Source organism: Solanum lycopersicum, chromosome 9 (genome assembly GCF_036512215.1).
Source record: "Solanum lycopersicum chromosome 9, SLM_r2.1".
Taxonomy (NCBI): domain Eukaryota; kingdom Viridiplantae; phylum Streptophyta; class Magnoliopsida; order Solanales; family Solanaceae; genus Solanum; species Solanum lycopersicum.
This window is the reverse complement of record NC_090808.1, coordinates 5,731,497-5,803,585: the sequence shown is the minus strand read 5'-3', so window position 1 is coordinate 5,803,585 and position 72,089 is coordinate 5,731,497. Positions and strand designations below refer to the sequence as shown.

The 72,089-nt window shown below is 32.5% G+C and overlaps 6 protein-coding genes and 2 long non-coding RNA genes across 8 annotated transcripts; 4 read left to right on the top strand and 4 right to left on the bottom strand.

Annotated features, from left to right (window-relative positions):
- The first annotated feature begins 19,165 nt into the window (after nt 1–19,165).
- On the top strand, nt 19,166–21,462 carry LecRK-IV (L-type lectin-domain containing receptor kinase IV.1-like). Its single transcript, NM_001320260.1, has one exon. It carries the CDS (start codon nt 19,224–19,226, stop codon nt 21,231–21,233), a length of 2,010 nt encoding a protein of 669 aa, NP_001307189.1. The 5' UTR covers nt 19,166–19,223; the 3' UTR covers nt 21,234–21,462.
- A 2,468-nt stretch (nt 21,463–23,930) lies between these two features.
- LOC112942168 (uncharacterized) lies at nt 23,931–28,536 on the bottom strand. The gene is made up of 2 exons (XR_003248186.2): nt 28,261–28,536; nt 23,931–24,527 (listed from the first exon to the last, which is right to left on the bottom strand). It is a non-coding gene; the product is annotated as an uncharacterized lncRNA (long non-coding RNA).
- Nucleotides 25,694–28,085, top strand: LOC101257591 (L-type lectin-domain containing receptor kinase IV.1). The gene has a single exon (XM_004246306.5). It carries the CDS (start codon nt 25,943–25,945, stop codon nt 27,947–27,949), a length of 2,007 nt encoding a protein of 668 aa, XP_004246354.1. The 5' UTR covers nt 25,694–25,942; the 3' UTR covers nt 27,950–28,085.
- Nucleotides 28,537–41,395: 12,859 nt separating the features above from the next.
- On the top strand, nt 41,396–42,309 carry LOC104649056 (uncharacterized). The gene is made up of 2 exons (XR_743023.4): nt 41,396–41,837; nt 41,962–42,309. It is a non-coding gene; the product is annotated as an uncharacterized lncRNA (long non-coding RNA).
- A 367-nt stretch (nt 42,310–42,676) lies between these two features.
- On the bottom strand, nt 42,677–47,024 carry LOC101257887 (laccase-4-like). Its single transcript, XM_026032980.2, has 6 exons — nt 46,804–47,024; nt 46,497–46,648; nt 45,383–45,627; nt 45,075–45,203; nt 43,493–44,455; nt 42,677–42,997 (listed from the first exon to the last, which is right to left on the bottom strand). The coding sequence occupies exons 1-6, from the start codon at nt 46,921–46,923 to the stop codon at nt 42,867–42,869; spliced, it is 1,740 nt and encodes a 579-aa protein (XP_025888765.2). The 5' UTR covers nt 46,924–47,024; the 3' UTR covers nt 42,677–42,866.
- A 4,205-nt stretch (nt 47,025–51,229) lies between these two features.
- Nucleotides 51,230–53,964, bottom strand: LOC101258179 (laccase-17-like). The gene is made up of 6 exons (XM_004246308.5): nt 53,744–53,964; nt 53,354–53,505; nt 53,032–53,276; nt 52,811–52,939; nt 51,727–52,686; nt 51,230–51,522 (listed from the first exon to the last, which is right to left on the bottom strand). Exons 1-6 carry the CDS (start codon nt 53,834–53,836, stop codon nt 51,392–51,394), a joined length of 1,710 nt encoding a protein of 569 aa, XP_004246356.1. The 5' UTR covers nt 53,837–53,964; the 3' UTR covers nt 51,230–51,391.
- Nucleotides 53,965–58,538: 4,574 nt separating this feature from the next.
- LOC101246561 (uncharacterized) lies at nt 58,539–60,938 on the top strand. The gene is made up of 7 exons (XM_069289053.1): nt 58,539–58,577; nt 58,806–59,627; nt 59,719–59,880; nt 59,962–60,492; nt 60,579–60,641; nt 60,721–60,765; nt 60,846–60,938. Exons 2-4 carry the CDS (start codon nt 58,923–58,925, stop codon nt 60,253–60,255), a joined length of 1,161 nt encoding a protein of 386 aa, XP_069145154.1. The 5' UTR covers nt 58,539–58,577; nt 58,806–58,922; the 3' UTR covers nt 60,256–60,492; nt 60,579–60,641; nt 60,721–60,765; nt 60,846–60,938.
- A 2,645-nt stretch (nt 60,939–63,583) lies between these two features.
- LOC112942182 (uncharacterized) lies at nt 63,584–66,131 on the bottom strand. Its single transcript, XM_026032986.2, has 2 exons — nt 65,197–66,131; nt 63,584–65,075 (listed from the first exon to the last, which is right to left on the bottom strand). The coding sequence occupies exons 1-2, from the start codon at nt 65,675–65,677 to the stop codon at nt 64,417–64,419; spliced, it is 1,140 nt and encodes a 379-aa protein (XP_025888771.1). The 5' UTR covers nt 65,678–66,131; the 3' UTR covers nt 63,584–64,416.
- Nucleotides 66,132–72,089: the final 5,958 nt, after the last annotated feature.

Below are 72,089 nucleotides of genomic sequence, written 5' to 3'. Positions count from 1 at the left end.
AAGTTGATAGGTCGTAAATCTTAAAATTTACTGACCTTCTTCGAAATCAGAACTATATTCGTGTGTGAAAGATATTGGTATTTCACCACCACAAAAATTAACCATCACCATCAGCCACATATATTTCCTTATAACCTCTCAACATGTTTAAAAAAAATCTTCTGAAAATCCATTAGCTCCACATGCGTTCTCTTTATTCAAGTTGAACACTTCTTCCTTAACTTCATCCTCTATAGGCGCTCTTGTCATTTCGATAATCTATTTTGTAGTTATACTGCTTTCAAGCATTGCTTGATCTTTATATCATTGACCCTCTTTAAATTGTTCCCTAACATTAACTACTTCCTCTCCTATGTTTTGAGTGATACATATAGTATCCCCGCTCTGTGTGAATTTCGTTAATCATTGGTTTCCTCATACCTTTCATATACTAATGAAAAACTTCATATTTCTGTCTCCCTCTTTGAACCGTTGCATCCCATACTTTTTTTTCTAGTAATCCTCTTCTAATTGATGATATTGTCTTATAAGATCATCTTCAGCTTTAGCTAATTCCTCTTTATTTTCCATTGGAGGGCTCATTAGCGATATCCTACGAAGTGGCTATCTTCAAAAGAATATTCCCATATATTTCTTTACTCCAAAACATCTCGCATACACTATTATTTTGATGATATCCAACTTCAAGAAGTGTTTTGCTCCGACTTTCATCTTTTCTTCATCATTCTTGATCAAATACTTGATTGCTTGACTTCTTTAGCTCCAAATCCTGAAATTCACCAAATTAAGTTAGTTTAGATTATTAAAATATACTAAAGACACTTAAAATTCAAGAAAAAAGACTAATTCATATGTTGGTAATTTGTCAACTTATCACTTAAACGAGGCTTATGACATTGAGCAAAGAAAAATAAAAGGCTCTCGCATCAAGTTTCTCTAGAAGCTCCTCGTTAGAAGATTTGGGAGGACGGGGGGGGGGGGTGTTTGTTGAAGCATCTCCTTCCCAACATCAAGAAGTCTTTTGTTGCATTTCTCCTCAAAACAGAAGCAAGATCCAAGGAAAACATTTTTTTTTCACAGCACACAAAGAAAAAGAAGAGCACTACAATTTTAAAACCAGGTTTTAAGTCTCAAAAACCCAAAAGAAATCACCAGAGAGGAATTTATAAGTAAATTAGTAATTCCCTCTAGTAAATTAGTTATTCTCGCTTTTTCACTTAACATATTATTAATCACTGCTACCCTTATCCTTTTGAAATGGTATTTATAAGTTCTAAGTTGAGTCCGCTATTTCAAAAGAGAAAGTATAATTAGAAAAACAAAGAACAATTAGGTCCAATTTCAACAGAAAGTCACTCCATTGCAAGTCTGTATTTTTTACTTTAAATGGGTAAGTATCCAAGAATCTACAGCTCAACACACGACAGACAAAAAATTTGACTAGAAGACATTGTATCCACCTAATCATAAGCAACATTAGCTTTGTCAAAACGCTACCGAGCTTTATGAAAAAATGGAGAATTGGGGAAACTGACGTCCCAGGAGATTTGAGAGGCGCAGGGCGCCTGCCCTTAAACCTCAGAGAGGTGTCTCTGGCGCAATTCGCCATAGGTCAAAAGTCAGAGGGACTTTTGTGGTGCTCTGGTAGGCGCGACAGCCCAAGCCTTGCCTAGAAAACCTCTGACTTTTCTCCTTTTTTTCATCTCTAAACCCTCTAATCTTCCATGGTTATTTCCCCAAACTCTTAGGATCATTAGTACCCTCAACATACAATAGATTTTACTCAAAAGTTCACCCGGAAACATGAGTCAAATCATTAAGAAACTTAAACAAAATAACCATTAAGAACTCAACAAAATTTTTAACAATGTTTATCAAGACTCACTTTCGTAACATTCAAAAACTTAAATTCGCTGAATTGAAGCATGATTGGCGCGTGGGTGAATTGAATCAACTCTATGTTATCTCACATACCTTTTTAGGGATCACCCATGATGAATTTCACATGCAAAGATTGAATGTTCTTGGCAATTTCATGATTTCTCCTTTTTTCTCTCTTTTCTAGCAAGCCCTAGCGTAAATTCTAAATCTTTCTAAGTTGAACAAGTTCTTGTTTTACCCTAATTAATCCATAGAATGAATTAACATAATTAGGGAAGGAAAAAACAAATTTTCTCTTCCCAAATCCGGATTGAATTTTTTTAAATCCAACATCTAATTACGAAAAATATAAATCACTCATACAAGCTCGGAATCGCGTAAACTTGGCGGCATTGGAAAGATCATTCGAACAGCTTTACAACCATATCTGGAACTACACCTAAATCATCTTGATCTAGGATTTATGATCATTTGAAGTTGACCAAAAACTCACTTTTAACTTACTTCAAAATTTCCAGATTTCCTTATACTTTCCAAAAGTAACTATTTCCATATTTTACACTTACTTCTAGTCCCTTTTAGTTGGGAGATGTTACATCACCAATTTAAGTTAGTTTACGTTATTAAATTATACTCTAGACACTTAATACTCAAGAAAAAGGTAATTCATATGGTTGTAATTTGTTAACTTACGTTTTATACAAGGTTTATGACATTGAGCAAAGAAGAAGTAAAGACTCTCATATAAAGTTTCTCCAGAAGCTCCTCTTTAGAAAAAAAGGAGATGCTGAAGTAGCTATTTGCCAACTTCAAGAAGTCTTTCGTTGCACTCCTACTCAGAAACAGAAACATGTGTTAGGGAAACCATTGCATTCTTCACCGTAGAACACACAACAAGAAGAGCACCGCAATTTTGAAACAAGGTTTTAAGTCTCATAAAAACAAAAGAAATCACCAAAGATCAAAAGGAAAAATAAAAGTGTATAAAGACCTAAAAGGTAACGTCAGATCGTAGTTTACAAAGAACAAGTAAGAGAGACGGAGAGAAAAGAAGGAGTTATATGAAAAATGGAGAGCATACACTATAAGTAGGACATTTGTCAAATAGTCCTACTCACTCATTGACATATATGTGCTGCTTGTGATGTATGCGCTCCATTTTTCATCTAACCAATATTTTTCTTTTTTCTCTCTTACTTGTTTTTTAGAAACTAGTAAGGTACATATAAACATTAAGAAATTGTCTATACACATGAGATCATGAATCATGAATCCAAAATCCAATTCAAGGAAAGTAAGATCAAAATCAAAGAAGTTAAGAGTCAAGTCTAAAATTTAAGAAGCAAGTCAAAGCAAAGTTCTTAAAAGTTTTCAAGAGTCTTTATCAATGGTTTAACTTTGTTTTTAAGACTCCAGTCCCAAGTTAAGTAATAAGTGAAGAGTTGATTTCATTTCTTCAAAAGAGTATATCGGGACTATGAATTCCCAAAAATAAAAGTTTTTCTTTTTTAAATAAAAAAGGAAAATGAGATTTACAAAGAGCTTTTGAGCTAGTTTTCTTAAAAGGTAATCGCTTTCTAAATAAAGCAAGAGGGGAAACTTTGGTTTCCAAGGTAGCCTTTGAGCTAAGTATTTTGAGCACTAATCTCAAATCATAGAAGGAAGTATGTTTTAAAAACATATGAGCTACTATTTTGAGAGTAGTACTGAGCATCGACATGGGGGAGAGTTTAGATAACTCACAGCCCACATAAACCATGTAGCCACCATGGGTAGAAAAAGGGTCATATTTTTCGGAAAATGACTTAAATATCCTTAAAGTATTAGAAATGGTACAAAATTATCCTCCATCCACCTATTGGCTCCAAAATACCCTTCTCACCCACCTATTGGCTCCAAAATACCCTTGTCATCCATCTCTGGGTTCAAAATTAACTACTTATTTAATAGACTTAAATTTAAACTATTTGAAAAAAAATTTAAATATGTGGCGCTCAACTATTTTTTTATAATTTAACTTATTAATATAATTTATAAATCTACCTACTGTCCACCCATTACTTATTAAACTACACCCAATTCATAAACCCCCCATATTACTATTAATGCAACAACATGAAAGTTACTGTCAATGAGTGTTTCTAAAAAATTGAGGCGAAAATGTCTATAGAGGTACATTATCATGCATTCAAGTCCTCAATCAAAACATAATATAATTCAAGTGTATAAATATAAATTACCGATAAACTTAAAGGTCTAACTATGCGCATTTAATTATTCTTTCATCTCAATTATATTGATGTTACATAATAGGTAATTTTTTAAAAAAAAATATATTAAAGTTTTAACATTTAAAACAAATCATAAATATTTATAAAATTATATTTAAAAAAGTACATGAATCGGAATGTACTACTTCTTTGTCTTTAATCATAAATTTCGAATTCAAGCTTGAAAGAGAATCCTATTGAAAATGTCCTCCTAAATAGTGGCTCTACCCAAATTTTATTGGGGCTTTGATTCGAACTTGAATAATTTTGGATGACTTTTTTCGCAATCTGTAATTTAGTCATGTTCTAGTAGTGTTTAGGGCGTTTTTTATATTAGAAATGGTTTTTTAATTGGATGGAGTTTAATTGATAACGAGTGGGTAGTGGGTTGGTTTATAAATTATAGTTATAGATTAATTTATAACCAATAGTTGAGTGTCAAGTATTTAAAAAATTATTTAAACAGATTAAATTAAAAACCATTAAATAAGTGGGGAATTTTGAACCAAAAGGTGGATGAGAAGGGTATTTTGGAGCCAATAGGTGGATGAGAAGAGTATTTTGGAGCCAATAGGTGGATGGAGGGTAATTTTGTATCATTTTTAATACTTCGAGGGTATTTTAGGTTCTTTTATATTTTTTATATGATTTCTTTAGTCTTTTTAACATAGACTAGTGGATTTACTTACTAGTTCAGGTTTATACCAATGGCAAGGTATAGGGAGACCCTGGCAGTGTGAGGCAAAACGTTGCATCATCATTATAGCTCTTAAGTGATGGTTGTCGGTTAGAGAAACTCTCACAGAAATTAAGTGTATTTTATATACACAGTTATTTGTTTTTTTACATACATCTCAGAGTTATATTGTATCTTTGCATACATACAGAGTTGACAATATGTTTTAAACAGTTTTTCCTTATATTGCACTTGATTTAAATTGTTTTATATTGAAATGATTTCAGTCTTGTAGAGATGAAATTATATTGTATTTTATTCACACAGTTATTGTATTTTTACATACATCTCAGAGTTATATTGTATTTTTGCATATTTTTACATACATCTCAGAGTTATATTGTATCTTTGCATATATACAGAATTGACAATATGTTTTAAATAGTTTTTCCTTATATTACACTTGATTTAAATTACTTTATATTGAAATGATTTCAGTCTTGTAGAGATGAGTTCAGCCAGGAAAGTTCTTCAGATTTTTCTTTCAAGCCTATGTACTTTTTAGTATTCCATCTCGCATACTCGTAAATGCAATGGGGAACTTCTCAACAATCCTCAATGGCACATGAAACATGCTCAATTGTGGTAAGAGAAGATCAAACAACAAGAATCAAATGTAACATATGCATAAATGTAGACACTAGACAAGGTACCAACTACTAACATAAAAAAAAAATATTAACTACGCCCTAATGCCCTAATCCCAAGCAAGACAAAATCGCTCCTTTTAACCACATCTCCATATTAAATCATGACACTAGCTACCCGATCGACTTATGATACGAAAGAGGCCATCTTTGTGCGGTACAAAAGATTCTAATTTCTTCATGTTACTGCTAACAGGCTTCATCACTTTACTCTTCGTATCATATATAAATACGCTAGAGTTCTTCTTATGCTCTAGAATCAATACTTCACCATTCCTCACACCAGCAACAGCAACAAGGTTCCAAAATCTTGGCATTCTTCGCTCATCCTGTCTTGATGATTTGTATGGACACATATAATTTGTCAATTCTGCCACGATCATATGTTTTTTGAACCAAACTTTCCTTCGAAAATCTTCCAGAACCCAAACATTCATTGTTTTCTCCGAATCACAGTTGATAAAAGAAAGAAATCCATCCAACTCCACCAACGCATAATTCTTCGTTTCATTAATTTGTTTAACACGTTCTGGAAGATAAGTTCGACTGAATTTTTCCTCTTTTACTTGCATTGTAATGAAATATTCAGCTGAATTAACATACCAATGCAGAATCCTTCCATTAATCGACACTGGATTCTTCCAGTGAAAGTTAATTGGATTAAAGGGTCGATCATTTAAATCTTCCCACGGACTAGAAACTCGTTTCCAATGTAGTTCATCATTATCACTGCTCACATTAAATATTTCAAAACCATAAGAATCTGTAACAACATGCACTACTTTGTACTGTTTTGTCGAAGAGTCAAAGGCAAGTGCTGCACTACAAGCTTTATGTTGACAATGTGAAGGGTATCGCGGGATAGTAAGGCAGAACTTTGTTGCTGGATTTATGATTTGTAGCATCCCATTGTTCCCTGGTTCACTCATCAATAGAAATCCATCACAGCTAGAATGAATCTTGCTTAATTTACTTAGTCCAACTTTACGCGATTCACATTCAAATTCTTTTCTAATCTCTATCAACTTTGTTTTCATACGCCTTCCTAATCTTGACTGTATCACTAATTCTGTTTTTGATTTCACGAAATTTTGCTCAATGAAGAAACTCTCCGAGACAATTTCTTTCCATGATTTGCAGACGCGCATGACATATTTATGAATGTCTTTTGGCGGAATCTTCACTAGGATGTTAAATAAGATACCATCAGGAAGATCAGAAAGAGTGCTAATCTTATGACTCTTCTTAACCACTTGTTTCATTCCTCGACTTTTATTTTCTTCATACTTGTTTTCTTTTAAGCTCAACATCTGTCGAGCAAATTCAATGTCATCGATTTCATCCCCCATTCTTGCAGCACGCGTACACCAGAAAAAGAACGCGCTCTATATACGTTTCTGAAGGAGATCAAACAAAAAAAAGTTAAAGAAACAAAGGATCAGAAAACTAAGTTTTGTATAGCCACACCTTACAAAGAGTACATGAGAACAGAATTAATTTATTAGTGAATGAACATCTTACACTCTTACATCTCGTTTGATACGAGGGATAAAAATTAACTAATCCACGATTAATTTTAGAATTGTTTATCTCATGTTTGATTGGCACGATAACTTACCCCATGATTTTAGTGCTCTTTATATAGATAAATAATTCCGAATGATTGATTTCGGATAACTTATTCCCCAATCAAACGAACCATAAAACATGAATCAACTATCACATTGAATGATCATGAGTTGATGAAGACCAACATAACAATAATAAACTTGAGCAATCACACATACTTTAGAATTATGTCGATTCAACCAAAGTTATAACCTCCTAATTCCTAATTATTATTTTCAAATCACTATAATTAGCTACGAACTAGCTAACGAAAGTTTGTTGCTAAGTAAAATTAGCCACAGATTTTGTTGTTTAGCTATAAAATTTGTCCATAGCTGAATACAGTTTTTTTTAGTAGTCAATATCAACAACATTGAAATTAAAAATCAAGATATGAGCTAGATTAATTCAATGGGTATAACTAAAAAATCAAAACTACTAACTTTTGCTAAAACATAAATTAGAACTTACATAAATAAATATTGGAATTTAGGGAACATACGATTTGATTTGCTTTACGTCCTGGTGGAGACTTTTTAGGGCAATTTGATTCGTTATTAATTTTGCCTTTGCGGCCGGCCTATTTATTAATTAATGTATATTTTCAGTTTATTAATGAGTCCTAAATTAAATTGGTTTAGTGTAATTAATAATCAGGTATGTGATTTGATTTGTGTATATCGTGTCAATATAGGTAAGAAAAAACAAAAGTAATATTCTCTCCGTTTTAAAAGAGATGACCTAGTTTGACTTGAAACGAATTTTAAAAAAAGAAAAAAGATTTTTTAATCTTGTGGTTCTAAATTAAAATTATGTCAAATCTACCAAAACATTTTTTAATCTTGTAGTCTTAAATATGTCACATAGAAAGTTAAAGTTAAAGTTAAAGTGCTGCTAAAAAGGAAACAGAGGGAATAGAAATAATAATTGATGTTAAAATAAATATTATATCTATCTAAATAAATAATAAGAATTTCATATAAAAAAGTTTAAAAGTTGTTTAAAAATAGGTGAATCCCTTTCTCTTTTATTTATTTATTTTGTTTACCATAATTTAAGTAAGATTAAGGTAAAAATATTGATGTTAAAGTTTCAGGACTTCTTATCATTTTTTAAAAGTAGATAAGAAAAGATTTACTAGGTAAAATTTTAGTTAATTTTAAAGTACTAAAGATTTAAAGGAACAGTATAACTTTAATTAATTTCAAAGTCTTAAATATAAGATTATGATTAAACGATAATTATTTGAGCAAAATGGGAAATGACAATGTTATCTATTGTAAAGCTTTTTAATAAGGGATAAAAACTTCAATCCAACGTATCTAAGGAGCTTTATACTCTTAAAGTAACACTTGTGAAATGTAATTTTTTTGCACGTTGGTAGCTTGTAGACCTGTCAATATGGGCCAGCCGATTCCATTCGGGCTAATTTATACGGGCTTTGATATTTTATGGGTCAAACTGGGTTAGTCTATTTTTTGTGTGTGCCAGAAAACGGCCGGTCCAACTCAAAAGTACGTGAGTTACAGGCTTGCCGGGCCAGTCCACTTTTTAAAAAAATTATATTATTTTTAGAATTATTAAATTAAATAATAAATTATAATTTAAAAATATTAGCATAAATATCGACAAATAATATTACATGATGTTAGTGTTACTACTTTTCAATTAAATTCACAAATAAAATTATCTTTATAATATTTATTAAAAAAAAATTTAAGTAAAAGTATAAATATCTAAATAGAAATATTAACCTAATTGTTTTGAGTTTGGACTCTCTTTAATTTTAAATTTTAATATTATATTATATTTTTTAATTAATTTTACTGATCCACGGGTCAGCCCTATCGATATATCTCAACCCCCTTAAATCGGTAGGTTTATTCAGGTCGAGCTAAAAAGTCCTTTTCATAAATGTGCTTCAAAAATCATAGTCCAATCCTTAAATCTCGAGTTAGATCAGGCCGACCCAATAAACCTAGCACATATTGACGACTCTAGTAACTTGCTAATTAATGATAAATGTACATAGAAAGAACAAATTATTGTATATATTACATTAAGCTGAAAATCATTTTCATCCCAATTTTCCTTTAAAAATCGAAACAATAATCAAACTCCCCCCACCCCCACAACTCTTATCCTATGCATTGTTCATTGATATATAGAACGTCTACCAAAATAATATAAATGTAAAACAAATAAGCCAGAGTAATACATATTCTTAAAAAGTAACCAAAATAGTATAAACGCTATCATTTTATCTATTATTTTGTTCATAAAATTAATGGATAGAAAACAGAGAAATCAACTATTGTTAGCATAAATCGTTACAGTGACGTAATATGAAAAACTACGGTTTTGAAAAAGAAATTGCAGGTGTGCTTGTAATATTTAATTCACAATATTTTTTAAATAGTGCTAACAAAATTTTTCAAAATTTTTATTTAAAATAAATTATATATTAGTATGATAATAAATCATTTCAATAATTATAAAATTGAATATTTGATAAATGTTTTATTAGTACTGATAAATTTTAAGTGATGTTGATTAAATAATTTAAATATTTTATATCCAAAATATCTCTCTATATTTATGAATTAAGATAAAGGTCAAAATAAACAACTAATTATATCTCGATTTTCTTTTTAAAAAATGATAGCTATTTTGAATCAATTATTTTTCACAAAGACGACAATGTAATTTTTATTATTTTAAACAAGCAAATCAGTGTATTAAAATTTTAGTAATTATGTCAAATCTCAAACTACAAAATTTACCTTCAATTAATTTTTTATTTACATCATTTTAAATATAGAGAAACTGATAATATTTTCACAAAATTATAACACATGCCAACAAGAATAAACATAAAAAAAAAAAAAAAGACATTATTCATATCCATCCTAAAAGTAATCTAATAAGGATAATTACATAAATTTCATCTTTTGATTTACTTATTACTATTATTTCCTATAAATTTCACAAATTTTCAAAAAATTTCATTTTTCTTTTAAGTAATAGTATCATTAATGTATCTACCCTCTTCTAAATGTATCAGCGCATGTATCCGACCCTCTTTTTAATGTATTAACGTTTTAATTTTTTAGTCATTAATATATTTACACCCTCTATTAATGTATCTGACCCTCTTTTAAATGTATCAACGTATATATTTCGATTCTCTTTTTAATATATCAACGCTTTGATTTTAATGTATCCGAGCCCTCCATTAATGTATCCGTTTGAGGAATTCGTGTAATTATAAATTTTTAAAGAATAAATTATAAATTACCTTAAAAGTATGTGATTTCGGTAAGTTGCCCTAAAAATAGAATAAATTTTACTGAAAAGAAACAAATTAGAATGCAAGCAACTGACGTAAGTTGAAGCAAATTCGTTTACTAAAGTTTTATGTTAATGTCCGTCCTTTTTTCACTTTCTATCAATCAAGTTTTTATGAATAAAATAATAAGTAAAACGTTATATATATATAAAATTTTGGTTTTTGTTGTAACAAAAGCTCAGAATATAAGAAGAAAAAGACAAGAAGTATAAGATAGAGGAGATAATTTTCTTATTCAAATATATCATACGATACGGAATGATATCTCTATTTATAGTGTTGAGATATCATAGCCAAAGGTCACCTTGAAATTTTACATGGTTATCATCAAGGTTCATATCACCTTGATATCTTATCACATTGGAAACACTAATACATGAATCCAATTAATTGTTGGATAACTCTAATGGATCATCCACATATACAATGGATTTACAACACTCCCCCTTGGATATCCATAGATTATGTGCCTCGTTAAAACCTTACTAGGAAAAACCCTGTGGGAAAAGGCCTAGTGAAGGAAAAAGAGTACACATATCTCATAATACGCTTTGAATGTTGCCTCGTTAAAAACCTTACCAGGAAAATCCAACTTGGGACAAAACCATAGTTATAGAAAAGAGTACAACGCGTATTAACTTTACTTGATATCTCGGAGACGGCGCGTTCCAATCTTGTATCTCAACTTCTCAAACGTTGATGTTGGCAATGCCTTAGTGAATAAATCAGCAAGATTATCACTTGAACGAATTTGTTGAACTTCTATCTCACCATTTTGTTGAAGATCATGCGTGAAAAAGAACTTTGGTGAGATATGCTTTGTCCGGTCTCCTTTGATGTATCCTCCTTTCAATTGAGCTATACATGCAGCATTATCTTCGTACATTGTGGTTGGCATATTCTTTTTCAAAGAAAAACCACACATTTTTTGAATATGATGGGTCATTGATCTCAACCAGACGCACTCTCGACTTGCTTCATGGATGGCTATTATTTCTGCATGATTTGAAGAAGTGGTTACCAACGTTAGCTTCATTGATCGCTAAGATATCGCCGCGTCTCCACATGTAAACAAATAGCCTGTTTGTGATCGAGCTTTATGCGGATCAGATAAATACCCTGCATCTGCATAACCAATCAGTTCTGACTTGAATTCATTGGAATAGAATAAACCAATGTCCATGGTCCCTCGAAGATATCGAAGTATGTGTTTAACACCATTCCAATGTCTTTTTGTTGGGGAGGAACTGATCTTGCCAGTAGACTTACTGCAAAACAGATATCTCGTCGAGTATTCTTAGCAAGGTACATTAGTGCCCCGATCGCACTAAGATAAGGAGTTTCATCACCAAGAAGCTCTTCATCATTCTCTTAAGGTCGAAATGGATCTGTATTGATGTCAAATGATCTTACCACCATTGGAGTACTCAATGGATGTGAGTTATCCATGTAAAAACGCCTTAGTATCTTTTCTGTGTACGTTGATTGATGAACAAGTATTCCATTTGACAAATTCTCAATCTGTAGGCCAAGACAAAATTTTGTCTTGGCAAGATCATTCATTTCAAATTCTTTTTTAAGACACTCAATAGCTTCTAAAATCTCTTTACGAGTGCCAATGATGTTCTAATCATCAACATACACAACTATTATTACAAATTCAAACCCCGACCGTTTAATGAAAATGCAGGGACAAATCGGGTCATTTTTGTACCCTTTCTTTAACAAATATTCACTCAGACGATTGTACCACATCCTTCCTGATTGTTTCAATCCATACAGAGATTTCTGAAGCTTTATTGAACAAGTTTCTCTTGAATCTTTGTATACTTCAGGCACTTGGAATGATTTTGGAATTTTCATGAAAATGTTGTGGTCCAATGAGCCATATAGATAGGTTGTGACAACGTCCAATAGACGCATTTCAAGTTTTTCATGAACTGTCAGATTTATGAAATATTTGAAGGTGATTGCATCTACCACTGGAGAATATGTCTCCATATAATCAATGTCAGGTCTTTGAGAAAAACATTGAGTAACGAGTCGGGCCTTATATCTCATGACTTCACCTTTCTCATTTCTTTTTCGTACAAAAACCCATTTGTACCCTACTGGCTTGATACCTTCAGGTGTTCGGATTATCGGTCCAAAAACTTCATGTTTTTCTAGTGAAGCCAATTCAGCTTGAATTGCATCCTTCCATTTTGGCCAATCATTTCTCTGTCTACATTCGTGAACAGATTTTGGCTCAAAATCTTCACCTTGTTGCATTATTTCAATAGCAACATTATAGGCAAATATGTTGTCAATCACAACATTATTTCGGTTTCACAACTTTCTCGTCGAGACATAATTCATTGAAATTTCATTATTTTCAGAAGTTCGAACCTCCTTCTCATCATGTGTTATGACTTGGGTCTCATCTTGAGAAATTTCTTTCAACTCATGATCATTTTGATCATTTATTCCTTTTCTGTTTCGAGGATTTTTATCCTTGGAACCAATTGGTCTACCATGCTTCAAATGTGGTCTAGACTCATTTGCCTTAACAATTTGTCCCGTCGGGATACCAACTCGAACTGGAGCATTAACAGATGGAATATGCAATTTAGTAATCCTTGGAAGATTGGTAAATGCATCTTGTAGCTGATTTGCAATGTTCTGCAAATAAATTATTCTTTGAACTTCTTGCTCACATTGGTTTATTCGAGGATCCAGATGAGATGATGAATTCCAATCTATCTCTTTTCCCAATGACTTATGTTCTCCCCCTAATATTGGGTATACTGATTCATCAAAATGACAATCAGAAAATTTTGCCTTAAATAAATCTCCAGTCATAGGCTCCAAATATTTTATGATTGAAGAAGATTCATACCTAACATATATCCCCAACCTTCTTTGGGGCCCCATTTGGGGCCCCATCTTTGTGCGTTGTGGTGGAGCAATTGGGACATACACCGCACGTACAAAAACTCTAAGATGGGAAATGTTTGGCTCTTGACCAAAAGTCAATTGTGATGGGGAGAATTCATGATAATTGGTCGGCCTTATGCGCACAAGTGCTGCTGCATGCAAAATAGCATGCCCCCACATAGACACAGATAACTTTGTTCTCATTAGTAATGGTCTAGCTATCAATTGCAGACGTTTAATCAATGATTCTGCTAGACCATTTTTGAGTGTGAACATGCGCAACTTGGTGTTCAACTGTTATACCAGTAGACATACAATAATCATTAAATGTCTGAGATGTAAATTCACCAGCATTATCTAGACGGATTGTCTTTATTGTATAGTCTGGAAATTTTGCTTTCAATCTTATTATTTGAGCCAGCAATCTCGCAAAAGTCATGTTGCGAGTTGATAATAAACACACATGTGACCATCTTGTAGAAGCATCTATCAAGACCATATAATATTTAAAGGGTCCACATGCAGGTTGAATTGGTCCACATATATCACCCTGTATACGTTCCATAAACGCAAGGGATTCAATTCCAACCTTAACTATTGATGGTTTAATGATCAACTTTCCTTGAGAACAAGCAGCACAAGAGAATTCCTTTGATTGAAGGATATTTGGGCTCTTTAAGGTGTGTCCATGTGAATTCTCAATGATTTTGCACATCATATTAAATCCGGGATGGCCCAACCGGTCATGCCAAATGATAAAATCATTAAAATTAATTAACCTTTTATTTACTACGGCATGTGATTCAACTGTACTTATACTTGTATAGTACAACCCAGAAGAAAATGCAGGTAATTTTTCATGCACAATTTTCTTCTTTACATTAATTGTAGTAATGTAAAGATATTCAACCTTTCCTTCATTAGCCGTCTCAACATGATAGCCATTTTGACGAATAACTTTGAACTTAATAAGTTTCTTTGAGACTTACTACAATATAATGCATTATCAATGCTTAATATTGTCCCTCCAAGTAGTAATAAGGTCGCTCTTCCAGAGCCCTCAATTAATTTTGTACTACCTGATATTGTGTTGACATATGCCATATTCATAACCAAATTAGGAAAGTATTTCTTTTCTTTTAATATTTTATGTGTTGTAGCACTATCAAGAAGGCATACATCTCCATTACTCATCTTGAATCCAACTAATAACTGGGGATTTCTATTGATTTTCATTAAAATAAAATACATCAAAAAAAGGAAGAAACAAAATTAACAACGGAAATTTAAATACTTCAACATGAATAACATAATAATTAAAAATACACAAGTAAAATATTAACAGACTTCATTCCCCATCTAAAAGATCAAACATCAGTTTCGATCTCCAAAGAAGTCATCAACTTCCATATGAGTAATGTCACCAAGGTCATCAAAAACATCATCCTTTAAAGCCAAATTTGCTTCAACATCCTTATCATATTTCTGAGATGTTCCCCGCTTATCATCATCTTTAAGAGTCATATGTGACTCAACTCGAGTATTGGAAGAGGAAGCACCACTTTTGTTTCCTTTCTTTTTAAATGAATTTTGATAGAGCCTTACAAAATGTTCATGTGTGCGACATTCATTCTTCCAATGGACTTTCATGTCACAACGACGACAATTACTTTTCGAGGGGTTATTTTGAGAACTCATGTTGTTCTCCCTTTTATTATGACCACCACCTTGACGATTAGGGTATCGTCTTTTATCTTTATCACGTCCCCGTGCATTATTATATCCCCGATGATCATCTCTTTTTACTTCAGATTGATCACGTGCTTCCACTCCGGCAATGAAGCAGCTCCAGTGGGACGAGCTTCATGATTTTTCATTAAAAGAGCATTATGTTGCAGCCACCAAAAGACATGAGATTAGTTCAGAATATTTCTGAAAACCCTTTTCACGATATTGCTGCTGCAATATCACATTTGAGGCATGGAAAGTAGTAAGTGTCTTTTCCAACATGTCCTCATCTTTTATAGTCTCCCCACATAATTTCAACTGGGAGGTTATCTTGAATACAGCAGAGTTGGATTCAATTACGGTCTTAAAATCTTGAAACCGTAAATGCATCCACTCATAACGAGCTCTTTGGCTACACTGTTGCCTTTAGGTGGTCATATCTCCCCTTTAAATCAGTCCACAATTCAAGTGGATCTTTCACGTCAGATATTCAATCTTCAGGCCCTCATCAAGATGATGACGAAGGAAAATCATAGCCTTCGCCTTATCTTGACTCGATGCTTCATTTCCCTGAGTAATAGTGGCATCAAGACCTTTAGCAGCCAGGTGAACCTCAGCATCGAGTACCCATGAAAAATAATTCTTTCCAGAAATATCTAATGCCACAAACTCAAGTTTGGATAAATTCGACATAATGAAAATTATGAGAGAATATGTGAATTAAATAAAAATATTTATATAATACCTTTGCAAGTAGCAATTTCGCGTTGATAACGTGTTGTAAAGAAAACTCAGAATATAAAAAGAAAAAGACAAGAAGTATAAGATAGATCAGATAATTTTCTTATTCAAGTATATCATACAATGTTGAATGATATCCCTATTTATAGTGTTGAGATATCATAGTCAAAGGTCACCTTGAAATTTTACATAATTATCATCAAGGTTCATATCACCTTGATATCTTATCACATTGGAAATATTAATACATGAATCAAATTAATTGTTGAATAACTCTAATGGATCATCCACATATACAATGAATTTACAACAGTTTTTGAACTTTTTCCTAAGTTCATGAACATTACAAGTAGAAAAACATTTTTATGAATTTATCACAAAATTTAATATTACTTTTATGACCATTATTTCAATATAATATGCGATTAAGTGTGTACATGTATATATGCATGTATTTTTATCTTTTTCCACTCTGATTTTATTAATGGAAAAAAGTCTAAAAAAGGTTCTTTTCTTAAATCTTTTTGTTATATTATAAGATTGTTTTTTAATAACTATCTAAATGCTATCTTGTAATAACTAAAATATAATTAATTTAGCTAAAAAATAATTTTTAACTATCTTGTGATAACTAAAAAAAAAAATTAGCAAATGTATTAAAAAAATGCCCTTTATAACTAGTATATTATACAAATAAAGAAAAACCAAGACAAGAACTAAAAGCATCTAGTCTTGTTCATTAATGTAGTTTTTCTTAAAGTCTTGAAGAGATATACTTAGACAAATTATAGAAAAAAATATAACAGTGATGAGGTTGATGCATATGCTAAGAGTAAAACGTGAAAAAAATAATTATTATTTTTTAATATGTAAAAAAGTAATTAGTAAAATTGAAAATTTATTTTTTTGGATAGTAGATAAGTAAAAGTGAAAAGAAAGAGTAATAAGAGTCGTAGGGATATACAAAATTGAACCGATAATTGAAACAAACTGCAAATTGAGTCAAATCAAAAATAAATCCCGACTAATGGCTTGGTTTGACTAGATTTGGTAAATTTTTTTGACTATATTTGGATTGGGTTGGTTTTAACTAAAAAAACTAACTCGACATTATATATGCAATTTTAAATTTTATTTTATACATAAAAATATTTACTTTGATATAATTTTAATTAAAACATTTATTATACTATTTCATAGTTTTTATCTTTTAATATATTATTTCAAGTTTAAAACTTAGAATTCGAAATGGTCCAATAACTATTATTGTTCATAGATGTTGATAATTATAATAAAACTTAAATCAAAATCAAATTAATATTAATGCTCAAAGAAAATCAATTCAACACTAAGAATGACAATAATATTGAACATTTGTTCTTTCGTTTTACATTTGTTTAGACAATTAAAATACATAATCTAATTTTAATTTTTCTTAAATATTTAATAATGTAACCAATACTTATTAAACTTATTTTAGCATGATTTAGTACTTTTAAATTATGATTATTTTCATTATGACTTTATCATATTTATTTTATATGATGATTTCATTATTATTTTTTATTGGATATATTTGTGTCATCGATACTCGTCTCATATTTTGTGTTTTTTTTTTTTAAAGAAACACCTTAGATGATTATATTTTGATTGGACTAAAGAAATATTTAAAGCACAAGTTAATTATATGTTTGTATGCAAACTCAACCGAAAAATCCAAAAATCTGGAAAAATTCGAAGCTTATTAGTTTGATTTGATTTATAAATTAAAAAATACGACATAATGGTTTGGTTTGGTATTTGAAAAACCTGAACCGACCCGAGGTTGAAAAATAAAAAAAAAAAGACTTTTATTAGTTTAGTAAAATTTTACACGAATGATTTGATTTGATATTTGAAAAACCCTAACCAACCCAATCATATCCACTCCTAATAAGTCGTATGGATAAAATTATAGTAACTCATCATCAATTTTTCAGTTAGATAGCGATAAAACAAGTTCCTAAATAAATAAGAAATATATGTATTTCTCAATCTTTTCCAAATGAATTCTTTTTAAAAAAAACATTTATAGATAAAGTAAAAAATTAATTGAATAATTTTATATATTCAATAAATTTCATACTACATACTCCCATAACGTGAACTCATATGTTTACAGCTCGATCCAACACACAAGAAATTAAATTCTTGCTGACATTATTATTTTTCAGTACCTTTCAAAGAGGGTCATCAATATTTTGTAGTACTATATTTATTGAGTTGTTGGCATCAGATACACCTATCATTAATTATAATTTATTCAAATTCAAATGCATTTATTATATTAGGAAATATCTTTAGTTTGTATACTCCATTTCTAATTTATTAAATGTTTTTTTAACTAAATTTTGCTAAAACAATTGAAAATAGTGACATTTGAAGAAAAAGTCCGTAGTTGAAAATACAGACCTTTTCTCTCATGTAACTGAAATTAATATTAGTTATTTTATGAATTTTGTTATTCAATAAGTATGTTTATATATCAATAATAGGTAATTGGGAAAAATCGCAAATATGCCATCAAATTTTCAGAAAAGGATTTATTTATGTTGTAAGGTAAGGCTCATGTATGTCATTCTGTTTGAGAAAAGACTTATTCATGTTATTATTTGTTAACTGAAAATAATTTCGATTGTGCAAAATCATTATTTACACGTGATCAATTATGATTTGTATGATATGGATGAACCAAACTTTGAACAAATGACATGATGAATTTTTTCTTAGAATTGAATGACATATTTGAGTCTTTTCTCTTTTAACAAAAATTGATTAAGGACATGGCCGAATCATTATTGTCCACGTGTATAAAAATAGTTTTACAAAACTAAAATTATGATCTGTTAACAAATAATAACATGAATAAATATTTTCTTTAATGAAAATGACATAGATAATCCGATACTTTAAACGATGACATAGATACACTTTTTCTCAAAATTTAGTGACATATTTGAGATAATATATAAACTCGAATCGATAAATCGATAATCCACCCTAATTGAAAATAGACCTTTCCTCTCATATAGTCCAAGTATGTCGAATAGATTAACTAACTAATCAAACATCAATAATTATTATCTCATCTTATTCACAAATCGATGATAGAGTAATATATAAAAATCAAATCGAATCAACCAATAAGAAAGTATTGACCTTTCCACTCATGTAGTCCAAATAATGGGACCACTTGGTAAGATAGATACTATAGAAAAATTGGACATACCATTCTACATTTATTAATTTTCTCATTTTGTGGCTCTGAACATTAGAACAAATTAGCATATTTTCTCTCAATCAAGAAAATGTTACCAATGTTGTTAAATTTTGTCATACTAGTGTCTCTCTTGTTTGCACCAACTTCTGGTGAAGTTGATGGATTCATTTACAATGGATTCAAACCAAGTGATGTTAGTTTAGATGGCATTGCTAATATTACACCCAATGGTCTTTTGTTGTTAACAGATTCCAAAACACAAGATCAAGGCCATGCTTTTTATCCAAATCCAATTCATTTCAAGAATTCACCTTATGGTGATGCATTTTCATTCTCTACAACCTTTGTGTTCGCGATAAGGTCTGATTATAGACCATTGGATGGTCATGGACTAGTTTTTGTTATCGCGCCACAGAGAGGAATTCGAAAGGCTTTGGCAAACCACTATCTTGGTCTTTTTAACTCAAGAAATAATGGGGATAAATCAAACCATGTTGTTGGAGTTGAGTTTGATACAATATATAGCGCGGATTTTGGTGATATGAATGACAATCATGTTGGAATTGATATAAATGGATTAAGGTCTGTAGCAAATCACACAGCAGGTTATTTTGATGATCATACTGGTTTGTTTAATAACTTTACTCTGGTTAGTGGTATGGCAATGCAAGTTTGGGTGGATTATGATGGTATAACTAAGCTAATCAATGTGACAGTAGCTCCATTACATATGGAAAAACCAGTTACTCCACTTTTGTCTTTGAAATATGATCTTTCGCCGATTCTTAATCAGATTATGTATGTTGGTTTTTCATCATCAACTGGTTCAGTCCCAACACATCATTATATCTTAGGATGGAGCTTTAAGGCAAATGGGAAAGCTCAAGAACTTTCTCAACTTCCTAGTCTTCCTCGTCTTGGGCGTAAAGGGGCATCAAGATTTGTAACGATTGGGTTACCAGTGATCTCTTTGGTTACAATTGTTGTAGCAACCTTGGTGGTGGTTTGTTATGTTAGAAGGAAGAAGTATGAAGAAGTTCTTGAAGATTGGGAACGTGAGTATAGACCGCAAAGGTTCAATTATAAGGATTTGTACACTGCTACTAAAGGGTTCAGAGAAAAGGAGCTGTTGGGAGCTGGTGGATTTGGTAAAGTTTATAAAGGAGTGATGCCTGTAACCAAACATGAGATAGCTGTAAAGAAGATATCTCATGAATCAAGACAAGGGATGAAGGAATTTGTTTCGGAGATTGTAAGTATAGGCCGTATGCAACATAGGAATGTAGTACCACTTTTGGGCTATTGTAGGCGAAAAGGGGAATTACTTTTGGTTTATGAGTTCATGTCTAATGGAAGTCTAGATAAGTATTTATACGACCAACCAAGACTCACCCTCGATTGGAACCAAAGATTCAGAGTCATTCAAGGTGTAGCATCAGGACTATTTTTCCTACATGAAGAATGTGACCGTGTAGTGGTTCATAGGGATATTAAGGCTAGTAATGTGTTGTTGGATGGTGAACTAAATGGCAGGCTAGGAGACTTTGGACTCGCGAGGCTATATGGTCATGGGACTGATCCTCAATCAACTCGTGTCGTTGGTACTCTTGGTTATCTTGCACCAGAGCATACTAGAACTGGCAGGGCAACACCTAGTAGTGATGTATTTTCCTTTGGGGCTTTTCTGCTTGAAGTTGCGTGTGGTAGGAGGCCGATAGAGCCAAGACATGACGGTGATGATCTGATTTTAGTTGATTGGGTGTTTTCGTGCTGGAATAGAGGTAATATTCTCGAGGCTGTTGATCCAAACTTAGGCAATGATTTTGTTCCAGGGCAAGTTGAGTTGGTCTTAAGTCTAGGCTTGTTCTGTTCTCATTCAGAGCCCTCATTTAGGCCAACCATGCGACAAAACGTGTTGTTCTTGGAAGGTGTGGTGGCCTTACCAGAGTTATCAGCTCTCGGTGTTTCATATGCTGACCTAACATTTGACCATCGCGGAGGTTTTGATGATTTTATCAAGTCGTATCCAGCTTCTTCTGTTAATGCACATTCCCCCGCTTCATCTGTAGCAGAATCGCTCCTTTCTGATGGCCGATGAATTAGGCTACACACGAAGCACGATTGAACACTTTCATGAACATTTAACAGTGAAGTAGTTCAGGCATGATACTATTAGTTTAGAATGTAACACTATACAGAGAAGATAACACTCTTTTCTCTTCATTGTCAAGTTTCACAGTAATAACTTTTGTCAAGTCTATGTAATTGGTACCAAATATATCGTCTTATCGACCTCCTAAACTTCTATTTCTGAATATGATTATTAACTCTCGTTCATAGTTTTGTTTCAAATTAAAAAAAATGACTAATTGAAACAGAATTAGTAAGTACTTCTAAATGAAAGTTAAAAATAATTGACTTAACCGTTGAACAAAGATACTTAATTTACATTTAGGTAACAACTAGGAATTGAGGCATTACCATGACTAGTAATAACTCTTTAACGGGTCAACGATTAAATCGATAAGGAAAATAAGTGAATGATAACCACTAAAGTCAAAGAAGACCTTAAAATAAATAAAAAAACTACAGAGAGAAAAATAATGTTTTATTAATTAAAAAAAAAGAGTGTTGATAGATGAAAGGAACCTCATGATATTTAATTAATAAACATTCAAAAGTTTGACATAAATGTATTGGAAGATCTTAAAACAACTTCACATTGAATAGACTCCAATTCCAATAAATGTTGGTAGATGCATGTACTAAAGCAAATTTTCTTTTAGGCTTAAAGTTAGTGATTGAGTTTTAAAGTTATTAGCATAATTCACTTAAATATTTAAATTAATATTTGTATTTATTGAATATTTTTATCTTTTTAAATTCAAATTATTTAAATATTTTTTATAATAAACTAAAAGTATAAAGTATGTGAAATATACTCGCAATGATTTGACAACTTGACGAAGTAAATAATGACATGTAATTTTAGTACAAAATTTAATTTTAAAATGTATTATAAAGTAAAAGAAAAAAATTCTTTTTATGTTAAAAATAAATATTTTAAAAGAATCTTCCAACTTACCTTTGACATAACTTTAAGACCACAAAATTAAAAGATATTTTTGATACATTTGACATGACTTTAAATTTGAATTCTTTCTTTTCTTAAATTCCGTTTCAAATCAAATTATGTCAATCTTTTTGAAACGGATGGAATATTATGAAACTTTCTTGGTTCATTGATGATAAATTTCTCCATGACATTAATTCTTGTCGATTTCTTTATGCTAAATTGGATATAACTTTTTATTAAACTTTCTTCTTCGTTCAATTTTTTGTAAAGTGAAACGAATTTCATCGGAAAATTAACCAACTCCAATGACATCATTGGGAAAAATTAAGTAATGTCGAATTTCTTTTCGAGTTCTACAACAAAAAAAATAATAATCCAAACTTCAATCCCTCTACAAATTAACATGATAAAAATAACTATTATGAAGACAATTTTAAGGGATTTAAGATGATTTAGGCCTTTCTGTTATTTAGCTCATGATTTAATATACTACATTTTAAGTATTATTTATTGTACTCTTTTTAAAAATAATCTCAAATTATTTTCTGTGTTTATATTTACTTGTCATTATTCTAAAAATAAAAGACGGTGAAGATGCTCTGAAATCAAATAAAAATGTCTCCGATTATTACTTTGTTCAAAAATGCCTTCACTATTACTTTTGAGCTAGAAATGTGTTATTCCTAATAAATTATGTTGTTTCTTTTCTTTCTAAACATATTTTTTTTCTAATAAAATTATTGTAATCCATCATTAATTTTCATAATATAAGATCACAATTATCTATCATTAAATTTCATTAAACAGTGATAAAAGAAACTCTAATGAAATATAAAATATTTTTCTAATTGAACGCGCATAAGCATTTGCCTATATAATCTTTGATTTTAAAGTTAAATATAACTACAATAATATCATTAAAAAACGAAAATTTATTACATAAATTGCTTCAAATCACTTAAAATAAATTTCTTCAAATAATTACTTTAGTCATTTGTGATTATTTTTTTTAATTACATTATGTGCAGCAAATTTTGAAAAAGTAAACAGCGTAGGCTTCCGGGCACTTTAACATTTTGTTGTAACGCATGCAACTCATTAGGATGAGAAGTAGTTAAAATAACTCATCGGTGACCATTTAAACTTAGTATTAATTTTCAATTAAATACTTAAATCGGTTTTGTTTATTTTTAAATACATTATATTAGGTTTAAATGTGTCATTTAAACACTTTTTCGACGATCTGTCAAATTTATAAGGTGTGTATAACATACTCGCTAATAACGTGTCAAAGTGACGAATTAAATAACAACATATGTCATATATAAAAAATTATTAAATGATGATTTATGTGGCATTTATTTAACTAAATAATTTTTTTTTAAAAAATTAACCACTTTTAATTTAAAAAAATTATTCCCACACCTCCACCCCAAATTGTCTTCTTCATTACCCCACCCCCACCCCCACCTCAAATCCCAACCCCTCTCTCTCACTAAGATTGTCTTCTCCACCCATCACCACCCTCGACCCTCCCCCACCTAAATGTGTCAAACGAAAAGTTTTTTTATTTGTTTTTGTTACTTTGTGAGTGTTGTGAGATAAGAACGGTTTTTTTGTGGTAGATTGATATTTAAATGTTTGATTTGGTGAATGTGGTAATGCATTTGTTTGACCTTTTTCGGGGATTTTTTTATTTTCGGCTGAATTTTTGGATCATTGCAAATAAAAAATTGTTGTTTTAGTATATAAATATGGAGTCTCAATCTAGAATTTTTTCATGATTATGATGTGAGAATACATACAAATGGATTAGAACGCTAAAATTATTTGTTGCGAATGTAGAATTTGATAATTGAAAATATAATTTCTTGCCATTTTTGTTTGTGGCATCGTCAAATTTATTTCACCATGAAAAAAGTTTAAGTTTGGAACGTTTGACTGCCGCTCGGGGATGTAGTTGTAGATAGGTTAGTCTTAGTGGGTCGTTGGCTCCACCTGTTATCTCCTTCTACGACATGTTGTTGTCGTCGCCATATTCCATATGTCACTTAGTCATCTCTGCCTCGCTGCGGGTCAGAACCTCCTAAAGAAACGGAGGACTTTATTCAGTGACCCCGCGATTGCCCTCTGAATGATCAGAATAAGGTAAAGCTTGAAGATAAGTTTTGTACTCAATTAATTTCTCAGTCCCTCTAGTCAGGTGGGCGCCGACCGATTTTTCGACTAGATTCGCCTAAAAACCATAAGTGCTGGTCTCCCTTCATGCGGCCCACGTCATTCGAGGTGGCCCAGCCCAACATTCATTCGCAAATCCTGTAGCCAAAAATTGGGGAAGAAGAAGAAGAAAAAAGTAAAACTTGGTAAAATGAGGCTTTCACACGCGTCCAGTGAGTGTATCACACATATTATGCCCTCTCAGCAAAAAGTATCAAATTGACACAGCGAAACATGAAATGAGGTATCTAAAATGAACAAGCATGGTTGAGGTGTCTAACTAAAAATTAGTGACAACTTTAGTGTCAACCGATAGAATTGGCCTTAAAATAAACTGATTTTTATAAAATGTAAGAATGTTATGTCATTTTGGAATTACACCTAGAAATACAACTCATGAGTTCAAACTTTAAATATGATCCACAAATTCAAAATAGTCGATACCAAATGATAAATCAAAAGAAATTTCATTATGGAATTTAACTTGATTACGACCCAAGAACCACCCTTTCAATAGTGCACTAACGACCATTTTATTTAATAATTAAAAAGAAGGAATTACGACCATTTTAATGTACTTATCAAGGTCCAATCTATTTACGAAGTCAAATATTCAAATACACCCACCATTCTAATTTAGGGTGTAACCTTTCGCGACTAATATTTGAAGCTAAATTTGAGTAGATGAAATTAACGTTTAAAAGTTAAATTTAATTATATGACACAAACGTTTAAAAGTTAAAATTTAAATATTCAAAATTATAAAAAAATACTATAAATTGTAATTTTTCTAACGTTAATATGATGAAAAAATTTATTATAAAACATCTTTAAAGTTTTGAATCTCGAAAAAAGAAAAAGTGTATTATGGGGATAGAGGAAGTATTGCTTTAATTGTACTATAGAAGTAGGGGTTGATCCATTTCTACAACGATCACAAATTAATTCAATTATATTTACTTGCAAATATTTATGAATTTTTTAATACATATACAAAATTTGAGCAAATATTACTAAATTCTCGTGAATTCATATATCACATGGTATATCTGCCACAGAGCAAGGTGGGAGTGGCCACTACAGCCTACGTACATCCAATATTCTCTTCAGAGCTCAATCGTGGAATAACACCGAATATGTTGTTGAAATTTAACTAGGTAAATCTTATTCAACCAAATATGAGAACACTAGTGCAATTGAAATTAAATTTTAGCCACTTGCCATTTGAATAAAAAAGTCTGCAGTTGAAAATATAGACCTTTCTTCATATGTAATCCAAATTTTAGATGGACCAACTTTAGTATATAGATGACTTTTTTTGTATTCCTTGAGAAGACTTGGAAAATAGAAAATAAATTATAAGTAACATTTTTGGACTACTATAGAAAAAAATTGATAAAAAAAGATCATTTCTTGTCAAATCAAGAAAATGTATAAAAAGTCGAACAAATTAGCTTTATTTGGTCACAAATCACAATATTATCTCTCATTTCTCAATCAACAAAATATTGTAAATGTTGTTCAATCTTGTCATACTAGTTTCTCTTTTCTTAGTTGGTATTGCACCAGTTTCTTGTGAAGTTGATCATGCATTCATTTACAATGGATTCCAATCACAAAATCTTAGCTTGGATGGTATAGCAGAGTTTACGCCCGATGGTCTTTTGCTGTTAACAGATTCTGAAACTCAAGATCAGGGCCATGCTTTCTATCCGAATCCAATTCATTTCAAGAATTCAACTAATGGTACTGTAGTTTCATTCTCTACAACATTTGTGTTCGCCATAAGGTCTGATTATGGAATTTTGAGTGGTCATGGACTGGTTTTTGTTATCGCGCCACAGAGAAGAATTCAAGGAGCTTTAGCATACCACTATCTAGGACTTTTTAACTCAACTAATAATGGGGATAGATCAAACCGTGTAGTTGGAGTTGAGCTCGATACAATCTATAGCGAGGAATTTGGTGATATCAATGCCAATCATGTTGGAATTGATATAAATGGATTAAGGTCTGTAGCAGTTGAAACAGCAGGTTATTTTGATAATACTGGCTTGTTTCATAATTTGACTTTGATAAGTGGCCAGCCTATGCAAGTTTGGGTGGATTATGATGGCAGTACTAAGCAAATTAATGTAACAGTAGCTCCATTACATGTGGAAAAACCAGTTAGTCCACTTTTGTCTTTGAAAACTGATCTTTCGCCGATTCTTGATCAGACCATGTATGTTGGTTTTTCATCATCAACTGGTTCTGTCCCAACATATCATTATATCTTGGGATGGAGCTTCAAGACAAATGGGAAGGCTCAAGAACTTTCTCAACTTCCTAATCTTCCTCGTCTTGGACGCAAAGGGACATCAAGATTTGTAAAGATTGGTTTGCCATTACTCTCTTTGGTTTTACTTGTTGTAGCAACCTCGATGGTGGTTTACTATGTTAGAAGGAAGAAGTATGAAGAACTTCTTGAAGATTGGGAACGCGAGTACAGACCACAAAGGTTTATGTACAAAGATTTATACACTGCCACTAAAGGATTCAGAGAAAAGGAGCTGTTGGGAGCTGGTGGATTTGGTAAAGTTTACAAAGGAGTAATGCCTATCACCAATCTTGAGATAGCTGTAAAGAAGATATCTCATGAATCAAGACAAGGGATGAAGGAATTTGTTTCGGAGATTGTGATCATAGGTCGTCTACAACACAGGAATGTAGTACCACTTTTGGGTTATTGCAGGCGGAAAGGAGAGTTGCTTTTGGTTTATGAATACATGTCTGGTGGAAGTCTAGACAAATATTTATACAACAAACCAAGATTCACCCTTGATTGGAGCCAAAGATTCAGAGTTATTAGAGGTGTAGCATCAGGACTATTTTTCCTACACGAAGAATGTGACCATGTAGTGGTTCATAGGGACATTAAGGCTAGCAATGTCTTGTTGGATGGTGAACTAAATGGTAGGCTAGGAGACTTTGGACTTGCGAGGCTATATAGTCATGGTACCGATCCTCAGTCTACTCGTGTCGTTGGTACACTTGGTTACCTTGCACCAGAGCATACTAGAACTGGCAGGTCAACACCTAGTAGTGATGTATTTTCCTTTGGTGCTTTTCTGCTTGAAGTTGCCTGTGGTAGGAGGCCTATAGAGCCAAGACAAGACGATGATGATCTGATTTTAGTCGATTGGGTTTTCTCATGCTGGAATAGGGGTAATATTCTTGAGGCTGTTGATCTAAACGTAGGGATCGATTTTGTTCCAGGGGAAGTGGAGATGGTCTTAAAGCTAGGCTTGCTCTGCTCTCATTCAAAGCCCTCGTATAGGCCAACCATGCGACAAGTCTTGTTGTTCTTAGATGGTGTTGTGGCCTTACCAGAGTTATCATCACTCGGTATTTCAGCAGCCGGCCTAACATTTGATCATCACGGAGGTTTTGATGATTTTGTCACGTCCTATTCATCTTCGATTAATGCACATTCCCGTTCTCCATCTGTAACAGACTCCTTTCTCTCTGGTGGGCGATGATTCTTAAATTAAATATGTCAGTAACTTCAACTTGTAAGTTGTAATCATGGTTTTTAATTGAATCTCTATACTACTGCACCTCAAATAAGATGGAAATGCACTTTCTTTTTAATTCAAGCTTAATTTTGTTATCAAATTTTGACTTCAACTTAGTAGCATACATGTAGTCAACTAATAATTGACATGCACTCGCACAATAATTTGCTTTTATGTTACTTCCATTGCTTCCAGTAGAGCTACCATTTGATTTATATGCTACGTTTCTTTAGTGAATAGACATTAAGATTTTGCTTAATGTAAAGAAGTGTTACCTTTTCATTGTCATCATCTGCTCACTTTGCAACGAGAACGAAGAGTGAACTGAAAGCATTATCATTATCCTCTCCTGCCATCATTGATGCATCTTCTGAGTGCTCCAATTCCTCAGATCTACTCGATGAGTCCCCCCGAGCAGCAAGAGCTTGACAAGGTAATCAGCAGCAGCTTCTTTTGGACCCAATCCCATCGTTTACCCTTGTCACCACCATTTTTAATGTAGTCCTTGTATTCAATCTTGTCCATTGGACAGTCTCTAATGAAATGACCCGGTCCCATTGTTTATCCAGTCTGTAGGTGTTAACTGTATAGGGAGTACTTGCTTTGATATCAATTGTTGGTGTTGTGCGGAATTTGAGATAATACGAGAAAATATAAACGCGAAAAACAAGACAACAGATTTACGTGGTTCACCAATAAATTGGCTACGTCCACGGGAAGAGAGGGAGCAGTTTTATTATGGAGAGGCAAAAACAGAATTACAGAATAGGGTTTGCCATAGCGTCTATATATAGTGCTAAGCTACGCCCTAAAAGGCTTGGGCCCAACATACAGAATCAACAGAAAATTAAGGGCCCAATACAACAACATTGTATACCGTCGGGCCGGGGGCGTCTCGAAAGCCGTACAACCAAAAGCTTACCTTCACTGACATAATAGAAAGCCGTACAACCAAAAGCTTTCAGATTTGAATAATCAGCAGCTTTTCCTGACCACATCTCCATAGGTGTCTTGCACTGTATGCCTGTGTGTGGTCCGCGGTTAATCAAGTAGCAAGCTGTACTAACCGCTTCTGCCCAGAATCTTCTATCTAGCCCAGCATTAGAGAGCATGCACCTTGCTCTCTCCAGAAGTGTTTGATTCATCCGCTCAGCTACACCGTTCTGCTGTGGTGTATTTTTGACTGTACGATGTCGAGCAATCCCTTCATCCTTACAGAATTGATCAAATTCAGACCAGCAGAATTCCAGCCCATTATCAGTTCGCAACCTCTTGATCTTCTTCCCTGTTTGATTTTCCATCAAAATTTTCCACTCCTTGAACTTCTGGAAAGCTTCACTTTTATGCTTCATCATGTACACCCAAGTCATCCTTGAGTAGTCATCAATAATGGACACAAAGAATCTGCAGCCTCCCAAAGACTCAACACGGCATGGACCCTAGCAATCAGAATGGATATAATCAAGTGTGCCTTTTGTTCTGTGAGTGGCCTTTGGAAACTTGTTGCGATGTAGTTTTCCAAAGACACAATGTTCACAAAACTCTAGGCTCTTAACCTTATGACCAGCAAGAAGATCCTCCTTTGACAGAATTTGCATCCCTCTTTCACCCATATGACCAAGTCTCATGTGCCATAACTTAGTCATATCCTTCTGGTGAACTTCTGACGATGCAACATGGGCTGAACCTGTAACCGTGGAACCTTGTAGAAAATACAAAGTACCACGCATGACACCTTTCAGAATCAGATTTGAACCCTTCCAGACCCGCAAGACTCCATCTTTTCCCGACCAGGTAAATCCCTTGCTGTCCAAAAGACTGAGAGATATTAGATTTTTTGTCATCAATGGAACGTGCCTGACCCTATGTAGGGCGTAGCTTAGCACTATATATAGACGCTATGGCAAACCCTATGAAGGTACACAACTCAGGGAACACTTAGAGCAATTGAATACTTTGTTATTAGAATTGCGTAATATCGATGCGAAGATCGAGGATGAAGATGCTGCCCTGATTCTGTTAGTATCTCTCCCAATGTCGTTTGAGAATTTTGTTCAATCGTTCATTGTTGGGAAAGATACTGTGTCACTGGAAGAAGTCAGATCGGCCCTTCATAGCAGGGAATTACGGCACAAAGCTAACGGCACAAGTACGGACATACAGCCTTCCGGTCTGTTCACCAGTAGCGGAAAGGGAAGGAAAAACGTCGGAAAGAAAAATAAGCCGATGTCGAAGGGTGCAAATCCGGATGATGTTTGTAATTACTACAAGGAGAAGGGACATTGGAAATTTGATTGTCCGAAGAAGAAGAAGCAATCGGAAAAACAATCAGTGTCTGCTGCTGTTGCTGAAGAAGACACCAATTCTGAAGAAGATATTGCCCTAGTTGCGGATGAGCACACTCATCATTCAGATGTGTGGGTTCTCGAATAGTGCTAAGCTACGCCCTACATATAGTGCTAAGCTACGCCCTACATAGGGTTTGCCATAGCGTCTATATATAGTGCTAAGCTACGCCCTACATAGGGTCAGGCACGTTCCATTGATGACGAAAAATCTGATATCTCTCAGTCTTTTGGACAGCAAGGGATTCAGCTGGTCGGGAAAAGATGGAGTCTTGCGGGTCTGGAAGGGTTCAAATCTGATTCTGAAAGGTGTCATGCGTGGTACTTTGTATTTTCTACAAGGTTCCACGGTTACAGGTTCAGCCCATGTTGCATCGTCAGAATTTCACCAGAAGGATATGACTAAGTTATGGCACATGAGACTTGGTCATATGGGTGAAAGAGGGATGCAAATTCTGTCAAAGGAAGATTTTCTTGCTGGTCATAAGGTTAAGAGCCTAGAGTTTTGTGAACATTGTGTTTTTGGAAAACTACATCGCAACAAGTTTCCAAAGGCCATTCATAGAACAAAAGGCACACTTGATTATATCCATTCTGATTGCTGGGGTCCATGCCGTGTTGAGTCTTTGGGAGGCTGCAGATTTTTTGTGTCCATTATTGATGACTACTCAAGGATGACTTGGGTGTACATGATGAAGCATAAAAGTGAAGCTTTCCAGAAGTTCAAGGAGTGGAAAATTTTGATGGAAAATCAAACAGGGAAGAAGATCAAGAGGTTGCAAACTGATAATGGGCTGGAATTCTGTTGGTCTGAATTTGATCAATTCTGTAAAGATGAAGGGATTGCTCGACATCGTACAGTCAGAAATACACCACAGCAGAACGGTGTAGCTGAGCGGATGAATCAAACACTTCTGGAGAGAGCAAGGTGCATGCTCTCTAATGCTGGGCTAGATAGAAGATTCTGGGCAGAAGCGGTTAGTACAGCTTGCTACTTGATTAACCGCGGACCACATACAGGCATACAGTGCAAGACACCTATGGAGATGTGGTCAGGAAAAGCTGCTGATTATTCAAATCTGAAAGCTTTTGGTTGTACGGCCTACTATCACGTCAGTGAAGGTAAGTTAGAACCAAGAGCTAAAAAGGGAGTATTTGTGGGCTACGGAGATGGAGTGAAAGGTTTCAGAATCTGGTCTCCAGCAGAAAAGAGGGTTATTATGAGCAGGAACGTTGTCTTTGATGAAAGTTCTCTGCTTAGAACCATTGTGAAGCCTACAACTACGTCAGAAACTGGGAGTCTTGATAAACAGGTGGAGTTTCAAGTCATTCAGAACGAGAGCGATTTAAAGGAACCTGAAGAGACTGATCAAGAGCCACAGACAGAAACTGATATTCCAGAATCTATGACATCAGATATCCATCGGAGTATAGCTTAAGATCGACCAAGGAGGGTTGGAGTTCGGCCACCTACGAGGTATGGATTTGAGGACATGGTGGGTTATGCACTGCAGGTTGCTGAAGAGGTAGATACATCTGAGCCGTCTACTTACAAAGAAGCCATTTTAAGTCCTGATTCTGAAAAATGGTTTGCTGCTATGGGAGATGAGATGGAGTCCCTACACAAGAATCAGACATGGGATTTGGTCATACAGCGTTCGGGGAGAAAGATTATTACTTGCAAGTGGGTTTTCAAGAAGAAGGAAGGGATATCACCAGCAGAAGGAGTCAAGTATAAAGCCAGGGTTGTTGCCAGAGGTTTCAACCAAAGAGAGGGAGTGGACTACAATGAGATTTTCTCACCAGTGGTCAGACATACTTCCATCCGAGTGTTACTAGCGATAGTTACACATCAGAATCTGGAGCTTGAACAACTTGATGTGAAGACAACATTTGTACATGGAGAGTTGGAGGAAGATATATACATGACTCAGTCGGATGGTTTCCAAGTTCCAGGGAAGGAAAATCACGTCTGCAAGTTGAAGAAGTCCTTATATGGACTTAAGCAGTCTCCAAGGCAGTGGTACAAAAGGTTTGACAGCTATATGGTGAAGTTGGGCTATACTCGGAGATCATATGATTGTTGTGTCTACTACAATAGGCTCAAGGATGATTCATTCATCTATCTGGTGCTTTATGTAGATGATATGCTGATAGCTGCAAAGAAGAAGTATGACATTCAGAAGCTGAAGGGTTTACTTAGTGCTGAGTTTGAGATGAAGGATCTGGGAGCCGCTCGGAAGATTCTAGGGATGGAGATCATTAGAGACAGAGAGAGAAGGAAACTTTTTTTGTCACAGAGAAGCTACATTCAGAAGGTCTTGGCGAGGTTTGGCATGTCTTCATCTAAGCCTATTGATACCCCCAGTGCTTCCAATATCCATCTCACTGCCATGTTCGCTCCACAGTCAGAAGAAGAGAAGGAGTATATGTCACGAGTCCCTTATGCCAGTGCCGTAGGAAGTTTGATGTATGCTATGGTCTGTACAAGGCCAGATTTAGCACATGCAGTCAGTGTAGTGAGCAGATTCATGGGACAACCAGGGAAAGAACATTGGCAGGCTGTGAAGAGAATTTTCCGGTACCTTAAAGGTACATCTGACATTGGTCTCATTTATGGAGGTGATACTCAGTGCTTGGTTACTGGTTATTCTGATTCAGACTATGCTGGAGATGTTGACACAAGAAGATCGATGACTGGCTATGTGTTTACCCTTGGAGGTTCTGTCATCAGTTGGAAGGCAACTTTGCAACCTACAGTGACTTTGTCTACTACGGAAGCGGAGTACATGGCCTTGACAGAGGCTGCAAAAGAAGGGATTTGGCTGAAAGGGCTGGTTAGTGATCTTGGTTTGCATCATGATCAGGCTACGGTGTATTGTGACAGTTTGAGTGCAATTTGTCTAGCCAAGGATCAAGTCCATCATGAGAGAACCAAGCATATTGACGTGAGGTATCATTTTCTGAGAAGTGAGAAGAGAATCAAGGTGAAGAAAGTAGGAACTGCTGATAATCCTGCTGATATGTTCACAAAGACGGTTCCACAGAGCAAGTTTCAACACTGTTTGGACTTGCTCAACATCAGAAGCTGTTAATTGTCCTGCGGGGCAATTCTGAGGAAGAGGGGGAGGCCTGGCACTATCATAGTGCGTCTGAAGAATCTGTTTGGAGAATTCAAGTCAAGGTGGAGATTTGTTGAATGCCTTGAATTGGGCCCTTAATTATCTGTCAATTCTGTATTTTAGGCCCAAGCCTGTTAGGGCGTAGCTTAGCACTATATATAGACGCTATGGCAAACCCTATTCTGTAATTCTGTTTTTGCCTCTCCATAATAAAACTGCTCCCTCTCTTCCCCGTGGACGTAGCCAATTTATTGGTGAACCACGTAAATTTGTTGTCTTATTTTTCGAATTTATATTTTCTCGTATTATCTCGAATTCCGCACAACAAAAAGTATGTAAGCTAAGGAAGTCACTCTATGGTCGCGTAGGCATCACAACAATGGAACATCAAGTTTACTGATGCACTATTGTCAGCAGGTTATTCTCAAAGTGCCCATGACCACTCTTTATTTATTAAAAGGGAAGGAGATGACATGGTTATTATTCTGGTGTATGTTGATGATCTTTTAATCACTGGAAATAGCATATAAATGATTCAAGAGGCAAAAGTCACACTGCACTGGAATTTTAAAATGAAAGACTTGTTGGGAAAGACAAGGCACTAACAAAGAATGCCTGACAGGATAACAGCGGAAGAATACCCAAGTCTATACTTTTCCTTCTCGATTTGAACCAAGAGAAGACAAACAACCACAAGCAATATGATATTAAGACAACAAGTAATTCAACCAAACAAATATAACAAGGCAATAATAAACCAATCACACAAGACACCAAGATTTATGTGGAAAACACTTCGATGTGAAGAGTAAAAAACCACGAGACCAAAAGCTCCACCATAATCACAAAGAGTTACAATATTGTTCTCCAAATTGGCCACAAAACAAGTGCCAAACAACGAGCAACAACAAAATAAGATTGCACCAAATCTAGAGAATTAAAGGAGCACAATCACCAATTTCGCAGCTACTGTTCACGACAGCAAAACTGAAGCTGCAGCCCAACAAATCCAACTCTGTCAGTTCCTAATCAAAGATTGAGATGAAGATAATATGCTGTCCAAAAATCAGCTCAATCAGACAAGAAACGAAGCGGGAATCACAATTTGAAGTTGGTTGTTAGGGCTGAATTTTGACTGCGAAAACCGCTCTCTTTCTCTCTTTTTGGCTGCTGAAAAAACTCTCTGTGTATATGAATATAAGACCTAAATAGGCTTATATTTGCCTCATAATAATGGGCCTATGGGCAAAAATGGGTTGGTCCAAATTGGGCTTTTATTTATCCACATAGGAAGGGGAAAAGGCCCATAACCCAACAAGACTTGGGAAGTCTCAAATACTTCTTAAGATAGAAGTTTTGAAGACAAAAGAAGGGATATTATTGAATCAAAGGAAGCATGCCTTGCAACTCATTTCAGAAGTTGTATTAAGTGGAGCAAAGGTTGAAAGTACTCCTTTAGAATTCAATCAAAAGCTAACTAGTCTAGAATATGATCAACACATTGGGAACACTACTGATTCTGCTGATACAGAGTTGGAAGACATCACAACATACCAAAGGCTAAATGGGAAGTTATTGTATTTGATGATTACCAGACCTGATATTTGCTTTAGTGTACAGGTGTTAAGTCAGTTTATGCAACATCGAAAAATCTCACATTGGGAGGCTGCATTGAGGATTGTGAAATATGTTTAGAATTCGCCAGGCATTGGAGTTTTGCTTAAAAGGGGAACAGGTCCTCTTGAGCTCACTAGATATTGTGATTCTGATTGGGCCACATGACCTAACACACGTAGATCAATGACAGGATATATAGTAAAAGTTGGTGATTCCTTGATATCCTGGAAGTCTACAAAAATAGCAAACTGTTAGTAGAAGCTCTGCTAAAGTAGAGTACAGAAGTCTAGAAGCCCTTGTTGCTGCAATGGTATGGCTAGCACGGGTTACTTGCTAAACTGAATTTTTCAGTCACTAATCCAATTAAGGTGTTTACAGATAGCAAATCAGCTATACAAATAGTCGAGAATCCAGTCTTTCATGAACGCACAAAGTACATAGACATTGATTGTCATTTCATTCGAGAAAAGGTGATATCCAATTTCATTAGCCCTAAGTATCTTTGCACCACTATGCAACCTGCAGATATACTTACTAAAGGTCTGGGGTCAGACACCTTCATCATCTTTTGAGCAAACTTGGTGTGCTAGATATCTTTCACCTTGCAGTTTGAGGGGGTGTATTGAATTACTAATAGAACCAACTAAGACTCGTCTAGAATCAGTTATTGTTATGAAGTTTGTTAGATGTTGTTAATGCAGTGAAGGCAGTGTCACAACAATGATGTGAAGTTAGTTAGAATTTTTTCAGCATTAATGTTTTCTATATAAAGAGATACAAGTGTATTAGATGGTGTACAAAAATAAGCTCAGATTTTAGAGCTACCTTTTAACAGAGAAAGTTCTTTCAATTTCAAAGAAAAGGTTTCATGATTTACTGCTTTGTAGAGTTTAGAAAGTTTTCAGATTCACCCTTGATTGGAGCCAAAGATTCAAAGTTATTAGAGGTTTAAATCAGGACTATTTTTCCTACACGCAGAATGTGATCATGCAGTGGTTCATATGGACATATAGGCTAGTAATGTCTTGTTGGATGGCGAACTAAACGACAGGCTAGGAGACTTTGGACTACTGAGGCTATATAGTCATGAGACCGATCCTGAGTCTAGTCGTGTCGCAGGTACTTGTTAGGAAAAATGCGGATAAACACAAAAATATATATATGGTAAAAGTAAAGGAAAAAAAATGGGAGAATAATGACACCAAGAATTTTACGTGGAAATAAGGAAAAACACCACGGACCAAGAGGAGCAACTGATATCACTATAGTAAGGAATTTTATACTGTATAGTCACGAATACAATACTCAAAGTGACTACTACACACTCAAAAGGAACAACACTCTTTTGCTTTCCACCTTACTAAAATATTGCTCACACTCCATTTTTTTTCACAGACTGTTTATCTTGTATAGTCTATGGAATATCTCACTTTGCTCTCAAAATGGATTTTCTCTCTAACTTGGTGTATTCTACAAATGAGCAAGAATACTCTATTTATAGAAGAAATTTACAATTAATGATGTCACCAATGACATCATGAAAATACTAAGTTTCAAATTTTGCAACTTAAGTAGTTATCTTGGTAGATTTCGTTGGTATGTTGTTGTACCAAATTAAGACTTTGATAATTAATATGGGGCTGGAACCCCACAAATCTCCCTCTCCAGTCTCATTTACTAGAAGGAGGTATCTTCATCCTCTTTAGAGAGAGCTCATACCCACATGTTCTTTGCATAACTCGAACTTGTCTTTCGGTATTGTCTTGGTCAGCATATCTGCAGGATTTTCACTTGTGTGGATCTTTTTGACATGAAATGATTCACTCTCCACTTCCTCACGAATGTAATGATATCTGACGTCAATGTGTTTTGTTCTTGCATGGTACATGGAGTTCTTACTCAAGTCTATTGCACTCTCGCTATACTCCATCTGATTCAAACCAAGCTCTTGAAGAAATTGTTTTAGCCATATCATCTCCTTGCCGGCTTCAGTAGCCGCTATATACTCAGCTTTAGTTGTAGATAGTGTAACACACTTCTGCAACTTCGACTGCCATGATATAGCTCCCCCTGGAAAATTCAACAGATATTTAGTGGTGGATTTTCTATTATCAAGTTCACCTGCCATATCAGCATCTGTATAGCCTTTCAAGATTGGATTTGATGCTCCAAAACACAAGCATTCATTTGAGCTTCCTCTAAGATACCCGAGTATCCACTTTACAGTTTCCCAATGCTCCTTTCCTGGATTTTCGAGAAATCTGCTAACTACACCAACTGCGTAAGCAATATCAGGTCCAGTGCATACTATTGCATATATTAGACTTCCGACGACGAAGGAATATGGAACTTTGGCCATGTTCTCTTTTTCCTGCCTAGCTGTAGGACACATCTTCTTGCTCAACTTTATATAACTAACAAGAGGTGTACTAACACCCTTAGCATTCTTCATGTTGAAGCGCTCTAGTACACGTTCAATGTACTTCTTCTGGGACAAATAAATCTTCCTTTTATCTCTCAGACGATTAATTCTCATGCCCAAAATTGCTTGGCATGGCGCAAGTCTTTCATAGAAAAAGTCTTACACAACTCTTTCTTCTGCTCGTCAATCTTGAAAGTATTCTTGACCCCAATCAACATATCATCCACACACAGCAAAAGGATGATAAAATCATTGTCAAATTTTTTTTGTACAAATGCACAATGATCTGAAGAAACCTTCTTATAACCTTGCTCCTCCATAACAGATTCAAACTTCTTGTACCACTATCTAGGAGCTTGCTTTAGTCCATATAGACTCTTTCTGAGTTTGCACACAAATTTTTCTTTACCATCTACTTTAAAGCCCTCGGGTTGTTCCATATAAATTTCTTCTAGATCATCGTGAAGGAAAGCTGTCTTAACATCCATCTGCTCAATCTCTAAATTAAGACTAGCAGCCAAACCTAGAATTGTCCGAATCGAGGATATTCACAATAGGAGAAAATATTTCGTCAAAGTCAATACCCTTCCTTTGACCAAATCCCTTAACAACCAATCTAGATTTGCACCTGGGCTTCAATTTGTGTTCTTCAACTTTAACTTTGAACACCCATTTGTTCTTCAAAACTCTCATGCCCTTAGGAAATTTTACCAACTCATAAGTGTGGTTCTCATGCAGAGACTTAATCTCATCTTGCATGGTTTCAATCCGTTGATCCTTGTTCTCATCTTCCATGGACTCCTCATAACATTCAAGTTCTCCCACGTCAGTGAGTAACACATACTCATTGGGTGAATAAAGGGAGGAAGGAAATCGTTGTCTTGTATACCTCCGAAGTAGAATATTTTATTCGTCCACAACTTCATGAGCAACAGGATCATCAATAACAATATCATTGTTATTATCAACATCAACATGTTGATTCTATACATGATTCTGGGCTTCACCATGATTATCAAGCCCAACAACATCATGCATACTTGTGTAAGAAACTTCATCATGATGAATTATACCATCAAAACTCAAAGATTATACCTTCTCTGCTTTGTCAATATCTTCAATTGTTTGATTCTCCATGAAAATAATTTCACGGCTTCTCACAAGTTTCTTTTCAATTGGATCATATAGCTTGTAACCAAATTCATCAAGGCCATATCCAATGAAGATGCATTGCCTTGTCTTGGCATCTAACTTTGACCTCTCATCTTTCGGCACATCTACAAAAGTTTTGCAACAAAATAATCTCAAATGGTCATATGAAACATCCTTTACATACCAAAAAATATTTGGTACATCACTTTGCAAAGCAACAACAGGAGATAGATTAATAACATGTATAGCAGTCAATAAAGCCTCACCCCAAAATGAGTTCAACAACTTTGCTTTAGAAAGCAAACATCTAACTTTTTCCATCAAGGTATTGTTCATCCTCTAAGCAAAACAATTAAGATGAGGAGTTTTGGGATGAGTCTTCTGGTGTCTAATACATTGATGCTTGCAGCATTTGTCAAAGGGTCTACAATATTCACCACCATTATCAGTACGAATACACTTCAGTTACTTTCCAGTTTTTCTTTCAACTGAAGCTTGAAACTGCTTAAAGACACCTAACACTTGGTCTCAGGTCTTCAAAAAATAGACCCAAAGTTTTCTCGAGCAATCATCAATGAAGGTGACAAATTAGAGTGCACCACCCAATGTTTTTGTTTTCATTGGACCACATAAATCAGAGTGCACCAACTCAAGCAACTATGTCTTTCTCGAAGGAGGGTAGAACTTAAAGGAAACTATATTTTGTTTACCAGCCAAGTAGTGCTCAAACATTTCTAATTTAGGACTTTTGAAATTTGACAAAAACTTCTTCTTGGCTAGAACATTAACTCCTTTCTCATTGATGTGGCTAAGTCTCTTGTGTCATGATGTTAAAGAGTTATCACTCTCAACCGCATTCACCATATCAACACAAGCATAGGTCGTAGTCCAGTATAGACCACGACGTTTGTTACCACGAGCCACAACCAAGGAACCCTTAATGAGCTTCTATTTTCCATCAATATTGGTACTAACATATCCTTCATTATCTAAAACACCAATAGAAATCAGGTGCAGACGAACATCAGGAGCATGTTTCACATTTTTCAAAACTAGTTTAGTTTCACCACTAGTTTTCAAACAAATTGTACCAATACCAACCACCCTAGAAACAATCTCATTACCCATATTCAAAGTTTCAAAATCACCACGATTATAGGAAGAGAAAAAATCCTTCCTTGATGTCACATGAGATGCGGCACCAGTGTCCACAACCCAGCTTGACTCATCACAAGTAATATTCATCATATCCGCATAAAGGACAGTAACAAGATCTTCGGTGGTAACGGTGGCTTAGAAATTTTCATTGCCATCTTCTTTAGTTTCCTCTTTGTTTTTGTTTAACCTCTTCAACTTTCTGCAGAACTTCTTTGTGTGCCATTTCATGCTACAATGATAGCACTCAATATCTTTAAGTCTGCCTCTAGATTTGCTTCTATTTTGTTCTCTATACTGAGAACCACGAGTTTTGTTTATCCCCCTAGGTCCAGTTATCAAGACATCCGACGAAGAAGGATTTTGAGTTTTTCTTCTCATATTTTCGTTCAAGACACTACTCTTGGTGTAATCCGTAAAGATCATACCATCCGGAGCAGAATTTGACAGTGAAGTTCTAAATGTTTCCCAAGAGTCTGGTAGGGAACCAAGTAGAAGCAAGCCTTGAATTTCTTCATCAAATTTGATACCCATTGAAGATAACTTATTCATGATCCCCTGAAAATTATTCAGATGGTCTGTAATCGGAGAACCATCATGATACTTTAAACTCAACATCTGCTTTATTAAGAACATGTTGTTGTTGCTAGACTTCCGAGCATACAAATTTTCAAGATGCTCACATAAGGTTCGAGCATGTGTTTCTCCAGAAATATGGCTCAACACATTATCATCGACCCATTGCCTAATGAATCCACAAACTTGTCTGTGCAACAGATTCCACTCTTCATCTGTTTTATTATCGAGCTTTACAGTCATAAATACTGGTTCATAAAAATTCTTAACATAAAGCAGATCTTTCATTTTTTCCTTCCAAATGACATAATTAACACCATTCAAAGTAACCATTCTACTTGTGTTGGCTTCCATCGTTTTTCCCCAAAAAATATTGTTATCGCAAATCAAAATAAATCTTTTCTGATGTGGAAGTTCAGACTGTGCTGCAACCACAGAGCATACTCAGATAAAACTTTGGCTCTGATACCAGTTTGTTAGGAAAAATGCGGATAAACACAAAAATATATATGGTAAAAGTAAAGGAAATAAAATTGGAGAATAATGATACGAAGAATTTTACGTGAAAATCCTTCTAAATAAAGGAAAAAGCCACGGGCCAAGAGGAGCAACTGATAGCACTATAGTAAGGAATTTTACACTGTGTAGTCACGAATACAACACTCAAAGTGACTACTACACACTCAAAAGGATCAACACTCTTTTGGTCCACCTTACTAATATATCGCTCACACTCTATTTTTCTTCACAGACTATTTATCTTGTATAGTCTATGGAATATCTCACTTTGCACTCAAAATGGATTTTCTCTCTAACTTAGTGTATTCTACAAATGAGCAAGAATACTCTATTTATGGAAGAAATTTACAACTAATGATGTCATCAATGACATCATGAAAATACTTAAGTTTCAAACTTTGCAACTTAAGTAGTTATCTTGGTAGATTTAGTTGGTATGTTGTTGTACCAAATTAAGACTTTGACAATTAATATTGGGCTGGAACCCCACAGTACTTACCTTGCACCAGAGCATACTATAATTGGCAGGGCAATGCCTAGTAGTGATGTATTTTCCTTTGGGGCTTTTCTGCTTGAAGTTGCCTGTGGTGGGAGGCCAATAGAGCCAAGACAAGACGATGATGATCTGATTTTAGTCGATTGGGTGGTCTTGTGCTGGAATAGGGGTAATATTCTTGAGGCAGTTGATCCAAACATAGGGATTGATTTTGTTCCAGGGAAAGTGGAGTTGGTCTTAAAGCTAGGCTTGTTTTGCTCTCATTCAGAGCCCTCATTTAGGCCAACCATGCGACAAATCTTGCTGTTCTTGGATGGTGTTGTGGCCTTACCAGAGTTATCATCACTCAGTATTTCATCAGCTGGTTTAACCATTGTATCCATCTTCAGTAGTTAGTCCACATTTTCGCTCTCCATCTGCAAGCTTAAATATGTAGTAACTTAAGCTTGTAAGCTATAATCATGCTTAATTTTCTCATCAATTTGGCTTCAACTTAGTAGCATACATATAGTCAGCTAATAATCTGCATGCATAAGAACTTGCTCATATGTTACTTCCATTGTTTCCTGCAGAGCTACCATTTAATTTAGAAGTTACCTTGCTTGGAAGTTTAGCAAACTCAACGACACGGATTGCCTAGTAATTTTCTTGTGAAACCTACATATCCAAGATTACAATTACAATTACCACCTGAAGACTTCCAACAGCACTTCCAAGCTAAATCCCAGTCATCGCGGCAATGCCACACCAGGCATGTTGTTGCTGTGGAGTGCTGAGTTTGACAAGCTATATAACAACATGTTATATTTGTTACTATACAAATAATGTACTAATGTACAAGCAGAATCTCAGTTCTTTGATCTTTACTGTTATGTTCTTTTCCCTTTATAAATTTTTTTTAAAATTAAGTTTTAAGTCAACTATATGATGTAGAATTTCTTCTTTCTGTTCCTTATTCAAACTTCCTCATTGAGCCCAACAATGACTTTTGGGGATATCATTTTCTTCACTGGCATCATATGATGTTATTATCAATTAAATGGACCACAATTATAGGTAAGAGAAGTTAAATGCAGAGGACAGACTTCAATACACATCTTCTGGTATGTTATATCATAAAACTTCCTTCGTTTAAAAAAGAAGGACCTATTTCCTTTTTAGTCGAACTGAAAAAGAAGAACTACTTTTCTTGGATACTAATCGCGTACGTCCTGGACTGAGCCTTTCCTCTGTAGTGATCAGGTAGGCCACGATCTTGAATGAGGAATCGTAGATATAAATATCAAGTTTCGCTAACCATCTTTGTTATTTCATCAGTTTTTGTGTAATGTAACTTTACACTTCTATTACAAGCCTAGTATCATCAACAAAATTTGAAAGAATGAAGGTTACTCTAATAAAAATCAATAAAATGGGGGAAAAAAGGTTAACAAAATAAAAGATAAAAGATGTTGTTAAGAGAGTATAATATGAAATATCAACATTTAGGAAGATCAGCTGGTGGAGGAAGTAACTTTTGCTTAGGACTTTTTCCATCAGTTACCATCCAAACCATTTTCAAGCCCCAACTTGTGTGTACTTCAAGATGACAATGCATGAACCATACTCCTAAAAAAGTTCAAAAATATTATGTCAACAAGTTATCAACAAAAAAAATAGATATTTCAATTCAAAACATTAACTTAATTAATGAGTTTATGTTCTGTACGCTGACAATGAAATTATTTTTGGCATAATACGTAACAAACACTCAAACTTAGCCTCAATTGGTAAGTAAGTAATACCACGTAACTTTGAGAGTGCACATCTAGATACCTCAACTAGACCCTCCAACTCGTGCCCGCTGTGTCTTGTAGACACTTGACATTAAAGTAGCAGATAAACTTTAGAGGTGTCTCAATGATGATTTTGTAGATGTTGGAGTATTTAACTAACACATTGGAGACGAGTTGAGGTGTCTAGATGTGCATACTCAAAGTTTAAGTGTTTGTTTCTGTATTATGCTCTTTATTTTTACATGTAACTTCATATGAAGTCTCGTATAGTACTAAAATTAAGTGCTTGATACTATTAATGTATATAACTTAAAATCTAATGTAATACCTGGATTGTCTGCAAGGAAGCGAATGGCGACCCAACCTCCAGACGGAACACCAACAGTGTTCCTTTCAGCAGGATCAACAAGGTTGAAATTAGCAGGATCTTTGCTAGAATTATAATTTCCAAATCCTTGTCCAACCACAAAGAAATTGAAACCATGAAGGTGAAGTGGATGACTTTCGGCGCTTATAATACTTGTATCTTGCATAACTAATTCCACACTAGTATTAAAAGGCAGCATCACAACTTTTGTGCCTGAGGTAACAAAACTATTGTTTGGTGGATTTCCTGTGTAATTGAATTTAAACGGCGGATTGACTGGAAAATCTGTTGTGTAAACTCCTTTAGATTGGTTAAAATAGTGTGATTGAAGCAAAGCTACATTTGGCTGAACAAACGATACGTTGTTAACAGAAGCTGCCAATTTAGTGTTATTTGGTCCTTGACATGTTTGATTCTTAGGACATGGATTCAATCCTAATCCAACAGTGAAGAAAAAATGTTTATCAACTCTTTTAGGTACATTAGCTGGAAACTTCGCGTTAGCTAAGCTTCTGATTTTCTTGACAAAACTTGTAGCAAAAGTTGTGTCATTGAATATAGGGAGTTTTGAGTTCAACAGAGGAAATTTGTTACTCTTTTTAGTATTGTTAGAGTGTTGATGATATTCTAATATTCCAGTGGTGGTGGAATTGTCAAATGAAGCAGGACCAGTCGCGTAAGGCCGAGCTGACATGAGGAAGGTGGCTTTAGGATGAAAATGTTTGGTTTTCAAGAGGACGTTTGTGGTTTGTCCTGGTGTTATAAGAATTATGTTTGCGTTGAATGGTTTCACATAAACAGCATCGACTTCTACAACAGTAAGGCTATGATTTGCTATACTGAAAAAAAGTTCATCATTTAGTGCAGCATTGACTACTCTTAGTAGATATGTTTTCCCTGGTTTCACCTTCAATTTGAATGTATCTGCAACACATATGAAAGTAATTAAGTTTCTATGTTTACATGAAAAAATGTGACAAAAAAGTCTTGTTTGGTTGAATTTTGCAAGAGTTTGGACGATGTTAACTATATTTGTACAATCAGATCATTTATAAGGTAATTATAAGTAAGTCTAGCTCTATGATATGCCCCTCCCTTCAATGATATTGTTGATTGTGAAATAAGGCACAAACACTCCTTAGACTATGACCGAAATCTCAGAGACACACCTTAACTTAACTAAGGTTCTATTAATCTCAACTCATTTGTTTTGTAATTTTGTAATGGTACACTCCGTGACTTGAGGCGCGTGAGAGATGTTTGAATGTCAGTGTACAGAATTACAAAAAAATGGATTCGGGGGTAATAGGACTTTAGTTTAGTTAAGGTCTGTCGCTCGAATTTCGGTCATACTCTAGGAGGTACTTGTGCCTTATCTCGTCGATTGATATACAACACAAGAACTCATCTCTCGATATAAAGAAGTTTAGAAGGCAAAAATGATAAGCAATAACTTGATAAAAAGAACAAGTAAATTTACTATAACAATTTAAAATTACATTATCTATATATAAAACTCCAAAATAATTTTTGAAATATTTACCTTTAGCAGAACAATTGTGGAGAAGTCCAGGTAGACCATTGATGGTATAAGCATCAGAAATATTTGGAGGTCCTCCTGTTTGAAGGGCTTGATTAACTATTTTCTCTGTATCTGCCTTCCACCATTCACCTAAAATCCAAATACATTATTATGTATAATAATTGACTAAAGAGTCGATTTTTCAGATGATTACTTGACAAAAAGTCAGTTTCATTATTAAAAAAATATATAACTATTAATCGAATAGTCATATGAGAAGTCAACTGTAACATAACTTTTTTAAAAATAAGTTGAGTATGTATATTTACCAAAAAGAATTGGGACTTCTTTGAAGGGTTGTGGAAAAGGATAAGCAACACCTTTCTTTGGAAGAATAACAATAGGTCCATAGAGTGTTACTCTTAGCCATGAAATGTGTGCATGCCAAAATAAAGTTCCTCTTTGACCAGTAATAGTGAAATTATACACATAACTTTGCCCTCTCTGAATTGGGCATTGTGTAATATAAGCTGGTCCATCTGCCCATCCACTTCTTAGTTGTCTCACTCCATGCCTAGAGACATGCATGTAAGACAAATATTTAACTAATTATACTATTTAATAAATGAGTTCAACTTTTATGAACTGACAGTGCGATAGAGATTTAATATTAGACTAGGCACATTAGAGTTGTAAGCAAGCTATACATACTATTTGGTTTTGAGTTTAACTTCTACGCATCGATAATATAAAGGAATTTTATATTTCAAATAACCTAAATGATGAGTACATAGGTAGAGGTATTTGTTTATAAAAAGTGAAATTAGTAACCTTGAAAATAATCAAAACCTTGCAATGAGATAAGTAAACATTCTTTGCATTGTTAGTGGAGTTGATTTCTCATATCAGATTATAGCAAAAGAGACTAAAATTTAGTGGTAACAAATAAAAAATTTAGTGGCAATATTTATTATTGCAAAAATATTTATTGGCAATTGAGTTAATGTCATTACATTTAGAATTAAAGTCTTTAGCGATATTCACACTATATTAAAATATTTTTTAACGGTAATAGCTTATTGATTTTAAAAATTATTTTTGTTATAGTGCTACATATATTTGTGTTGGTTATAGATATTCATATTATATTATTACCGCTAAATAAATATTGCGATAATTATATTATTGATATAGTGTCACTTAACTGATAGCTATTATCATAAAAGTCACAATTTTCTTTTGTGCGAGAAAACTGTAGAAGAAGTGACCTCCCTCTGAAATAATAATTATTAATTAGTTGAGTGACCATAAGAGATATCGAACTCATTGTTAGTGTATACCATCCTTCTAATATTTGCTTTAGAAAACTCATTTTGTAGAAATGTAAATATTATTAAGAAATGAATTAGCTTCCAAATTGTAAAAGTAATTGTTATAACATACCAATGAATAGTGACATTGTGTTGAACATTGTTAACAACCTTAATAACAAGTCTATCTCCTTCTCTTGCAATAATTCTAGGCCCTGGAAACTTCCCATTCACTGTTACAATGTTCTTTGTTTGACACAATCTGGTCACATTTTGCATTTGAATCTGCATTAATCAAATGGAAAAAAAGAATAATTAAAATGAAAACAAAATTGCCAATGCACTATGAAATAATTAAAAATGACATATATACATTAAACTATTAAAATGAAACAAAATTGATAATGCACTATGAAATAATTAAAAATGACAATATATACATTAAACTTATAGTGCCTTGTAATCCCTTCATGTTTTGCAAGTGCTAGTGTATCAACTAAAACCAAGAAAAATATAACCAATAAAAAGAGATTATAAGTCTTTAGAAAAGAGAACTCCATGTGTGTTGAATTGTTTTTTTTGTTGTTGTTGTTGGTTTGTTTTTTTGTTGAGAGATATTTGGTGGAAAAATAATTGGAATCTTAGTTGTTTTTGGATGGTTATTAATGAATAAAATGGAAGATTTATATATATTGTGAGTGTTTGGTCAATTAGGTGGTTAAAATAGGGATTATTGACCAGCTATAGGGTATTGGCTCAACCATACTTTTGAGTGATGTTAAAGTCTGATAATTATTTTGTTATATTATTTTATTCATAGTCCACAAAGTTTTTTTTTTAAAAAAATGAAATCTCCAAATCACTATATGCATGTTTTTATGCTTAATTCCTTTTTTATTGTGCTTTTTATCCTCACTTTTTTGTGATAGTTATTCATAAATATTTATTCGTACGGAGTGTTTATATCAATTCAAAATTATGTTTTTTTGAGATACTTTGTAGGATGGTTCACCCCTCCTTTTGTTAAGAAGAAATATGTTTTCGCAATTCCTAATAATTACATACGATTATTTGAATACTCATTTCATCGCGAAGGAAATATGTATTAGGTTTTTATAAAGAAAGATGAAGAATATATAGATCTCAATGTATAATTAATTTACATATAGTAGATATATCTTTAGAAGCACAAAAAAGAAGAAAAGGAAAAGGAATAGAAACGGAATCAGAATTTGAAAAAATAAATAATCAAAAGGATAATGACTCGAACCCTCAGTCGACCTAATCACTCGAACAAGTCTTACTTGTTGGAATTGAATTTATATGATCATGCTGAAACTCTCTTTTTTTTAACCACAATTCATTAAATATATTGGGTTCAACATCAATTACTTATATTTATTTATTGAACTTTTTTGTAGAATCTAAGACAATATTATTGAGTTTAGATGAATCTGTAACTTAAGGCCATACACTCATCCGGTGGAGTCACGTGCACTTAAAAAGAATTCGAGTAAACCACTTTATTCTTAGAAAAGTTATATCGCATTAAATAGGGTAAAATAATTTATTTTATACATATTAATAAATTTTAATCTTTCTAATTAACATAAGTGAACTATAGATTAAAAATCTTAGATGTAACGTCTTCTGTCATTTTCGAATCTATTCATTAGAAATTTTGGCTCCGCTACTAACTTCGAGTAGAGAGGGAAAAGAAAGACAATTTATTAAATAAGATATTGCATGCGATTTTGCAAAAATATTGTTGCGATATATAACTATATCCCAAAAAAATTATCTCAATACTATTACCCCATAATTTAACAACATTTTGCAATATTATTGTAAGTGTAAATTGGTAACACATACTCAGGGGCGGAACCACATATATATACATAAGGAATGTCAATCAACATTCCTTTATTAAAAAATTACATTATGTAACTAGATAAAATTATTTTTTATGTATATATATCACATATTAACACTTCTTGATTTCTACGCAGTTTTACTTTTTTACATTATGATACTTTTTAGTCGAAATTTTAGGCTTACTATACATACTCATGTCAACATAAAATGAAGAAAATAAATTATTTTGTGAACCAGAAAATTGGCAAATTATAAGTTGCTAATAAGTTGCACTCATTCTCCAACCAGTAATCAACATAGGGGACTTTAACATCATATACTGTTAGTTGTTGTTGGTTGTTAATTATTTTTTTTCAATTGTTGTGTACCTTATAACAACATTGATGTTGATTGGTATGTTATTAATAACTATTACTTTGTTTTTAATTATATGCAAAATTGATTTGATTAGAATTAGGGAAAAGGGTCTGATATACCCCTCAACTTTGTTATTTGGAGCTAATATACCCCTCGTTATAAAAGTGGCTCATATATGCCCTTACCGTTATACAAACGGCTCACATACCCCTCCCGTTACAAAATGGCTCATATATACCCTTCATTTAACGGAAGTTAAAAAATTAGTTTTAAATTGATATTTATTACTTGTAATTTTTTTAAAGAATTATTTAGGGATATATATGATTCTTCTATCAAAGTTTTTTTTTTTTTTTTTATCAAAGTTTAAGGTATATTTTAATTTTTTTCCTATATAAATTATATTTTGACTTTTTTTTATTATAATTATTTGAGTTTCTTATTCTTATGTTTTTTCTTTCATTCCTTAGTTTAAAGAGAAAAAAGTTAAACTATTTTTTTTTGTGTAATTTCGTATTCGAAGAAAAAATTTGGTCATCTACAATAAGTTTTACAAGAATATTAGTGAAACATAAATAAATTTGATTATCAAAATAATAATTATAAATTAGTCATTGAAACAAAAAAAGGTCAAAAAAATATGTTTGACGAGGATTAAATTACTCATATGGATTATATTTTTTAGAAAAAAATAATAAAAGTTTAGATTAAAATTATTATTTTTTCCATTTCCGTTAGAGGAAAAGGGTATATGTGTGCCATTTGTTTACAAGTAGGGGTATATATGAACCACTTTCATAACAAGGGGTATATCAGCTCTAAATGACAAAATTGAGGGGTATATCAGACCCTTTTCCCTTAGAAATTATAACATTGTTGCAATAACTTTCCTGTATTGATATTATTTTAACTCAAAGTTTTTTGAAATTAATTACTCAACGAGAAAATTATATTCCAAATTCTTCAACTAACGATATGTCACGATTCAAAATCAAAGGTATGTAGCTACAATTCAGTAGCAAGAAGGGGGAGGTAAATTGTAAGTTCTTTTGCTATTTTAGTCAACTACAATGAGGTGGTCTTTTGGGATGGCTCGATTGACTTGGAGGGTTATCATCTATACGAGTGACTCGACATCGATCCCCTTTGAATATCTTCTGAGTCGAGCACGTCGCACTAGGCTTACCTAATGTGATTTAAATCTCTTGTGTAGTTTAAAATGGATGGATTTTAACTAGCGAATTTGTTACAAAATGGTATTGTGTTACACTTGGTAATATCAGTATATCAAAAATGATTTTTATTGGCAATTAATCAACGTCAATAGTTTAGTTATCACTAAATATATTTCTTTAGAGTCTATTGTTAGTGACAATTAAATTTTTCGTATTATTTATAAATGTCGCTAAAATCTATATCGACATTGAATCTAATGGCAAATTAATTAATCTTAGTAAAGGTTTTAGCACTTAGTTTATAACACTTAGTGACAATTAAATTTAGGAAAAATTGTATAAAATAGCAAACTAATAACCTAAATTAAATAGAATAGCTAGGGTTTAATTTAATTGTGCTCCATAGCAAACTTTATCTAAAATTTGCCAGCGTCTCTCTCCCAGGAATCTCGCTCGCCACTCTCCATTCTCGCTCGCCTCTCTCGCTTTATACACAGAAGTGTATAATTCTGTTTTTGTTTTGTATAAAGCGAGAGAAAATTGTATATACACATGCAAAAATGTATATCTTCGTGTTATACACTTAATTATACAATTTACAAACATTTTACTTCAAAAATTGCAGAGAAAAAGGCTAACGAATTATACAATTGTGAATTATACAATTGCAGTGAAATACAATTTTCTCTAGTTTTATACAACAGAAGTGTATATATTGTGTTTCTATTTTTGTATAAAGCGAGAAAAACATATATCTTTTTGCTATAAACTTATAATTATGCAATATACATACATTTTAATTCGATTCAACTATATGCAAAGCAAATTATACAATTGCAGCGAAATAGGCCAGCGAATTATACAATTTAGGCCAGCGAATTATACAATTTAGGCCAGCAAATTATACAATTGTATATGTATAGCGAATTATACAGTTTTTATGTTTGCTATGGAGCGCAATTATGCAAAGTTTGCTATATTATACAAATATGAATTTTTTGTTTGCTATATGTGAAAGTTGCGCTTAAATTTTTCCTATTATTTATAAATGTCGCGAAAACCTATATCGACATTGAATCTAATTGGCAACTAATTAATCTTAGTAAAGGTTGTAGCACTTAGTTTATAACACATGACATACAAGTTTGTATATATGTTGTTTGTATGATGACATATATATGTCTTGTAAATTTTATGTATGTTAACTCATGCATATTTCAACTGTATATAGTTTAACATATCTCAGAGTATGTTATGCATATTTCAACTGTATATATTAGTAGTATACAATAATATATGTAGAAAATGAGGAGATAAGAAGAAAGAGTAAAGGGAAAATCAATGGTTCAAAATTTCAAATAAATTCTACCATCTTAAGTTTATAATCTACTTTCATGTGCAGTAAAGGAAATAGATGTCAATTGCTTTGTATGAAGTTTTTTTTAAATGATTCAAAAAGAAGGTAACAATAATTCTCATTATTGATTCCAAATTATTTCTCAGTATTTGAATTACAAATATTCTCCACTCTCTCTCATGTAATCAAATAAAAATGAAATGAAAAACATTAAAAGTCAAGGGAAAAAAAAAGAGGTACAAAAATTTGCATGAAATTAAATTCTCAACACTTGGGGAGGTCCATTGGTGGAGGAGGCAACTTTTGATTTGGAAGTTTTCCATCTTGAACCAACCATGCCATTTTCAATCCCCAACTTGTGTGAACTTCCAAGTGACAATGCATAAACCATACTCCTATTAACAAAAAACATTATATATTATTAGCATATTACACTTTCTCTGTTCTTATTTATGTGATGATGTTTGACTGATCAGTACAGAATTTAAGTCATAGATATGTATGTCATTATAAATATATAGTTATATTGTTGCTAAATATATAGAATGATTCCATTCTATTCGAAACTGATTAAAGCGACTTGATAATTCTTAGATTACCTGGATTATCGGCTAGAAATCGAATAGCAACCCAACCACCAGAAGGGACACCAACAGTGTTCCTCTCAATAGGATCAACAAGGTTGAAATTTGATGGATCCTTATTAGGGTCATAATTCCCAAACCCTTGTCCAACAACAAAGAAGTTGAATCCATGAAGATGAAGAGGATGACTTTCAAGACCAAGAATACTTGTATCTTGCATTACTAGCTCCACACTAGTGTTAAATGGTAAAACCATAAGTTTTGTGTCATTATTAACAAGAGTGTTATTTGGAGGGTTTCCAGTGTAATTAAACCAATTTAAAGGACTATAAGGAAAATCAGGTTTATATACACCTTTAGATTGTCCAAAAAAATGAGATTGGAGAAGTGAATTTGTAGTAGGTAATATAAATGACACATTGTTGATTGAAGCTGAGAATTTTGTACCATTAGGTCCTTGACATGTTTTATTTTGATCACAAGGACTTGTTCCAAGACCTATTGTGAAAAACAAATGTCTATCGACGTATAGAGGTACATTAGCAGGAAATTGAGGAGTCGCTAGACTCCTCAATTTACTTGTAAAATCGGTCACAAAAATCGTGTCGTTGAGAGATGGTAATGATGGTTTGAAAATTGATAGATTTTTCAAATGTGGTTTTGATTTTGATTCATATTCTAAAATTCCAGCAACAGTAGAGTTGTCAAATGTGCCAGGACCTGTTACATATGGTCTAGCTAACATGTAAAATTTAGCATTAGGAAAATGAGGTTTAGTTTTTAGAAGAACATTATGAGTTTGTCCTGGTGTAATAATAATTGTATTTGTTTCAAAGGGTTTAACATAAACACCATCAGCATCGATAACTTGGAGAGTATGATTCGCGATACTGAAGAATAGCTCATCGTTAAGTGCAGCATTGATCAATCGAAGAAGGTAAGTTTTTCCAGGCTTCACCTTCAATTTAAAAGTATCTGTATAAAAAATACGTGTATAATTTTCATTGAAAAGTCAAACAATTTATAGTAAATTGAATAATCATGTACACGTGTACTCTATTTTATGTCATTCATTTTAGAACAGACGAAAGAATATTACCTTTTTTCGAGCAATTATACAAAGGGCCAGGAAGTCCATTGATAGTATAAGCATCAGAAACATTAGGACCTCCACCTGTTTGTAATGCTTGAGAAATTATAGTCTCAGTGTCACCATTGAACCACTCCCCTATATGACATTAAGTATTAATTTGATAACATTAGACAATTAAAATAATTAATAATAATTATAATATAATGACTTAAATTAATTATAATTACCAAAGATTATGGGAACTTCTTTGTAAGGTTTGGTAAATGGATAAGGATTATTTTTCTTAGGTAAAATAATAATAGGACCATAGAGAGTTGATCTCAACCATGAAATATGTGCATGCCACCAAAAAGTTCCTCTTTGACCAATTATAGTGAAATTATACACATATTTTTGGCCAATTTGAATTGGACATTGTGTTACATATGCTGGTCCATCTGCCCATCCACTACGAATTTGTCGAATTCCATGCCTATTGTAAGAAAAATATATCGATTACTCGTTGAATCGTGTGAAAAAAATAATTATTTTTTTTAAATGTATATATACCAGTGGATAGAGATGTTGTTTTGGACATTATTGATCACTTCGATTTCAAGACGATCACCTTCCCTTGCAACTATAGGAGGTCCTGGGAATTTTCCATTTACTGTGACGATATTTTTGGTATGGCATAGTCTTGTCACGTTTTGCAATTTGATCTGATTAAATCCAAAATACGAATAGTTAAATTAGAAGAATGACAAGAAATTGTATTTTTACATAATAAATTAATTAATGAGAATCGTAACCTAGAAAATGAGGACATTGGTGTAACTTTCTAGCTACGTATACAACATGTTAAAATATACCGATAGTGTAACTTTTCTAATAATGTCATTGTGTATAAATTAAATCGCATTATAGAAAAATAAAACTAATAATTAGTAATATGCTTACTTCAAATTTGTAATGCCTGATTTCAGCTGAAACATTATGGAGGAGACATAATGCAATTATAGAGACAATCAATAATATTCCAATAGCACCCATTTTTGCACCCAAAAAAAAATGAAATCTTTTTCTTTAGAAATTTAATGTTCTTGTTGTTATTTTTGTACTAGAGCATGGAGACTTCATATGTATATATATTGTTTGATAGGATGTTTGGTTGATTTGGTGAAATTTAAATAAATAATGGATAATGTTGAAGAGAAAAGTGAATAGCTTGATTGTAAGATATCTTTGGTTAGACCAAATGTTGTTGTAGAACAAGCTTTAGAGTGGTGTCAAAGAATACACATTATTTGTATATTTTGCATGGTATTAATTGTAGTATATTTGGCATATACTACTCGAAATTCCGATAAACCGACACTCATTCATTCTTAATTAGAGATATTAGATTTAAACCCTGAAGTGAGTTTTAGTAGGATATGTATGCAAATTCCCGTATAAGCGAATTCCAAAATATATATTGGATACTGAGTGAAAAACTTTAAGAATATTCTTTTTGTCCCAATTTATGTGACATACTTCGTTTTCGAAAATCAAATAGTTTAAGTTTGACTAAGAATTTGCTTATGAAATCTTTAAATTTTTAAAAATGAAATTTAAATATTTCTGAACAATGTAAAAAGTACTATAAGTTACAATAATTGACAATTAAAAATATTTTAAAGTTATATAAAATATTTACGTTTAAAAATAGACTTATTTAAATCTTAAAATTTAAAATATGTCACAAAAATTAGAACGAAGAAATAACTTATATTTGACATGCAAATTATTAATTTCACTATCTCATAGAGCTTTTCCTTCTTAATGACTCATGAAGCTAGATTAATTAAGGCTTCATAGACATCTAACTAATTAGATATAGACAATATTTTGACACTGTTCCCTACAAGAATGATGACAGTCTTGAGGATTTTTTTTAAAAAAATCATTATCAACCCTTGGAATTTAAATAAAAGTGAAATATATAAGAATGTGAAACTTATTTAAGATTTATATTTTGTTTAAATTACTCATTGGATTCTAAACTAATAATTTAGTGTATACATTTAATAAATTTCATAAGACTAATTTATTAAATATGATACTTGTTAAGTGTTCATAAGCATTAAACTGTAATTAACTTAATGGTGAACTTATTAATTAGACTAATATAATTTCTTCTTTGGGAGGAGAGTTATTAGTAAGTTTGACATACTATTTTTATTTTATTATTTTATTTTCAATTTTTAATGGATTATAATTAAGGCTAGCTTACATAGCTAGGGATGATTTTGACCTTACACCATACATAATGTTTTTTCGTTATCAATACATTTCTTCACTTGAATGTAACGAAAATTGTAGTAATAATTAACTTTTACCTGGTTGGCGTTAATATTTTTTACACTATTAGATTATTTTTATTTGTTATAGTATATAAAACATACTTATTCTATCTCAACTTATATAAGGATACAGTTCGAATTTTGAGTGTTAAACGAGAAATTTTTTATTATGAATTATTTGTGTGCCTTTTAATTATTTAAAACTGTTAATAATTGTGATTTACAATTTTATTTATGTAATTTCTAAATATGTAAATTATATTTCAAAATCCTTAAAGATTGTGTGTTTGAATGCACAATCATAATAACTTGATAGTGTTAAAAAAATATTTATAATGCATAAATTTAAGTATAAAGTAGAGAAATCACATATATGGCGGCTAATTACATTTTATTTAGAAAGTTTCCTCAATTCTAATATTCTGAAATTTTCATTGCTCTCAAATATATTTTTTAGTTGTTCAATAAGTTGCAAATGATACATTACTTAATGGGAGGAATATATGCAAGATAATGAAAAAACAAAAATTAACGCCATATGATTTTAAGGAGTACAATACGAGATAATAAATACAATAATTCCTTTCGACCATTAAACTGCGGGGCCAGATGGTTTAACCAAGGGTCGTTGGGTTGGGAATAAGTTATTCTGAAATAATTAATTTTGGAATAAGTTATCTCGAAATAAGTTATTTCATCATGTCTATGGGATACAACTTATTCCATCGCTATGTATATATATATATATATATGAATTTTGTTTTTTTAAATAATATAATCAGTTTTGTATTATTTTTGCAAATGCAGAAATTCACACGATGATCTTTATAGAGTTTGATACCAAAAATCCCTTATTTTTTTCTTATTATGGAGTTATTGAACTCTTTGAACACATTTTTTTTATTTTAAGAATATGAGTTACATTTATAACAAATTAAAGTTACTTAAAAATAGGGAAAATTGTATAAAATAGCAAACTAATAACCTAAATTAAATAGAATAGCTAGGATTTGATTTAATTGTGCTCCATAGCAAACATTATCTAAAATTTGCCAGCGTCTCTCTCCCAGGAATCTCGCTCGCCACTCTCCATTCTCGCTCGCCTCTCTCACTTTATACACAGAAGTGTATAATTCTGTTTCTGTTTTGTATAAAGCGAGAGAAAATTGTATATACACATGCAAAAATGTATATCTTCGTGTTATACACTTAATTATGCAATTTACAAACATTTTACTTCAAAAATTGCAGAAAAAAAGGCCAACAAATTATACAATTGCGAATTATACAATTGCAGTGAAATACAATTTTCTCTAGCTTTATACAACAGAAGTGTATATATTGTGTTTCTGTTTTTGTATATAGCGAGAAAAACATATATTTTTTTGCTATAAACTTATAATTATGCAATATACATACATTTTAATTCGATTCAACTATATGCAAAGTAAATTATACAATTGCAGCGAAATAGGCCAGCGAATTATACAATTTAGGCCAGCGAATTATACACTTGTATATGTATAGCGAATTATACAATTTTTATGTTTGCTATGGAGTGCAATTATGCAAAGTTTGCTATATTATACAAATATGAATTTTTTGTTTGCTATATGTGAAAGTTGCCCTTAAAAATATGTGACGATAATTAATGGATTAACAAGCTTCCTTTTAAGGGACAAGTTCATAATAAATAACGATATTAGTGATACTTATTACAAATTGCAGCGACGTTATTTACTTTATAAAATATAACAACACAAATTTTGTAATACCTATAAATAAAAAAAGAAAATTACGTAACAAAGCAAAGTTACATTATTTAATTACTCATCATAGTTATAGTTTGTTATAATTACCACTCGCAATTAACATTATACATTAATTACGTAGGCTGACTTCGAGTTTGTATAATTAGTGTTTGTATATGTATAATTCGCCAGGATATACAAATACATATGTATAGTACACAATTATTTAACCTATATACATATCTCTCCAAGTTGCTGCCCTCTCTTGCTCGCCTCTCTCCTCCCTCTCTCAATCTCTCTCTCCTCTCTCCTCCCTCTCCCAATCTCGCTTGTCATATATACAAATGCATATGTATGATATAAAATTATATACATATACAATTCACCTATCTCCCACTTTCTGCCCTCTCTTGCTCAACTCTCTCAATCTCGCTCGCCTCTCTCCTACCTCTCCCAGTCTCACTGCCCTCTCTCCTCCCTCTCCCAATCTCTCTTGCCATATATGCAAATACATATGTATAATTTAAAAATATCTAATCAATATACATACATTCACCTTTCTCCCACTCTTTCCCCCCTCTCTCTCCTCCTCTCTCTCCCAGTCTTGCTAGCGTCTCTCCTCAACTATAGTTATGGAGAGTAATTAATTATTTTTAAGTGGCTATATGTGAAAGTTTTCCCCTATAAAATCCAGCTTTGTATTTCCATTGTTGGTTATATGTATGTCATGTATACACTTGAAATATACCTGATATGCACATAGACTTGCAGTTATATACACAATGGAGAAGTGGGAGCTAGAGATTGTGTCAATAAAGTGAAAAAAATAGTGCCTAAAATTTGAGTATATGTGCATATTAAATATTTGCTATAAACTAAAGAATTTTTCTATTTGGTTAATTATTTAATAAATTGTCTAATCAAGTACAGATATATCATCACTACTTAAAAAAATTATAACACTAACCAACAAATTTTATAATTCCAATAGGTAAAAGGGGAAAGGGATATTAAGTAGGAAAAATTACATAAACAAAGACCTTTTATTTTATAATTACCAATTTTAAGTACACTTTTTATTTATTACTATTTTTGTCAACTTTTAGCTATATTAACTTAAAACAATTTAAAACCCATTTATTCCTTTTTTATACAAATTTTAAACAAAGTTCATATCCTTTCTCGCTCTTTTTTTTTCTTTCTCCTTCTCCTCGTCAAAAATTAGGGTTCCTGTTTGCTTTTTTTCTCCATTTTTCTGCACGAATCTTAATGGAAGAAGGTCTTAGAAGAAGTCCGCGTCTAGTGACGGCTTCGAATCGAAAAGTTTATCGAAGAAATCGAAAGAAGCTTCAAGTTTCGTCTTCTAATTCTATGGATGAAATTCCAAGTTTTAGTTTGGGTATATCACAAATTTCGGGAGAGAAGAACAATGAGGAAGAAAACAAGAAGCAAAAGAAAGGTAAAAAACGAGTTAAAGAGGTTAAAACAATGAAGAAATCAAAAAAAATATGTGTTACTTTGGCATCTACATCGAAGAAAATCGTTGACAGTGATGATGATTTTGAGGATTTACCTCCTCAATTTCAGTCAAAAAGTTTGAAAAATAAAGATGGATTGGAGAAGAAAAGGCCGGTGAATGATGGAAAAACATGAAATCGTTTACCCAAAAGTGTCATTCTACCAGAGAGTAGATATCCGGTATGTGCTAGTACTTCTTAGTTATTTGTTGTTTAGCAATGGGTTGTATGTTGATTGCTGCTTGTTTTTTAGATGTAGTATGTGAAATTATCTTTAATTCAACTTTCATTCAACTTTAATTCATATTTAATTCAACTTTAGTTGAACTTTAATTCAACTTTAATTCATTTTTTATTCATCTTTAGTATGTAGTAACACATTTTTAATTCATGTTTAATGCATATGCAGGATCGTAAATTCTGGAAACATCCTGATGTTGTGTATATTTCGAGTAGGTGGTCATGTTACACTAATCATAGTGTCATTGAACAAATCAAACTATCTTTATCTGATAAACAACTTGAGATGTTTAGGAATACATGTTTTGGGTACTTTCTTGACCTTCCAAAATCAAGCACACAACTACAACTTATTCATTGTCTTATAAATAGAGAGTTAAAACACACACCGGATGATGTGTTTGCTATTGAAATAAATAACAAAAAGTTATTTTTTGGTCTTAGAGAATTTGGGATAGTTACAGGCTTAAATTGTGTTGGTGATGGCACATCTATCAATGTTCCCAATTCTAGATGTAGTTTGATGAGTAGTTATTTTTCGGAAAAAATCACAGTTCCAAAGAGTCATCTACGTGCACTGTTTTTAGCTAAAAAATTCATAGATGTTGACTCGGCTGTTTCATTGGCTGTTCTATACTTCATTAATGATTTTTTATTTTCATATGAGGACAACGAATACCAAATTAGCAATAGAGATTTTTACCTTGTGGAAAGTGGAAAATTCAATTCATATCCGTGGGGTTTAGATGTCTACAAAAAGTTGTCTGATTCTGTGAGGCATGAGCTTAAGTCAACACATAAGTACTATAGAATTGGTGGCTTGCCTCTTGCTCTTCAAATTTGGATATTTGAGTGTTGTTCAAAGGTTGATGAAGATATAGCTATTCGTGTTGCTGATTCTATTCCAAGAATCTTGAATTGGAAGACAATTGCAGAAAGTCCATGGTTAAAATATATTGAGAAATGTCTCTTCATGCCTACAAAAAACAAGGTATTTGTACAAAGTTAATACATTTTATTACATTGTTTATTTGAACTCAAGTTACTATATCTAATGTTATTTTGTGTATTTGGTTTTTCAGTTTGAGAACATAGTGGCTAGTGAAGATGAAGTATCCAAATTCAGGCTTCCTGAAACTCGTGATTACCATGCTGAAATTTTGAAATTGGAGCCTAAAGGATCAAATCATGGTCTAGACATTTTGACCAATGAAGTCATAGAATTGAGAAAAGAGCTTGTAAAAGTATACACAAACTAAACTTTAGGCTTTTTATTTTAAAACTGTTATTTTTTAATATTTTCGTTATGATTTAATATCTATTAGGTGAATGAAAATAACAAAGCGCTTGAAGAGAAGATTGATTTAGGATTCAATCAAATCAAAGAATTTGTGGTGAACTCAAACAAACAATTATTGGAGGATATTTCTTTGCTGTTTGCTAAGAGTGGTGGTAGCAGCTCTGTTATTCGAGAAGTTAAGGAACCATCTAAGAAGCATGCTGACGAGACATTTTCAGGTGGATTAGATTTTAATGGAGGTTCGTTTATATTTTCAGTAAATTTCTGTTATATTCATAATATAATTTTAATATATAGTTTAGTATTTTCTTCCAGTTAATCTATAAATGACACGAATTCGATATTTCATTTTTCAGTTAACTTTGATATGTTTTTTTTAATAATATGTTAATTACATATACAACATTTTCTCCCCGTGTTAATGCATCTGTAAATGAATCGAGAGGGAACGATGCTCATGTTATGGGATCAAATCAAAATGAAGAATCTCAAGTGCTTAAAGCTACAGTTAGATTTGCTGATGTTGAAAATCTTGAAAGAGTATCAAGTAAAATAGGTAATGAAGGATTTTATACAAATATATTACATATTTCATATATTTTAATTCAATTCTGTTTTTTTAAATGTTCTTGTTATGTACAGATGAAGATGTTGCAGGAATTGTTATTGAAAAAGTTCTATCAGAGGTTGTTGCTGATATAAATGGTATTCATTTTCTTAACTTCAACTAAACTTCTTTCGATTTATTTTGATAACATTATTAAAATATTTATTTGGCTTACAGTCCAAGAGGCTGCTGATGTGAATACAGTTGGGGCGAAACCTGATGGTAATGTAGTAAAAAAAACCAACATAAATAAGTGTTGCATCTGTTGATTGTAAATTAATCAATATATCTATTATATGCAGATGCAACAGAGGATTGTCAAAAACCTTTGCATACTTTAGATGACTTTATTTTACTTGATAAAGATCTTTCTCAGATCAATAGGACTGAAGAATCTTATCTAAAAAAAAGAGCCCAAGTTGATCAAAACAAAAAGAAAGTGTCACCGAAGAAACGTGGCAGAAAGAAAAATCCAGGAAAGTTAATAACATCTCCCTTCACACAATATTTTAATCTGGAGGAACTTTATGTGTTACACATCAGGTTTTTGAGACAAAACATCCTTTTTTATATGCAAGCGGAGGAGATGATGAATCTGATTTGATCGATTCATTCACTAAGTGGCTTTATATGGGTACAAAAAAGAGGTAATTTATTTTGATGTTTTTGGGATAATTTTCCTAATTCATAATATATACAAGCTTAATTCAACTTGTGGAACGCTCTGTACCTCTTTTTTAGTTTCGTATTTGCCTCTTTTTTAGTTGTTCCTGTCTCGGTTTTGAGTATTTGTTTATTTTTGTTCTGTTTTGATAGGGGAAAGAAACCTTATACAGATGCTCTTAATGTTATCAATCCAGCATTTGAATTGGGTGTCTGTAAAGTAGATGAAAGACTCTGGTTTTTCAAATTGGCACATTCTGGACAACAATGGTGTGATGAGGTTTGTTATATAAATTTTAGTTGGACGTTAATATTTCTTTTATTCGTTCTGTTTCTTAATCTTGAGTTTGTCTTTGTCTCAACTAAAATTCTTTCTGTTTAGTTGTGTAGATAGATTGTATTTTTCATCTATTGAAGCTCTTTAGTTGTGTGACATTGTAATTCTATAGCTTGCAAGTCATTTTTCTTTCTGTTCTTGTTCCCTTTGTCTCTGTCTTTCAAGAGGGACAAAAGCTCAGGATATTGCGAAAAGAATGAAACTTGTAATCATGTTCTTGTCATTTTAGCTTCAATTCTTTTCTTTTGAGGTTCATTGTATCATTAAGAATCCACATATATGCATATACATGAGCTAGAATATTATATAAAATATGTCAGCTTCAGTAAGTTACTGTTGTCTCTAAGTTTTTTCTGGGTAGAAATTGAACATCTTCATAAGTTCTATCACTGTTGTGTTTCACCAATATGTGATGAATGAGCCACACTTGGGGCGAAAACAGAGTTTTACCTTAACTTTGAGTTGAAATTTCTGCACTGTTCTTTCACTATTCTGTTTCATAAGTTTTTTTTTTTTTTGCAGCATATTGATGTCATTTTCTATTACCTAAGAAAGAAAGGAAAATATGATACCAACAGTAATGTTCGTTTTACGACGACTGATTGTGTTTTCAAGACAAAGATTACCAATTCTTTCTTTAAACTTTGTGATGCTCATGAGGATAAGAAAAATTTTAAAGTTTTAGATTCTGATGATATTGCCCGGTATATCAGTGGACGTCGTTTGTTGGCAAGTACCTCGTGGGATAAAGTGGATTTTGTTCTTATTCCACTAAACATTAAAGAGAATCGTCACTGGATTTTTGTGGTGTTTGATATTGGGCAAAGGTCATTGGAGGTGTATGATTCATTTCCGGCTAGGGGTGGGGTGAATTTAGAGGTAAAAAATATTGTTGAGATGCTTTCGGTTGTTTTACCATATTATCTAAGTGTGGTTAAGTTCTATGATAAGCGTCCTGAATTGAAGTCAACACCAAAATACAGTGAGATAAATGAGTTCGAGAAAATTGAGTTTCATTTCATAACTAAAGATGTTCCCAGACAAAATGAGGATTCACTGTAAGTATTATTAAATATGTGTTTTTTTTAGTTATTAAATTGATTTTTTGATAATAATTTTATATTGAATTTTGTAGGGATTGTGGAGTTTTCGTTGCTGCATTTGCGGAGTTTGTAAGTAATGGCCAACATATTCAAAATCAACAAGTAAAGGCAGACATTGTCCGAAAGAGATTTGGAGCTATATTATGGGAATATGCAAGAAGGATGCAAGCGAGTGACCTTCAAAGTGAAGACGAAAGACCAGTTAGATAAAGGAATATAGTTATATTAGTTAGTATGACTATGAAAACTATATAATGTAAAACAATTTGTAGTTACTATGGCTATGAAAAATTGTATTGCTCTATTTTGTAAGTCTTGATATTATATACCTAACTGTGTTGTTTATATGTAAGTCTTCTATTTGAAGTTGTTCCTTCTTTGTGTCCTTATTGATCCTTTCTGTTTGTACTTCCTCTAAGGAATTTTGTCTTTGCAGTTGGAATGCTACATATGTTAGTTTGTTTGGGAGCAACAAGTTGCTGCCCATGTCTATCCAGCTTGCTGGAAGTATGCATGATTGAGTTTAAAAAAGTCAATGCTCCTCATACTTCTGTTTGAATGACACTATGAATGCTTATGTAAAACTGGCAGGAAATGGTAGTAAAAAATTGTAATTAGGTTGATTTAAAGTTATAGTTTTATTTGAATATGTAATTTGAGTAGTAAAAAATTGTAATTTTCGAGGTGAACATGAAACCTCAATAAGTTGTGAAAACTATAAAAAAATCATGTATTTTTTTTGGTTGCAAATATATGAACTTCTGTGTTACGAATCGATACTATTTATTTTTTTGAAATCCTATTTTTCTTTATAGAATTAGAACAAGACATTAATCTTAAAATTTCCACAAGTGAATTAAACCTGAATTTAACTTGAATTAAATCTATATTATGGTAACAATTGAATTAAACCTGAATTAAACTTGAATTAAATATATATTACACAAATGGTAACAATTGAATTAAACCTGAATTAAACCTAAGCTAAAGTTGTATTACACAAATACTAACAAGTGACAAAGAGCTATATTACAAAAATACTAACAAACCAAAAACATACCAAGCATCACCCAAATTCCCCAACCTGACAATTATACTCAGCAAGACATTTCCAAGCCTCAAGCTCAACTGAGTTATTCCAGTAAACTATATCATTTCATCTATATATCATATAAAATGTAACTATACACATAGAAACATTCCAGTAAACTGAATAACATGAGATTGCACAACTAAGAAAGCATTCTATTAAACTGAATAACACGAGATTGCGGAACTAAACAAATTATTTTTTTATTCTTGATCATAAGGCCTGACATTTTTGCAAGTCTTCCTGTTGTGATCATGTTGTCCACAATTACTGCATGTAATTTTCGCCTTCTTGAATCCATCTTCTCTCAGTTGAGTATGTCTTTTATTTTTTGGCCTTCCCGGAGGTCTCTTTCCATGAGGTGGAAGTACAATATCTTGAAGAACATGTGTTGGTGTGTTCCATGTTCTTTCATTTGGCAGGGGATCCATTTGAAATTGATATGTCAACAATAAATTTTTTCTTGTATAGTAAGCCGAACAATATTTCTCATAACCAGTGTGTTTTATTGTTAAAACGGCCAAAGAATGTGGACATGGTAACTCATCCAATTGAAATCTCCCACATGTGCATGTACGTTGGTGAAGACATACTGTGAATTGTGTAATACCATCAAGTACGGTATACACATATTTATTTGTCTCTACAACCTATGAAAAAAAATATATTCAAGAGAGATGTTAGATATGAATCCGAAGAAAAAATACTAGCAAACAGATTAGGCATACCTTTAATTTCTCTGATGCAGTTTTATTGCGCCGCAATATATTTTCATACTTTTTTCCAAGGTGAAAACCTGAAAATGTCGCCTTTGATCTGTTATTGTTATTCCATTTCTGTACAAGTTGTCTCATGAATTCCAAGAGTTGCAAGACTGTAAGAACTTTGGCATGTCTTGTTCGTGAATTGACTGATTCTGCTATATTTGATGTCATTATCCAAGTTCTGTTTACTTCAGCATGCACACGTGACCATTTGTTGTATCCAATGTTCAACAAGTAATCTTTGATCCTCTTATCTATCTTCTCAACCATTGTCATACATTGATTAAATTCTGTCATGGTGTATGTTTTTGCCATAGAGTAGAACAACTCAGTGACCCTTTGTTGACTTCTTCTGAAATTTTTCATTATGTTTTGCAGTAAGTGCCACATACATGCAAAATGAGGTACTTCATCATAAACTGTTGAAACTGCCTTAATAATGCTTGCATGCCTATCGGAAACGATACACATCTCTGGTCTTTGACCAAATGCATCTCTGAATTGCTCAAAAAACCACCCCCAAGATGAATCATTCTCTGAATCGACAATAGCATAAGCAAGTGGCAATATACTCCCTGCACCATGTACACTTTTTTTAATACAAGTTTAATACATTTTTACTACAATCATAATTCAATTTTAATACATAGTTCAAAAATTCAATATAAAAAACAGTATCATATTCGAAAGTCTGACCTGCTGCATCTAAGGTATTAGCGGTTAACAGTGTCCCTTTGTATGCTCCTTTTAAGAAAGTTCCATCAACAACTACAATTGGTCTACAATATTCCCATCCTTTTATCGAGGTGAACAAAGCTACAAACGCATATAAAAAACGGTCATCCTCTGATTTGTGAAATCTTATATGAGAACCAGGGTAAGTCGCCTCTAGTATGTGAAAGTAGCTTGGCAACTTTGCATATGATTGAATTGGATCACCCCGGATTAATTCAAGAGTTGCTTCTTTAGCTCTCCAAGCTTGCATATATGTGAGTCGCACACCATATTCAGCTAACATGTCACGTTGTATGTCTTTTGGTGTGTAATTAGCATCTGGTTCAGCATATTTACCCACAATAATACTCCCAACAACACTCTTAGTTGCTAGCCTTTCCGATAATGAATTATGTAGCAACAAACAAGTGTGTTCGCTTTCAAATTCTCTAATCTTGAACATTTCAGATTTGTTCAAGCTTGAAGCTCGTAAACTCCAACTGCAGCTTTCTCCTAGGCACTGTATCGAATAGCTGTAGAAAAAATATTAATACACAATTAATAATTTAAAGTGACTTGAATTTAGGTCTTACCTTATTGCGCTTGATCTTGTTGTCTTGAATTGAAAATGATTAAGAATGGAATGTCTTTTTAGTGAACTAGTGAGGACATATTTATTCTTATACACCTGATCTTTTTCAAACAAAGAGTGATTGGGATTAATAATGATGCCTGGTGCTAATTCTTCTAGCTCATCAACTTCCTCACATGATCCGAATCCAATTAACCCTATTGCTTCATCAATACCATTAAATGTATTAGAGAAGTATGAATTGTGTATAACCCTCATATCTCCTGAAGTGTCTGAACACAAAAGTGGAATGAGTGCAACATTAGTCTCCAAGTTGACTGGTTCAGTTGTTGTGACACATAAAGGGTATCTTGTCATATCTCGATGTTCCTTTTTAGTTTCAAGATATACCTTTACCCCATATCATTATGAATTTGAATTGGAGGAGACCTTTCATCAATTTTATATCTTATTTCAACTTTACTTGTTGATGTGTCTATTGACAATTGAGTAGCAATTACAGAAACGAGGGTGGCAAACGTTGACTCTGTGTGTATCAACACACCATCTGCCAAGTAGTTAATATATTTGTTGCTAGGATCCCATCGTCCATTGAAGTAAAGCATCACCGCTATATTAGTCATATTTTTTCTGCACATCATTAAAGAGTGTATTACTATTATTAAAAGACTAGAGAGAGACATATAGATTAATCTGCTAGAAGAGCATCACTTTGCTAACAACTAAATTAAATCTTAATAAAATCTAAATTAAAAATTTATCACACAAATCCTAACAAGTGAATCAAACATGAAAATAAGTTGTATTACACATATGCAAACAAGTGAATTAAACCTGAATTAAAGTTGTATTACACAGATGCTAACAAGTGAATTAAAACTGAATTGAAGTTGAATTACACATATGCTAACAAGTGAATTAAACTTGAATTAAAGTTGTATTACACAGATGTTAACAAGTGAATTAAATCAGAATTAAAGTTGTATTACACGGATGCTAACAAGTGAACCAAAACTGAATTGAAGTTGTATTGTACAAATGCTAACAAGTGAATTAAACATGAATTAAAGCTGTATTACAAATGCTAACAAGTGAATTAAACTTGAATTAAAATTGTATTAGACAGATGCTAACAAGTGAACTAAAACTGAATTGAAGTTGAATTACACATATGCTAACAAGTGAATTAAACCTGAATTAAACTTGAATTAAAATTGTATTACACAGATGCTAACAAGTGAACTAAAACTGAATTGAAGTATTACACAAATGCTAAAAAGTGAATTAAACCTGAATTAAAGTTGTATTACACAGATGCTAACAAGTAAAATAAAACTGAATTGAAGTTGTATTACACAAATGCTAAAAAGTGAATTAAACATGAATATACAGATGCTAACAAGAGATCATACTTATTAGAGAAGAGAACTGAATACCAGACACTCACAGGAACTTGAATCAAACAAAATCTCAACATAAATCATCAAACAAAAAGGCACACAAGTAGCGTAAACATAAATCAAACGAAATCTCAACATAAATTCACACAAAAAGAAGAAAGGCGTAACGATCTGGGCACTGTCAAGACCACAATTGCAAGCTCACATTAAAGGATCAGTTAAGTGCAAAGTAGACCAACAAAAATCGCAGAATGCAGTGCAAGTAACCTAAATTAACAGATCTTACTCAACACTAACCTTTAAATTGCAATGGCGAGAGAAAATTGAAGTCGCCGGAAAAAAATTGCAGTTGCGAGAGAGAGAAAAAATTGCAGTCGCGAGAGAGAAGAAAAAATTGCAGTCGCGAGAGAAGAAAAAATTGCAATTGCAGGCGTGGGAAAATTTTGAGGCGAGAGAAAAAATATGAAGTTGAATATTCAATTAAATTGACATTTATGGTTAAAAAAATAATACTGACAAATATGGTAATTATTTTTTAAAAAGTAGACACACAAGTTATTTTCCCTATTAAGTATTTATATGTTAGGGATAATTGTATAGAATGACAAATTAATAATATAAAATATATATATTAGCTACCGTTGACTTATTTGTGTTTCATAGCAAACTATTTGTCAGTCCCTCTCTCCCTCATATTTTCGCTCGTCACTCTCCCTCTCTCGCTCGCTTCTGTCACTCGCCTCTCTCGCTTTATACAATAGAATCATATAAATTGTGTTTCTAATTGTATAAAGCGAGAGAAAATTGTATACACATATGCAAATATATATATCTCCATTTTATACACTTATAATTATACAATAAAAGTACTTCCCTGCCCAAGTCTCTTTTGTCTTTCTCTCTTTCTCGTTTTATACAAATTCAAATTGTATATAATTTATCTCTTTCTCGTTTTATACAATTCGATTTAATTGTATATTCCACGCCCAATTCTCTTTTGACTTCCTCCCTTTCTCGTTTTATACAAATTCAATTATATATAATCGTTCTATACACCTATAATTATACAATTCGTTTTATATATTTCGTTTTATACACTTCGTTTTATGCAATTCTCTACCCAAGTCTGTTTCTTTTTCTCGTTTTATTCAATTCGCTTCAATTGTATATGTATAGCGAATTATACATATATATGTTTGTTATGAAGCGCAATTATGCAAACTTTGTTATAGCATACAAATATGAATTTTATGTTTGCTATATGTGCAAGTTGCCCTTTATATTATATAAAGTATGTTGGTATGACAAAAAAATAAATATTTTTCTCCAATTATTTTCATCTCTAATTAGTCAAGAATGTAACACGCCCTACTTTTTGAAATGTCTAAATTAATCAGTACCTTTGTGACAAGATGAAGATTGATTAATAATTTAAGAGTAATGTGAATTAATGTGTCTAAATTTCTCAATAATGGAACTAAACTAAAATATTATGGAGGACAAGTAAACTTAAAACTAACATTGGCTTCTTTTCACCTTTTTTAAATTTATTTTTTTGTTTATGCATGCATTGACAACATGATCATGGTGTCTTTTATGTCTTTAGGGAGTTGCTTAATTGCTTTTGATACGTAACTATGTTGACCAATACCCACACTAGCTTGTAATAGCATTTTTCACTAACATCCAATGTTTTTGCTTTGTTGATAAGGTTGATGAGATGTGTTTTTGGATTCCTTATAAGTAACCGTAAATTTTTCTTGTTTATATCGATAATATAACGTGGCAATATAGTTCGTTTCAAATATTAAATTGATTCTCATAAACAAGACAATTAATACGAGACAGAGCGAATATCTTGTAATTAGATTTAAAGCAAGTGTGAGTTGGTTGATTAAAAGTGTAGTTGTTAAGTACTTTTAGATGTTTGAAATTAATTCTATACTACATGTAACATGTATTTGGATAAAACTTGTTGAAACTAATGCTTAGTGTTTTTGGTTCAAAAAAATGTTGATAAGCATTATATTTCTTCCTCTAAAATGTTGAGATGTTTTTTAAAGTTTAAAATTAAATGTAATCTTATATTAGAAAAGGATGAATGACGGAAATAAAATATAAAAATAATTAAAAGTTATGCTTGACGAAGATTTTACAAAATATATTATGGATAATCAATTTCAAAGGGAATTTTTTAAAATAGTCATTATGATAAATTTAATTAGGCTACTTAGTTATAGTTTATATATTTACGAGTTGTAGCAATAGTTTAACCTGATATAAATGACCTCGTTTGTATAATCCGCATGTACATTTATATAATTTCCTTGTAATTGTATAATTCGTAAGTATTTGTTAAACTGAGCTATTTCATTCGTATTTTGTATAAACGGATTAGTATCAATTGATTTGTATTTTTTTTTATAAACTCGAAATAACGAATCTATACAAATACAAACATCTGAACTTTAAACAATTATACAAATTACATCATAAAAAAGTTTGTTCATATTTGTATAAACTGGTTAGTATCATTGATTTGTATTTATATTTGTATTAACTCAAAGTAACAATTTTATTCAAACACTAACTTCTGAACTTTAAGCAGTTATACAAATTATATCATACAAAAGTTATACGACTTATATTATACAAATTCCAAAAACTATAAATTTACACACATGTACACATATACATAACAATTGCATATGCACGTCCTCATGCTCTCCTCTCTCTTCTACTTTTCCAACACTTATATGTTCTACTCTCCCCTTTCTTCTTCACAAAACGCAAAATTAAAGTCAAGATCAAGAACCATGAGTTCATCCAAACACCACCATCCCTATCACCCATGTCAGTTTTTCTCTATATATTATATTACATTGAATTTGGATTTATGGAGTATGTTTTCCTTTTACTTGTCTTTTGTTGGGTATGTAGCAAGAGTTAATGCGAAATGGAAGGAAGATGAAAAGAGAGGAACTTGAAAAGTTAGAACTTAGAAGTCCTCTTATACTTGAGTAAAAAGACATTTATCCCTCATCGGTGGTGACACGGAAAATAGGAGAGTTTAAATAAAGAATCACTCCTATTAATTGTTAAAAGGGTTGGAAAGAGAAATGACCCCCTTCACGCTGCCGTCATCGTCGCTCTGCTCGGGTTAGGCTTCGACTTTGTCAATGATCGAGAGACTATTTTTTGGATAAAGTTTGTTTTAGTTATTTAGTTATTTAATTAATTAATTAGTTAAATGGCCAAAAATATTTCAATTAATTAGTTGATTAACCGAAATATTTCAATTAATTAGTTAATTGACCGATCTGGCTCCGATCTGCGGCGACCCATTTTATTTGAATTTTTTGCCTTTGGAAGTAACTGTTCTGAAAGGTTGCAATTTTTAGGGACAACCATGACCGTTTGAAAGATTGCAACTTTCATGAATGATTGTGTGGATTCTGAAAGTGTTGCAACCTTTCAGAACCAGTTCTTCTTGCCTATAAATACATTGATTCTTCAAATTTTTTCCTAACGAATTTTTCTGATTTCTCCTTTTCTTGTGCACAAAGTTTCTTTGTGTACTTTACTGCTGTTGAGTGGTTTGGTGACACTAGAGTTTTGGGTATAAATACACTGTGATTGAGATCATTCTATCTTGGGAGGACATATTTCAAATCAAACCCCAGATACTAGAGGGAATAATTTCCTTAAGGGGGCACTGTGCATTCAATGGACTTGATCTTTTTCCTATTCTAATTTTCTAGATTTTGGTACGTTTACAGATTTTTTTTTTGTGAATTAAGTTATGTTCATCTTTCTTACTGATTCCTTAAACTTTGGTAATTTCGTGTTTCTATAAAGTTTTGTTGGAATCAATAATTCTGTTCTTCAAACACAGATTGACAATAATTTCCTTCATTTTTTTCAGTTAATTTTTCATCTCCCGCTCGAACAACTTAATTAGAGTTAAAAGATTTATTTTCAGTTGTAAATACATAGTATTGATGATCATTTGAAAGCAGAGAACTGGAATTTGAAGGTCGGAAAATATGTTGCCTATATATGTAGGTATTTCACCATGCGATACCATATCACGATATGAAATCGTGAGATGGAATCAGCATTTGAACATGCGATTTTACACTGATTTCATCTCATGATTCCATATAATGAGATTTGCTTTCATATTCTCAAAAATCATGATTTGAGAATTCCATATCATGATTTGAAATATTTTTAATACAAAATTCATCTAAAAGTTTATATTTTGTTAAAACAACTCCACATTCCTATTTACCAACCATTTATTTCATATGTAAATAAAATTTATAATCACATCATTACTTTTTAAAATTTATTATTCTCAGTGACATAAAATTTATTATTCTTACCATCATATTGTCTCTTTAACTCACACTAATCGATTTTTAGCTCCATACAAGGGACTACACTATCATTTGCAAGATTACAGAGGAAGTGAAAGAGAGCCTAAAAAATGTAAGAGTTGTTTAATTATAGGCATTCATCTTTGCACAATGTGATTGAACGGACTTTTAGAGCCTGGAAAAATAGATTTAGAATACTGAAACAAGGAATGAACCATTATGATATTGATATACAAATGAAAATGGCTTAAGTCATGTGCAACCACTTAAAGTTGTCCGCAAAATTCACTTAGACACCTTAACTCATCCATATGCCGATTGAACACCTTATTTGTTCAAAAATCATTTCCATTAAACACAAAATGCTGACATGGCAAAAAATGTGTAGTTCCATTTCTTTGAGCGCGTTAAGTTATGAAAAATAATATATATTTTTTTTCTTTAACTTTTACACCTAATTTAATTTTTTAAAAAAATTAACAAAAAAAAAGAAGAAACATA

Bases quoted from the DNA above. Each gene is read 5' to 3' on its own strand.
- LecRK-IV (NM_001320260.1), top strand. From the start codon at position 19,224: ATGTTACCAATGTTGTTAAATTTTGTCATACTAGTGTCTCTCTTGTTT.
- LOC101257591 (XM_004246306.5), top strand. From the start codon at position 25,943: ATGTTGTTCAATCTTGTCATACTAGTTTCTCTTTTCTTAGTTGGTATT.
- LOC101257887 (XM_026032980.2), bottom strand. From the start codon at position 46,923: ATGGAGTTCTCTTTTCTAAAGACTTATAATCTCTTTTTATTGGTTATA. The intron at 45,628-46,496 runs GTATGTTATAAC...GCATGTCTCTAG, and splicing joins CACAATGTCACTATTCATTG to GCATGGAGTGAGACAACTAA. The intron at 42,998-43,492 runs GTATTACATTAG...GAACTTTTTTAG, and splicing joins CTTCCTTGCAGACAATCCAG to GAGTATGGTTCATGCATTGT.
- LOC101258179 (XM_004246308.5), bottom strand. From the start codon at position 53,836: ATGGGTGCTATTGGAATATTATTGATTGTCTCTATAATTGCATTATGT. The intron at 52,940-53,031 runs GTAATTATAATT...AATGTCATATAG, and splicing joins AGAAGTTCCCATAATCTTTG to GGGAGTGGTTCAATGGTGAC. The intron at 51,523-51,726 runs GTAATCTAAGAA...TTTTGTTAATAG, and splicing joins ATTTCTAGCCGATAATCCAG to GAGTATGGTTTATGCATTGT.
- LOC101246561 (XM_069289053.1), top strand. From the start codon at position 58,923: ATGTTTAGGAATACATGTTTTGGGTACTTTCTTGACCTTCCAAAATCA. The intron at 59,628-59,718 runs GTATTTGTACAA...TTGGTTTTTCAG, and splicing joins TCATGCCTACAAAAAACAAG to TTTGAGAACATAGTGGCTAG. The intron at 59,881-59,961 runs GTATACACAAAC...AATATCTATTAG, and splicing joins TGAGAAAAGAGCTTGTAAAA to GTGAATGAAAATAACAAAGC.
- LOC112942182 (XM_026032986.2), bottom strand. From the start codon at position 65,677: ATGTTCAAGATTAGAGAATTTGAAAGCGAACACACTTGTTTGTTGCTA. The intron at 65,076-65,196 runs GTCAGACTTTCG...TACATGGTGCAG, and splicing joins TAATACCTTAGATGCAGCAG to GGAGTATATTGCCACTTGCT.